The sequence below is a fragment of the Eleutherodactylus coqui genome, chromosome 13, assembly GCF_035609145.1.
Source record: "Eleutherodactylus coqui strain aEleCoq1 chromosome 13, aEleCoq1.hap1, whole genome shotgun sequence".
NCBI lineage: Eukaryota > Metazoa > Chordata > Amphibia > Anura > Eleutherodactylidae > Eleutherodactylus > Eleutherodactylus coqui.
Genome location: NC_089849.1, coordinates 40413863 through 40479526, shown reverse-complemented (window position 1 = coordinate 40479526; position 65664 = coordinate 40413863). Strand labels below are relative to the sequence as shown.

The following is a 65664-nucleotide window of genomic DNA, read 5'->3' as shown; positions in this document are numbered from 1 at the left end:
TTATTTTTTGCTGGCTTTTGTTGTAAAGGGGTTTTCCGGTTTTGAAAAAAAAAAAAAACTAACAAATTTGTGGTGCTGGGGAAAATTTAAATATTGAAAAACGTAATACTTGCCTCTTCGCTGACCCGCTGTTCCCCCATCGCCCCTCCCGTTCTCTGGCCAGTCTCTACATACACTTACTGCAGCAGACCTGACGTCCCGTAAACAGGTCGGGACCTCTACATTAGAAGCCCACCTTATCCGTGGAAAACCCCTTAAAGTCCAATATAGGAACCTACCGGAAAATGCCAGTTACAAAAAAAAATGCCATACCCAGAACATGCTGCATTTTGGGAAAAACGCCACAGACACAAACGCTGTGTATGTGGTGCTTTTTGTATTTCACTATAGACTTCTGGCCACAGTATTTTTGGCCAACGTAAATGCACAAAAAAAGCCATTAAAAATACTTTGGCAAAACGCTGTATGAAACCAGCCTACATGTACCTCCGTTGGTCATCCGAAAGTGAAAATGTTCCAAAGAGCCGGTCAGTGGGTGGTAATCGGAGCGCGAGCTGTGACCCCCTTGCTTATACACTACTTCACCTTTTTGGGCTGCTAATAGGACACAAAGCGGTGGTCTGCAGTGCACCAGTAGTATGCACACTCCCACTACTGTGAAGCCTAGAGTGCGGTGCAGACATCTCCCAGGATGCACTGCTCTGGCCCACAATGCCTTGCTTCCTTATTGGCAAGAAAAAGGGTAAACATTTGAGCAAATTTGGTACTTTATTCTTTTCTAATGTATATTTTACTCTGAAATAATCTGAACTTATAGATACTGAAGTCTATTTTGTATGTTGTAAAATAGGACTATGATGTAAAATGGTTGAAAAATACTAAAATATAAATATATCTATATAAAGCGTGTGCTGCTCTTCTTGGACCGTTTCACCATTACCCCTGCTTGTGTAAGGCTTGACATCGTTTGCGCGTTCAAACGAGAAATCAGCAGGTCCGGAGTTCACTGGTGCAGCCTGTTTGTACAAGCGGATACATCATTGGCGCGTTCAAATGAGAAATCGTTTGCTGTAGAAGTGACTGAGAATGACGGAACAATCGGTATTTAACCCTTTTCAATCCAATTTTGGATTCAGGGTTTCTTAAAAGGCTTTCTCTTTTTGCGGTTATACAACGGTGCCATCTGCTGGCTAAAGCCAGTGTGTGCGTGCCAGAAAAGCTCCGATAGCAGAGTGGCTGGCAATAGACAGTAAGAATACCCTGTCGGACGTCTTCTGACATTGGAGCCGTACAAGCTTCAATCAGAAAAAGTAGGAAGACATCAGACAGTGGATTGGAAAGGGTTAAACCAAACGACTGATTCTTACGCCTCTATAAAATGAATGGTGAACGAAAAGTAGACTATTTATTGTTCGTCCTTGGCTGCGTTTACGCTGAACGATTATTGTTCGTTTTAGCTCGTCTCAACGACTATTTTGAACACAAATTGTTCCGTGTAAAAGAGCCTTAACTGAGACATGTACAGAAATAATGATCAGTCCTTGATAGTGGCATGTGGCAAATGTAAAGCCTAAACAAAAGAAGGTATTGACTCTCATCCCACAATAGATTGCTGTGATCTGGTGTTTATGGGTGGGTGTTGGGCTTCTGGGTAATTCGATTTAAAGGGGTATTCTGAGACATTTTAAACTTTTTTCCTGGCAAGTCATCAGTAGATGATCATTGGGGAGCTGCCGCTCGGATCCTGCTGATCAGCTGATTCCCAGTGCTGCCGTCGCTATGGTCAGCCAAGGAAGCAGAAAGTGCTGATTTTCTTTGGCCCGGGTTGGTAATGCTTTGAGCTCAATGGGAACTGCAGTGTAGTACCAACCTGGGCCACCGCAATATGGTCAGTGCTTTCTGCTTCCTCCACTGACCATAGCAACAGTGGCACTAGGAATCAGGAGATCAACAGGAGTCTGAATGATGGCTCATCAATGATTATGTATTGATGACCCGTCAGTCTCCAATAGCAAAAGTTAAAAATGTCCTGGAATACTTCTTTATGGCTTGAGCTGCACAGTAATTTTGAGCACAACATATTGCACAGCCAAAGATCACGGTCACCATTGCATGTATAGAAGTGAATGTGACTGGGCTGTGATTTTCGAGTTGCAGGGACCTAGTCTCGAGGGTCGCAAGAAAAGCGCCTGCTTTGTAGTAACTGTGGAAATTTGGGAGTTGCAATTTGCTTAAATGATATGTTATAAATGTAGTGCACCTAAATGCACCTCTAGCCTAAAGGCTCATTTACACACAGACAATTTTTCAAATGATTGAAAGATTGACAGATCTAGCCATCATTTTGCATACAACGCTAATGGACACCAATGAACATTAGCACTTTATTACTTGCATGTAAACGAGCCTCCAGGAGCTGCTTGCAGAACTCAGCAGGTGGTTTGAGCTCTGCAATTAGCTCCTTTTGTTCTCCTATAGGCTGCTAGCTGAATACAATGTAATCAGCTGCTCCTGTGTTATCTACTCTCAGGCTGAACAATGGATTTTAAGCTCACCATAAGGCCTTATTCACATGAGCGTGTATCAGCCGCCATCGTCACGGCCAGCCGATATACGCTACCATCTGATGCATTGGATTTCAATGCATCAGATGAGATGGGTGACTTTTCTTTTTTTCCTTCCCCTTGGAACTAGCTTTTTGGCCGGAATATGGCCGCTGCCTTAGACTTCTATGGGAGCCTATGACAGCTGCTGGAGAAGGGAGGTGGGAGGAAACTTAGCAGCGTGACTGCTAAACTCCCTTCCCCTTTTCTACTCCTCTTGCCGGCTGTTTGCAATGGGTGGGGGTGGGGAAAGGTTGTGGATTCTGCGTCATCGCATAGTGACGGCGTGGGGGGGGGGGGGGGAGAGAGAGAGAATCTGTACTGCGCATGTCCAACAGCGAACCATCCGCACTACAGATAAATACAGGGAAGCGTGCACGCCAGCCGGGCACAGGGTCAGACTCCACTGTGGGCTCCCGCATACGGAATCCGAACCGTTTGTGCACAGGCAGCCTTACAAACGACAGGTTTAGGGCTCCTTCACACGGGCAGGTTTTTCATTAGTGTTTTGTGTACTGAAGCCGGGAGTGGGTCCAAAATATGGAAGAAATGCAAGTCTTTCCATTATGCTTTCTCTCTGTAGGTTCCACTTCTGGTTTTGGATCACAAATACTGAAGAAACACATGCCCGTGTGAAGGAGCCATTACTTTGCCCGATCTTTCGCCCATTTCTGAAAAAGTATGGCAGAATACTAAGGATCTGTGCCCACGTGGGGTCTCCTGTGCCCCCAATATTTTCTCAGCCCACTCCCTAATCCTGACACTAGCACTGAATAAGGATTATAAATGTGTAATAGTTATTTTACGCCGTATTTGTTGTATTGATGATCGACCTCGCTGCTGTTTTTAAACTTCTTTTCTCCCCTTGCGTCTCCATGTTTGGGTGAAGATAAAAAAAACTGCCTATTTTTTTTCTTGTTGGCTGCGTGGCGTATACAGGGTTATTACAAATCATCTTCCCACTATAAAATACTCGTAACTGACGGATGCAATGCCTTCTGGGAAGCGTCCTCGCAGACCATGCACGGTGGGAGATAAGAGGGGCGTGCAAACTTTATCCTTAACACTCCCCCAGAGGGCGGAAAAAATAAATCACAAGGCATAAAGTGTGAGGAACGTGGAGGCCAAGGAAGACGCTCACTATCATCACTACCTGCACGGCTAATCCATCTATCTGGTAATGGCCGCTCACTTCCAACCTCATTGCGACAATGGGGAGGGGCTCCTCGTCCTGTTGGAAGAGGAAAGCTGGGATTTCCTGTTCGGGCTGCTGTAGCAGCCCGATCTGTAGCGTCCAGGTATGAAATCCCCCAGATTGTTTCTCTGGACACTTTCCTACAGGTTATAGCGAAAAACACATTCACCTTGGGGGGAGTCGGTCATACGCTCCACGTAGGTGAAGCACAATCAGAAGGAATAACATCACAGACATTGGCGCAGCATCTTCTACACAGCCGGCGGCGGGACGTCTAGGTCTCTGCTTGCTCTGACGGATTTCTAAGGACTTCGTGTGAAACTTGCATGGACGCGCTCCGCTGTTTCCACGCTTACTGGTGAGCATCCGGATGATATTACAAATGCAACCTTTTCCCTTAAAACTGGAGGACCACTTACGAATTGTTAAAAAATGCCGACGTACGCTAATAGACGTGGAAACAAGGCGACAAAACGCTCTTTGGTCTTTGTTGGCAGCCATTTTGTCTCATATCCCCCTAGCAGTAGAATAACAATGTCTGGGCCTTGTTTAGCAGAACGGTCCACCAGTCAGATGTCCTTGTTGTCCCTAGTAATCGATCACAGCGCAGCTTTCATCTTTCCGCTGTCGCTTCGCTGTGCGTAAACCGATCAGTTAGGCCGCCTCCACACGACCGGCTCGGTTTCTGGATGCAGGAGCCTGCAGCGGAATCCGACCCTGTGCCGACGCCACATACCCGTCATTTATCTTTCTCTGTACTGCGGATGGCCACGGCGAGCCGCCATTGGACGGGGGCAGTACAGATATATATATAAATATATATTTTTTTTTTTTACAATGTTTCTTTTTCCCACAGCATCACTAGATGATGACGCGGGTACCCATGACCTATTCGCAATGTCAATTGCGGTTGCGCCGCAGGTCGGATGGCTTCCATTGACTTCAATGGAAGCCGTTTGTCTGGACACCGCACAAAAACAGAGCATGCAGCAATTTTCCTACGGAAAATCACAGAAATCGCTATTTGTTTCTGCGCGTGTGCAGGAAGAATCGATTTGCCATAGCATGCTATGGATGGTATTTGCTGCAGAACTGCAGTGCGGATGCCGATTGTGGATTCTGCAATGCAAATTGGTTCATGTGCAGACGGCCTTACTCGTATACACCTACTGGTACAGTAAATGTGCGCAACTGAGCGATTTACGAGCGAGCTCTGTAATCGTTTGCTCATGCAAATGATAAATCCCTCCATACTAAGCCCTGTGTGCGCACAGTGTTAAGGCAGCAGAAATACAATCCTAAGCTCTTGCTCAGGACCTGAAGGTTGCGGGTTGAATCTCCACATGGTTCAAGTAGCCAGCTCAAGGTTGACCTATTCTTCTGAGGTCAGTAAAATAAGTACCCAGCTTGCTGGGAGGGGGGGGAATAAATAAATTACCTGAAAGTGCTGCAGAATAAGTTGGTGCTATACAAATAAGATTTTTTTTTTTTAGTTTAAAAGGAGCCTTATGTCAGCGTATCCTAATTGTTCCCTAATGGGCAGGATGCGAGGAAACGAGTGGCCATGCCTGGTTTTCCTAGAGATAAGCTGCTGACAGACACTTTTGGTAGTGCCTTATCTCTCTGTTAAGCTAACCACCCTGTCGGCTCCGCTGAGCGTATACGAGGTGCATTCAAGTTCTACGGTCTACTATTTTTTTTTCACGGGGATGGGAGCAGGTAGAAACATGGGACACATTTTAGTAGATACAGGCAATCATCGGGGATGAGAGAGACAGATGGCGGCGGCGTCCAGCGCACAGAATCCGCGTTCCAGTGGCTGGAAATAGAAGCGATTTCAATACTTAAAATGGCGACATTCACATTCCAAGAAAAGCGTGTGATAATCCTTTTCACTTGCCCTGAATGACGCCCTTTGACATGCAGTGAAGGTGTCATGGAAGTGAAAAAGGTGCGGCGGTTCAAAGACGGACAAATGTTATTCGAGAGCGAACCGAAGGTGCCTCGGCCACGCACCAGCCAGTGCAACAACATTGTTGCGCAAGTGATGATGGAGGACTGCTGATTGCCTACAAAGTCGGCACGTCTATAAGATCCGGGCACCCCATGCTGCGTGAAGATCTGAAGAGGCGGAAAGTGTCCATCCAGGTGGGTGCCGCCATTGTTGGCTGCATAGGTGGCACTAGATCAGACGCTTTTTGACGTGATGAATGGTGCCTTCATTCCGCAAATTGTCACAATGGATGAGACGCGGATGAAGGACGCTCTCTGTGGTCACACAGTTTTCAGTTGTGGCTCTCTTGCATCAGCAATTGTTCCAGTTGGCAAAATAGACCCCTGAAGAGGCTGTCACTGCAATCCTGACATGAACGTTATGAGAAATGTGTACGGCAAGAAGGACATTGTGTTAAGCAATGAGAACACTTTCAGCCGTCTGAGGTAAGTCGTTTTTAAGGAAAAAAAATTAGGAGACCTTACAACTTGCATGCCCCTCGTATATTTGTGGTGGGCTGCGGAGGGCGCTGGTTACTCTTCTTGTTCTTATACGGCTCGGATACAGAATTGTATTAAGACAATCTAAACGTGCCCCCAGGATGTATGAACCCGCTCTGCGTGGTATTGATCCGTCATAGATTTCCTATAATAACCTTCCCTGCTTCTCCTGTATATCTGTGATTGTGTAGACAGCATATTGGAGGAGGGGAGTCGTCCCACTGCTCCGCGGGTACATAGAGCGTTCGTAGCAATGCAGGGTGGCACATGTAAAACAAAACGTTCACTTGGTGGCACTTGCGGGCATATCTCCCAACCCTCCCCAGACCCTGTAGGCCAGTGTGCTTATAACCGCTGACTGCGGTGGTCTGTTGTATGCCCTTGGCGCTGTCCTCCCCTGTCAACGCATCGGCATAATCCCTCTGACCAGGGTGAATGTGTCCGCGTGGCACAGCAGTCCGTGTATCTCCCTGCTTTCTGCAAGTGCTGTTAGACTGCTCTCAATTGTGAAGCGGCCATATAGAGGCTAAAATCGCGACAGCGAATCTTGGCCCTCTGGTACAGTAATGTGTACTGGGGATAGGGTTGCCGGCTGGTAACCAAGTCCAATGGCCCATATTTATTTTGTATCGGCCATTATTAAGGTGAAAAATAAGTGTCAGGTGAGGGCGCCTGCGGCCGACAGCAATCCCTGCACCATCCAGTATGTCACTGGCTGTTGTAGACAGACACTATGACCCCAGACCTCTCCTCCCGGCGCCTACGTCCTGTATGCAGATGCTGGGGGGACAAGTCAGGGGTCACAGCTCTCATTACAACAGCGGTGGCCGGACGGGAGCTAAAGAGAGGGAGTGACATACTGGATGGTGCGGGGTTGCTTCCGGACACAGGTTCAGGGTGGGTAGGGTGCTTCTGAGGGCACTATTACTATTGGGGCCACATCTGGGGACACAATTACTAGTTGCAGCCACTAAAATAACAGAGGTAAAACCTTATGTCGTGACAAGCCACACCCCCTATTATCTTGCCCGGAGTTTTTTGTGATAAAGGTGACAACTCCAGTTGGGACTGAGTGCTGCCCATAAAATGCCATAGATAGAGTAATATGTCATACAAACACATGCCAGTGTGCCATGTCCCTGGGCAGGACACGGACCGGTGTCCACGCTCTGTCTGATGCGAGTGCTGCTCTCGAGTCTTCTGCATGAAGTCGCGGCTACTCTGCGATTAGCCTCACTGGAGAGTAGCGAAGACTGGGTTAGGGGGTGAGGGGTGGCACTGTGGGCATTGGACATTAATGTATGCCAGGCAGAGGGCACAGAAGCACTGTGGAAAATATGGTGCCCTGCGTGGAGTTATTCCTCCTTTTTGTTCTTTAAAAGATGCGTTTGGCGGCAGTATGATTGGCGCAGTTATGGGGCTCATGAATAAGACTGGATTCACACAAGTGTATTTGAATTGCATATTACACGCGCCACGTACGTGAATATAATACACGGTATATAGCGGCAATTCACATACATTGATTGTTGCCGTTACGCTCACTCTTGTGTCTATTCATTGCGTTAAACGCGCAAGAAAAAAAAAGAACGCATGTTAATTTTATTGCGTAATACATGTGATAGAGCCACATTGTTCTCTATGGGTGTGTACAGAACGCTGTCCATGTGTGTCTATGAGGCGTTTATACGCAACGTTGCCGAGCAACAGAACGGAAAATAAAAAAATAAAATAAACCCAAGATGCTCATGTGCGTGAGCTCCGCTGCTATACACGGCGATACGCAGGAACACACTGAAGTAAAACTGAGTTATATTCACACCGTGTGTTACCATGCGCCTGCCATAAGTAGGTGCTTATATCATGTATACCTATCCCCTATAGATATATAAGGATGAAATACAAAATCATTTTGGCATGGCTGAAAGCCACGCAGTAATTCTCGGCCACGTCACTTTGTCAGCTTCCCTCCCCCCCCTATTCTGCAGACATTGCATTTAACTAATCAAGAAATTCGATCTTGTTCACCACCAAATACATGGCCGCTCTCCACTGCTGCGACATTTGCATAATAGAATTGTATTGGTAGAAAGAGTCACGTGTTCCGCCCAGCAGAGACATCTCATTGGTTTCAGAATAAGCGGGATGTCGACGTCACTCTCTTCGGTCTCCGTGAGAAACAGGAAGCGCTTGCCGCTATTCAACAGCCAATCAACGCGTTGCTAGGCAGGATCGTCATCCAATGGGAGAGCTTGGCGCCGGATTCTGAGCGCGAGCTGCAACCAGGTGCTGCAGTTTGGCGCGCTGAGGACACTCTACAGCTGGCGGTCGGTGTGGAAGCTTCGTCCAGTTCTGTGCCGAACCTTTTCTTTTTACAGTAAGTATTTAGTAGTAAGTTCTCAGTGCAGCGACGCACTTTACAGCGTGTATTTCTTTACGGTTCATGTACGACAGCTTTAGTATGGGATACTTATATTGAGAATGTGTATGTGAGCCCCCTATTGTACCCAGTGTAGTCCTGTACAATGCCATGTGGATAGTAATGGTTTCCCATACATTGCCTATAGGATTATTTTGTGTATATACATGGGAGAGTCAATGTAAATAGTACTTAAATATGCTAAATGGACATCTTACCCCCTTATGCAGTCATCCCTTGTGATACAGCAGATCACCAAAGTCACCAAGGCAATCTCTCTTCCCCATCCCAACCAATCGCATTTAACCCTTTCCAATCCACTGTCTGACCTCTGAAGACATTATGATTTAAAGGGGTTGTCCCGCGAAAGCAAGTGGGGTTATACACTTCTGTATGGCCATATTAATGCACTTTGTAATATACATCGTGCATTAAATATGAGCCATACAGAAGTTATTCACTTACCTGCTCCGTTGCTGGCGTCCTCGTCTCCATGGAGCCGTCTAATTTCAGCGTCTAATCGCCCGATTAGACGCGCTTGCGCAGTCCGGTCTTCTCCCTTCTGAATGGGGCCGCTCGTGCCGGAGAGCTGCTCTTCGTAGCTCCGCCCCGTCACGTGTGCCGATTCCAGCCAATCAGGAGGCTGGAATCGGCAATGGAACGCACAGAGCTCACGGTGCACCATGGGAGAAGACCTGCGGTCCACCGTGGGTGAAGATCCCGGCGGCCATCTTCGCAAGGTAAGTAAGAAGTCACCGGAGCGTGGGGATTCGGGTAAGTACTATCATTTTTTTTTTTTTTAAACCCCTGCATCGGGTTTGTCTCGCGCCGAACGGGGGGGGGGGGGGGGGGGGGCTATTGAAAAAAAAAAAACCCGTTTCGGCGCGGGACAACCCCTTTAAGGCTGTACAGCTCCGATGTTGGAAGGCATCCGTGGGGGTTCTCTTACTGTATATTGCCAGCCTCTCTGCTGTTGGAGCCTATCCAAAGTGTCACCTCATGCAGTACTGGCTTTAGCCAGCAGATAGCGCCATTGTATAAAGGCAGAAAAAAAGTAAGCCCCCCCCTAGGAAAACCAGGATACAAATTGGATTGAAAAGGGTTAAAAAGAATGCCCTACGCTGTGCCCGGTGCCATCACTAGGGTAAATGTCCAATCAAACTGTTACTCATAGGTAAGCGCCGCCAGGCTGTCGGCCATCAGATCCACGAAGCTGCTGCCTCCTCCAACAGAGCCTGCGCATGTCAATCCTTCCAGTGCGCCTGCTCCGATCAGAGCGTCCGTAACGCACGTGAGCTGTGCTCTCCAGTCACATCCACCAATGTTATAGGGTCCGCCTCCTGACCGCTACCCACATGGTCTATTTGATACCGTAGCACAGCGGGCATCATAACGTATTAAGTAGGCCGGTCAGGCGGTGACTATAATATTGGTGACCGTGATCAGCGCAGGCGCACTCCGTGTCTTGACTTACGCAGTCTCTGTTGGAGGAGGCCGCAGCTTCACGGATCTGAAGGCCGACAGCCCAGCGGCGTTTACCTATAAGTAATGATTTGATTGGATGCTTTGCCCTCTGCAGTATGTAGTGAGGACGGCTTTTTTTAATTTGTAGGGATATATAAAATATTTGCATGCTATATTAACGAATCTTAGAGGCTTGCAAAAAGGTTCTGAGGAACCCAAACGTCGCCATCGTCGTACGGGTTTGGGATGAAATATGGTCATCGATGACAGGTCATCAGTGCCCCGCGATCCGGCGCCACTTTCAGTATGAGGAGTGCGGGAAGCCTATCACACTGACTGTAGTGCAGCGGCGTTAGTTGGTATTGTGGCGCAGCGCCCATTGAAGGACAAGTCGTTGATTTTTATAAATCTTGCATACCCCCTTTTAACGTACCTCCTGGTTGCGGTCGTCTTGCACCTCCTGTTGCAGACGGGGCGACCTACATAACGTGTCTGGGAGAATTGATCGTAAGGAGCAATAATTGGGCATTCTTTCAGTTGATGTGACTGTCGTACGGTTTGGTTTCTTTGCAAAATCATATGAAATCCATAACCAGCAAAAAAAAACAAGTTGTGCGCAACTTCCTGCTTTATTACATACGTTTCTAGTCCATGTTGCAGCAGATAGGGGCACCCTATGGCAGCACATGGATTATATGCAGGTTATTGTGCATAGCCAACTAAACCAGAAGCAGCGGGGTGAACCGTGTAACACAAAAGTGTGCAAGTTAAAGGCAGTACATCATCTGGCCACGCTGGGACAGTCTCTGGGCCTCTGAGCCCATAAAATAAGTCAATATCCCACCATTACCCTCTTATGTAAAAAAATATCTATATCACAAACTTGGAATTTCCCTGTTCGTAATGACTGACGCTATTTAACCCACACGTTGAACGCAATGAAAAAAAACCCCCCAAAAACCCTGAATAAAAACAAAATCAACGCAATCGGTCAATATGCATGACCAAATGGTACCATTAAAAATACAAGTCCTCCCGTAAAAAAAATAAATAAATATATATATTATGGATTTTTGAATGTGGTGATACAAAAAATACTAATTTAAATAGTGAAAAGTAGCAAACAAAAAGACTTAAATTAATTATTCAAATCAGCGAGAATAGGGCGATACCAAATCTTTTTAACAGTTAGGGTGCCTACCCACTTGTGATATTTTTTTTTTATTTTTTTTTTTTGTTGTTTCCTGCGATGTTTTGCGTTTTTTCTCAAGAGCAATTAGTATAGAATGTGTTCTTGTCCATCTGGGTTTTTTCCCCCGTTTCGTGGGTTTTTTTCACATAGGAACTGTCAGTTGCATATGTCTCCTTATTTTTCTCTTAATGCACCCATGATTGTCAATGGAGGGCTGCAAAAAACGCCGCGTTTTTCACGCGCGAAAATCGGCAACGCAAGTGGGTAGGCGCCCTTATACTGCACAGTAAACAGTGTACAAAGATGGCAAAACGTGAACTGTATAAGCTTGGTATCGCGGTACCCAGAGGATAATGCTAAACACCATAGAAATGAAATCCAACCCCCCCCCCCCCCCCCAAAGAAATAAATACATAGAAGCTTGCCCCACAACAACAAGCCCTCCTGCAGCTATATCAATGGGAATCTTAAGGGTTAACATTCGCAGTCTGGTTTTCATCTTCATACTGATAATTAAACCTGTTAACCTGCACACTGCCCTGGCTGTCTCATTCATTAAGCTATTACTGCTCCCAGTTGATGACTTAATTGGGAGCTTCCCAGAAGCTTGTTAATAAGACTGTACTCATTAGAGCATGTGGCCTCAGGACCGTACGATTGGATGCAGAGCATCGCTGTTGATGTGGGATGTGCGTTGGCAATATTTGCCTTGCCGGTGTTGAAGCACACTTTTACAGCATATGCAGAATTTTATTTTACCTACCTGTTAACATCCCCCCCCCCCCCCCCTCAATCTCATGAATTTCAGTGGATCCACCTCTGTCAATCACACTGAGTGTAATGACGATAATAGAGATGAGCGAGCGTACTCGGCCACGCCCCTTTTTCGGGGGCGCCGTGGGGGGTTGCAGGGGGGAGAGGGCCTCCCGCCGCCGCCCCCCGAATCTTTTCACCCGAGTACGGAAGTACTCGAAAATCGCGGTGCTCGATCGAGTAATTACTCGAAACGAGTATACTCGCTCATCTCTAGACGATAACCTTCTTTTTTTCAGTGATGCCGAGCACACGGTCCAAGTCCCAAAGCTCTATTCCATTCCCTAAGACAAAGGCTGCGAAGACACAAGCCAAAGCGGGACTGCCTGTTCGTTCCAGATCAGAAACTATAGCTACTGTGACGCTGTCACCTGCGTTCAAGGAGTTGCCACTCAGTCCTCGGAAAAGGCTTGGTAAGAACCTTCGATTCTGTACATAATGGAGATTGGCGATCCTCAAAACTGGGGCTCTCCAGCTGTTGTAAAATGACAGCTCCCAGCATGCCCGGGAGTCTTGGGGTAGTCTTACACGTGATGACTGTCCCAATGATTATTGCTTCTGTGCTTTTGCTCACTGGATGCAGTCGGAGCGCTTCAGATGTTGCTTGCAGCTGCCCGCCTCCATTCAGAATAAACAGGCCGTCCTTCATAGATAAATGACTTCCTGTTTACACAGGCCAACAGTCGTTTAGTTTTTAGGTGAGCTAAAAACTTGACAACTTTTCGCTCACTTGCCCTGTTGGGCCCAATAGTTACATGAGACAACAGTTGCATGGAATCGCTCTTGTCAGCAAATAATTGGGTGATGATTGTCCTGGGTATTGGTGCCCTTAGATTTGTACCAGCTGGAGATCCACAGATTGGAGACCACTGATGTAACATGTTGCCAGCATCTTATTATTTTTTTTTCTCCCCCTTTAATAGGTGATGACAATCTTTGTAACATCCCTAAGTCTCTTCAATGTTCCCCACCCAAACAAAGCTGTAATGAGAAGAGTCCCCTGAGTCCAGCCAAAGGGAGGCGCCTAATTTTTGATGAGAACCAGGCTGCTGCATCTCCATTGTCCCCCGTCAAGAAGCGAGAAGATGCCGTTGTGTTATCGCCTCAGAAAAGGGGTCAAGAAACGCCAACCAGCTCATCCCATCGAGGACCACATGAGAGAAAGTCTGTGGGTAGTCGTCTGTTTAAGCAGGAAGGTGAGAACCCTGTCATTAGTATGCAAACTAATTTAGTAGCAATTTGCTTTAATACTCCTGTAAAGCTAAATGGTTTCTTGGTGGTGCTCTAGTCGTCCCCGATGAGCTCTTTTGATTATCTGATGCTCACACAAAACTTGCCCTCTGCCTCCTCTAGTAGCCATTAGTAGACTCGCCTCTTACCTGTTCACTTGCTTTATATTTATTGTTAGTGTGATCGGACAATAATTTGCTTATACGCTATGAAGACGGCATTCCTGCAAATTAATGCTTTTTCCTCTTTACAGCAACATGTTATCAGAAGGTGAAGTGTGCCCTGAACACGGCTGTGCCTGAACATCTGCTGGCACGTGACCAGGAGACGGCGTCCATACTTTCCTTCTTAAAGAAGCATGTGTCTTCAGAGAAGCCTGGAAGCCTTTACATCTCCGGTGCTCCGGGAACTGGCAAAACCGCCTGTCTAAACAAGCTGCTGCAGGAGAACAAGGTCTGGATGAGTATCTTGTAGCAATCCTGCAGAATGTTTTAGGATTTATTAGAAGGCTTCATGATGTAGTTTATACAACAGTATTACAACCTTGGGTCTGGTTAAAAGAAAGGTATGGCTGAGGCTCTGAACAAATTAGGTTTTCACAGTCCAGCACTACCTCTGTTTGTGGCTTTTTAGCTCATATCTGAAAAACTGAATAAGGATGGAAACCAGGACAGTTGCAAAAAGGGGGGGGGGTGTTCAATCTTGCACGCCAAAACCTATGGTTTCCGTGTCTATGCAGTTTCCTGTATACAAGACAGTAAGCCATGCTGGAGATGGCGCTGGATTGGGAAAATGCAATATGAAAGCCTGAGTGGGTAATATTTGGGGATGTGTACATTTGCACTACATGTGTTTTGACTCTTATTTTTTGTGATTTTTGTATTTCAGGAGGTTCTGAAGGACTGCAAGACTGTTTATATCAACTGCATGTCCCTACGCAGCTCACAGGCTATCTTCCCTTTCATAGCAGAAGAGATCTCTGGGAATGGAAAGCCGCCTCTTCCTGGGAAAGATGTGGTCAGGCAGCTAGAAAAGTTGGTCACATCTAAAGGACCTATGATGTACGTATTCAAATCATCTCCTCTTGTTAGTTTTCCCTTCGTGGTGCATTATAGTTTCTTAGCTTTATCTTTACCAAATGTTGCTGATTCAGTTTGGGAGATTACACCTGGACCGGTTTGGTATGGGTATCTGATATCACACAATGGGTATCTGATCAATGGTTTTCTTTTGCAGTCTTCTGGTACTGGATGAGTTGGATCAGCTGGACAGTAAGGGGCACGACATCCTCTACACTGTATTTGAGTGGCCCTGGCTGACCAACTCTAGAGTTGTACTCATTGGTAAGTAGAAGTGTAAGGTTTCAGAGCTCATACTGTATACAGCTTGCAAGCCACTAACCTGCCTATTTTAAACAATTCAGTTTGATCCTTTTTATTGTCTTTTCAGGGATTGCAAACGCTCTGGACTTGACTGACCGCATACTGCCTAGACTGCAGGCACGGTCCCAGTGCAAGCCGCAATTGCTGAATTTCTCTCCTTATACAAAAGACCAGATAGTCACAATCCTACAAGACAGACTTGCACAGGTAAGAAACTTTAATCTCTTCCGGCCCTGGTTAGTAATCCTACATCATGACTCAGTAACTGCCATACAATTACGGAGCTGTGCCCACATTGTCACGGCTGACAGCTGCTGCACAAATTGTTGGGATCGACTGTGATCCTGGCTGTTCAACCCTGTAGATGCTGCGGTAAGTGCTCACTGGGGCATCTAAAGTGCTTTTTGTTCTCCCTCTCTTGTAAGCGCTGCAGAATATGTTGGCGCTATATAAAGATTATTGGGTTAACAAAGGGAAGGAACTCCCTCTGCCATGCCATCTGTGATATGATCTTGGAGGGCACTTTTTTCTTTTTTTTTTCGTTAATAAAAACTTGTAAATTGCATAATTGCTATACCGTGTAATGATCTGTACAATAAAATGTCAACATTTTGTCTTTAAGCGAGGTAAAAAAGCCAAAATGCTGCTTTTGTTCTTTCTGCCCCAATAAACAAAATAACAGTGAACATGCACGTGAAAAAAAAAAATGATCGTGTACCTTGAAACTACAGCTCGTCATGCAAAAAAACCCTGCACATGGCTTAGACAATGGAAAATTAAATTTGTGTCTTTAAATGCAGTTCTGCCCAAAAGAGATTCTTCAAAAAAAGGTTTTTATTGTGCAGAAGTGGAAAAGCCTGAGAGAAAACATATAATCTTGGTATCTGCATAGTCATACCAATCTGCATAACAAGGTTCTCACTTGTACCACATGGCGAACACTGTTATAGGGAGTTGGCTGGGACTTGACTCAGGATTGGTTATCAATAGTTGATCTGCTGATCAGCTACGTTTCAGCTTCAGTTCGTAAACACCCCCCCCCCCCCCCCCCCCCCAAAAAAAAACCCTCTCTATCTCTATCTCAGAGTACATGGAGCCCTATACATTTAATGGCCTACTCCTATCCTTGACAACTGATAAGAATGGGAGGTGCAGCAATTTCGCCCACCCTCACACACACTGTCTGTATACAGAATAGTCTCATTGGCCATTTTGGATCTGCAGTACATGGACAGTGCACAGCTGTCCATGTGTTGCAAGGTCTCTTAAAAAGTAGCATAGCACTGTAAGGGAGGACCGGGGGTTACTATGACAGGACATCCCCACAGTTTAGGGAGTACTTCAGCCCTTTTTTGGTTTATCAGTTAGACTTTGAAGGGGTTGCCAAAGTTATAGCTGATCTGTAAAACTCCTGCATGCACTAAAATAACAAATAGACATATACTCCCCTTCCTGCTCCTACCCTGTCCCCAGCCGAAGCTCAGTTTTTGTTTGCAGCCCCGTCGGGTATATGGGACTTCACAGGCCCTGCAGTCAATAATGTAGCTCTGCATTGAGTGCTGTGGTCCTTAATCGGCTGCAGCTGCCTGTGACCTCCTGTAAACGGACTGTGGGTAGTCTGTAAATGTGATGTCAGAGGGAAGACCCGAAGCAGGGAAAGATGAGTATATGGCTATTGTGCATGCAGAAGGAGTTTTACGGATCACCAGTAGCCCATTTAACTGTAAATATTGAGCACTCCTGTTCCTTGAGCATATTTCTCATTCATTCCATTCTGAAAATGATTGAATGCTCTTCCTTTTGTTATGCAGGCCTCCGGTGACCCAGTTCTGGATAATGCTGCCATTCAGTTTTGTGCCAGGAAAGTGTCTGCGGTTTCTGGAGATGCTCGAAAAGCTTTGGACATCTGCAGGTAGTTAATTACATTTTTTTTTTTTTTTTGGACACATTTAGTGGCCTTACTATGAGTACATACAAGTGAAATGTCTATTGTGCTTTTTTTGTCTCCCCATTAGTTCTGAAATGGGCTTTTCCATCTATTAAGTATGTATTTCCTTCTTGCAGACGAGCTGTAGAAATAGTGGAATCGGATGTTCGGAGCCAGACAGTCCTGAAGCCACGATCTGAATGTAAGCAGATAGTTATCTTCCCTTAATTTCTTTACGGGTGTGCTGTGTGGTCACTGGACAGGATTTGACAGCTGCTCGTATCCTGTCCAGTTCCTCCTCTTGTTCTTTTTGTAACGGTCATCTTGATGGGTGTAGCTGTAAAACTGCAGTGTAGGATAAATGGTGCTCCGGAGATATTTTATTGCTTCTTCCTATGTAGTAATAGAACTTGTACAGCTTGACAACCTCTCAACTAGATATGATTCATTGCTTCCTTTTTTGTAAGGTTGGCCTCTTTCCTTGTTTTTATAGGTGCTTCACCAACTAAAGAAGCAGTGCCTGCACCTGTGCCAAAGAAAGTCAGCCTGCCTCACATCTCACGGGTCATATCTGATGTGTATGGAGACAAAATGTCAACAGGCAGCGAGACCTTTCCTCTGCAGCAGAAACTTGTAGTGTGTTCCCTCTTGCTGCTCACACAACAGAGTAAAATCAAGGAGGTCGCTATGGGAAAGGTGAGTCTGCAACATCTTACCTTATCAATAGTGCAATCATAGCCCCGGGTCTCTTTAATTTACTGAAATTATAATAACCCTAAATTTTCCGTTTGCACTTATCCTGACTACATTATTGTCTTGTAGCTTTATGACACTTATAGCAAGGTGTGTCGAAAACAGCAGATGGGAATGGTTGGCCAGTCAGAATGCCTGTCCCTTTGCCAGCTTTTGGAGACCAGAGGGATATTGGGTCTCAAGAGAGCCAAGGAAGCCCGCCTCACAAAAGTGAGTATTTTAGATGGTAGTTCTTCCCACACTGTTTTGCAAGTTGAGAGCCTTTAGAGAGATGCTTTCAGTAGAACTGATTGACCGCTCACACAAAGGACAGGAGGGGGACCCACTGAGTTCTATAGGAGTGTTATGGGCATGGTGTGTGTGTGTTTTCATTCTGCGTTTCACATAGGTGGTGGAGCGCTGAGTGAGAAGTCCGCTGTCCACTGACAAATCGCTTGTTTGATTCTTTGAGTGACTCATGAATTTGCATGGACGGGACACACAATTTCCAGAAACAACTAATGAAAAGTAAACTCTTTGTGCAAGCTTTAAACTGGCTGCTTTAGTGACTTTTCTGAGCAGCTATCTAAATGATTGCTTAGTGTAAAGGTGGCCTTAGTGGTCGGTGTGAACGCTGCAAGATTGTGACGTTAAAAATGTTTAAGATAACCTGATTTATACGGTAGGTCAATTTCTGATAACATCCTTTTAACTCTTGTGCTTCTACTCTTCCAGGTGTCTTTGAAGATAGAGGAGCGTGACATCGAGCACGCATTCAAGGACAAGGTTTTAATTGGAAATGTCTTACACTCCGGAATTTAAACCCAGTTTTATTTTGTTTGAACGTTACTCTAATGTTTTAAGTTTTTTAAAAGTTTTCCATAACTTCATTGACCTACAGCTGAATATCTAGCTGTGTGAAACCACCATTAAAGGGGCTGTCATTACAAAAGAAAAAACTTAAGGTATGGACATTGGACAGAAGACTACCATAGTTGCCTGTCTTCAGCCGCTTGGGTCACTCCCAATCAGTTCCTTTCTGCAGCCCTGTCCACTGGAAGCCAGTGGACCACTGCAGGAGGTACTCAGTTATGTCCCATAGGGGCTGAAGACAGGCGAGTATAGTCTCATTTGTAGTTTAATCCCTTGCCCAGTCCTTAAAAAAAATAGTTATAAAGGCAACCCCTTTTAACCCTTTCCAATCCAATTTCCCTGCAACCCGCACACTCCTCCGCTCGTTCTTTATTTTGGGTCGGAAAGCGCACTGAGGATTCCTTGGAATTACTCAACAGAACCACAGAAAAAAATCTGCCTTGATGAATTTCTTAGCAATTTGTTGAAGATTAACACTTTCCAACCTGGTAAACATCCAACATTAGGATTTCCCTGCACAGCTCTGATATTGGACGAGGGCCGACTGGTTTATTGCAACGCTGTTCTATATATTGTACCATGCATATGCAGAGCAGCCTCCGACATCGACGCACTGTCCTGCATACTGTTAGAAATGCGTCGGCCCTCGTCCGAGATCAAAGCTATGCAGGAAAGTCTTAATGTTTGCCATGGGCTGACATTGGAAAGGGTTGAAGTGGTTTCCAGGTGTTAGATGTATTTTAAAAAAATTGTTATAACTCTGTTTAAAGTAGCAGTACTTGGCCATCAGTTGGTGATCCAGTGCTGCGGTCCTCGAAGTCTCTGTTGTGGAATCGCTACCACTTGATCGCTGCAGCCAATCGTAAACCGCAGTAGTCAAATGCCATTCTCCTTGGCATACTTGCTCTGATGCTGGGAGCTACTATGCCAGGAAGACTGCATATTACTGGCTGCAGCCATCAGATGGTAGCTGTTATACAAAATCTTAGAGGACCGCAGGGCTACAGCGCTGGGTCTGAGGATGGGTAAGTACCGCTACTTCCATTTTAAGAGTTGAATCTATTTTAAGAAGTTGCTAGAACACTTAGACAACTGCTTTTTAAGGGTATGTCTCCATGGAACGGGTCTGCCGTAAATGCTCTGTGTAGAATTTCCATGTGCAAAATCTGCAGCCTTTACAGTTGACAGCAAAGTAATCTGCAGACCTGCAGTAAGTGTGCTACATATTTTGCAACAACTGCACCATTTGGTGTGTGTTTTCCACTTTCCTTCTTCCTGCTGCAGATTTCCTGCAGCGGACTCGTCCAGTGTAGACCTCACCTTTAGGGGTTGTATTAGATTATGCCCTCTTGTCCATGGTATGTGCAAAGTACCACAATTCAGCCCCATTCAGGTGAATGTCATTGAGCTGTGATACAAGATGCAGACTATGGACAAGCTTGGCTGCATTTTCTGGCTTATTAATTTTAGCCTGTCTATTAAAATGTAACAAACTGTATCTAGAATTGTACATATTGTGTTAATTACAGAAATCCTGTAATGATGATTTGCTGCATCTTGTGGCAGGTATTAAGGGCTGTTATAGTATCTGAATTATGTTCTGGTTTTACAGATGCAAAGTTTGCTTTTATATTGTATTGTTTTTAAATAAAGTTGAATCTGTTTATAACTCTATTGCTGTTATAAAATGAAAACCACGTTCTATCCATACAGGCGTGTTGATTGAAAAATGCCCATTTTTGCAGTGTAGTTGTGGATGTGTCCCAATTCCCATCACTGTTAGCCTCACTAAACGGCTCTCTAAGTGCTCCTATATGCAGATTCATACGGCATAGTGTTAGAGGCGATGCTTCCAGGGAGAATAGCTCTAATACGGCATCTGAGGTGTATGGTAGAGCGGAGGAGGCGTCTATGGATGACCTGTAACACGATACAACTGAGGCTATAAAGGGCTTCTTCTGTGAAAAATATTAAGTATCGTTTATCAATACTGGCTAAAAGAAAAGCTTTGCTCATCACGACCAATCTGAGTTCAGCTTCCATTTCTGAAACTGTTGGGGTACAATGGAAGCTGTGCAGTGACTTGTTGCTATGGACAAAAATGTCATGTTTTATTTTGGACTGGGTTTATAAATGAAGACTTAAGTAAAAACCAAAAATGATGAGCATTTCTGGTTTTTACTAAAAAAAAAAAAAAAAAGCCCAAATGGTTCAGGATTTAGAGTGCTGCCTGCTGTCTCTATTGTGTCCATCTCAGTGTTACATTCACACAGGCGAGTAATATCGGACCGAGAAACCCAGCCCGATTTCGTCCTTGTCAGTGTTCGTTTTCTGCGCAGTCACTTATGTGGAATTCTGATCCTGCAAGTCTTGTTTCACGCACATTGGAGGATTGGCAAGTGTTTCCTATTGGTTTCAATGGAAAGCCTCACCTCACACGGCATGTGATTTGTTGACTGTCCCAATGAACACAGTAGGTGAAGCGTTCCAAGGAATGCAAAAAAAAAATAGAATGTGCAGCAATTTTACCTCAGCACTGCTATAAGGAAAAACATTGCTGATGTGTATGACTCCATGCAAAAGAATGAAGCCCATAGTTGCGCAAGATTAGCGCTCGTGTGAATGTAGCGTTAGAATGGCACAATCTGCTGCCTCTATTCTGTCTAACTCTGTTAATATTCCAGAACACCTCAATATTACTTCCGCCTCTGCCCCCCGGGGTATATGGAGGGATTCCTGGTGTGGTGAGCTGCTGGTTCTGAAGTTATCTTCTCTGATGTCAGAAGAGATGCTGAGCGAGTGGTGAGTGAGACGGCCGTATTGGAACGGCTCAGTATCTCTTCTGACGAGAAGATGCATCAGAAGCAGCGGACTTGCTGCACAAGGGCTTCTTGCACATACCAAGGCTAAAGGTACACAAGCATGTCTTCAATCCATGTGATGTTCAAGTCTACGACTAACTAGATTTGGCAAGCGCATGCGCCCATAATGGTCAGTGAGCCAAACCACTTATGGGGTGTTTTATATACAAGCATAAAGGCAATTCTTTGCTAATTCACTAATCATTCGGTTTAAATACCAATCATTCACTTATAGAACGAATGTGAACGACTGAATGAGACGACAATGTATCTGTATAAACGGGCTGCACGAGAGTGCTGGGACATCATTTGGTCTTTCAAACAATATTGTTTTGTGTAAACGAACCCTGACACTAGTACTGGAATATCTGCGGAGAGAGACCTTTTAAGTATAAAGACAGAAATGTATAATTATGGGCTGGACTTCATCAGAAACAGTAATTTTTAAAAAAAAATTTTGTGAGAATTCCTAAACAGCATAAAGGCCTCCTGCACACGGCCACATTATAGCTATTAATTGGCTAAAAACTACTAGCAACTGACGGGTTCAATCAATACAATGTTGGCAAGACTTCATAATCTGGCATACAGGTGGATTTTCCGTGTGGACCCTCTGCATGGAAAATTCACAGCTGCAGCAAAGTGGAGGAGATTTTTAAACTTCAACCCCCCTTTCCCCCCCCCCCCCCCCGCTACGCAAAAAAATGCACAAAACCCGCGTGGAAATTGATGTGCGGAATTTAAAGTTGTAGTACGTGTTCGTGATATTTGTAAATGCATTACTTGTTGTGAGTTGTAGCCTATATTCTATTCCAGCGATGCATTCACAGGTCCGCTATTGCTGGAAATGGTTGGTAAGCTTTTCAACGGCCATGGCCCTAGGAGCTGAGCCTCTACTGTAGGTGTCAGGTCATTTTTTTCCGCATCTGCCTACTGTATAGCATCTGGTATAAATCTATGTTCCAGAATGTAAAGCTGTTCAGAAGCTCTGTGCAAACCCTGAACAAGCAGGGAGTACTGGATGGTTTCAAGGCTGAAGCCTGCAAAATTACAATGGTCTGTCTGCTATGCATAGGGTAAAACCACAGCCATACATTAGGAAATGCACATCCAAATCCACATGAGGGCTTATCCACATGAACGCCGTTGCATGCAGTGAATAGAACCCATTGGGTTTGTTTATGTAAGCGTATTTTGCGTGTATGTAAAAATACACAGCGTGTCCTATTTTTGTGTATATTGTGTAAGAACAGCACATATTTAAACTAATTTAGTTGCCCATTGCTATCAATTGGATTATGCTTGTGTGTTTTTGTGCACGCTAAGATGCATAACATAGGCAAGAAAAAAAAAATAGTAAAACGTGCAGGTGGCAAAAACGGGATGCCCATCGCACAAATATGCTGCGTAAATGCATTCATGCCAGTTTGAAGCCGGCCTGAGGGTACTTTCACACTTATGATATAATCGCGCTGTGGAACATACTGCTTAATTTTCTGACAAATTCTGTCTCAAAAGCAACGTCAAAATCCACCACTTTCTGGCGCAGATTCGCACGTGGAGTTTGTCCTGTAAATAGCCAAGATTTGCATGCAGCATTCCACTATGAAAAATCGTGTTTCTGCATCTAGAAATGACACATCGTGACATGGAAACGTTATTTTCTACAACAGAATTCCACATGTGGATTTTGCGCATTAATGGGGCACATTCTGCATGTGGATCCGCAGCTCTTCAGGCACAATTCATGCAGTGAACGTAGTCTTGGCCTAGCTGCTGCAGAAAACCCACACCAAATACTCTGGACCTGCGCTCCTCAATGATGGGGCTGCGGCTTTCCATCCTTTTAGTTCAGTGATATGCTGCAAATCTAGAATCCATTGTGTTTTTGGAAAACGCTGTTTCTTTGCTGAAGCTTTTTGAAATGCCCTCTACATGCGGCTTTCCACAGCATTTCCACCACGTGTGAAGATGGGGTAAAACACGTAGCTTTGGTCTAAAACTGCCACATCAATCTGTAATTTCTGAGCTCTGGCCCCCCAAACCTGTAGAGCGTGTTTACACTTTGTGGATTTGTTATGGCAAACGTATGTATATTCGCACACGCCATAGCATTTTTACGCAATGAGCTAGTTTTTGTTTTTGCGCCTACAGACCAGGTTAATTTGCACGAATGGAACAAAGACCCTTCGAAATGACCAATGGGGTCTTTTTTTCCCTGCACAGGTTATGCATCTCCTTGCATATTGACATGCATTTGCGCACCCTCCATTGACTTCTATGGGATAATTGGTGTGCAAATACGCAGAAAAATAGAACATGGGTTTTTTTTGCATGACTGAAATACAGGTGCAAAATACGGGAATATGAATAAATGTATTGAAGTCAATCGCTTCTATTCCCTCCATATTGTCTAGGTAAAGCTGGCCTAAGCCCTCATGTCCACGGGCAAAAGAAGAATTAAAATCCGCAGCGGATTTTAACTTCTCCCGCGCGTGGATCCGCACCCCATAGGGATGCATTGACCACCCGCGGGTAGATAAATACCTGCGGATGGTCAATAAAAGTGATTTAAAAAAAAAAAAAGGAGCATGAAAAAATCTGGACCATGCTCCATTTTCATGCGGGTCTCCCGCGGGGACGGCTGCAGGCTTCTATGGAAGCCGTCCGGATCCGCGGGAGACCCAAAATAGGAATTTAAAAGAATTTACCCATCCGGAGCGGGCGGGGAAGGTCTTCTCTTCCTCACGGCTGGATCTTTCTTGCTTCGGCTCGGCGGATGTGCCCGGCGCGGCACGCTGGTGACGTGCCGCCGGCGTGACGAGCTTATCCGCCGGCCGAAAAAGAAGATCCGGCCGTGAGGAAGAGAAGACTTTCCCGAACTGCTCCGGATGGGTAAATTCTTTTAAATTCCTATTTTCAGTGCTCATGTCCGCGGGGCAGGAGGGACCCGCTGTGGATTCTCCATGTAGAATCCGTAGCGGGCCTGATTTTCCCCGTGGACATGAGGCCTTAGCCCGCATTCACACAAACGTATTTTCACTGCATATTACACACGCCAAATGGAGTTCATGGACTTACATTGATTTTTATTGATCCATTCACAATTCCAAATGTTCATTGCATGTAACGTGTTCAAGAAAGAAGGCAGCAGTAAAAGCAGGCTGACAAATCCAGCAAGAGAAGCCAATGTCAGCGAGTCTGAGGCCTTCATTGAGCAGGCGCATGCGACACCATCGCCATCAAGAATACAGAAAACCATTAGAGGCAGATTCAACGAGCCAAGTCCACAAACGCTACACGATGGAAAAAAAGTCCTGCACGATACGTGAACACGTACAGAGCGAGGCGTGGAGAGGGTCCTATCCCCAAATAATGTACTAGGCCATTTATGGCTTAAACATCCCAGACATGGCAGCAAACCCTGACCGACTGGTAAAGCGCCCAAAATGTGACCTTCCTGCCCCAGACTTTGAGCATGCCCTATGGTCATGCACACAAATGAGAAGCAATTCACACAATACATCCAATCTAAATGGAAGAGACATATAGGTGTAAACAGGCTCTCCCTCCTCTTCCATGCCGAACAACCTATCCCAGCCTTCGTACGCTGGCTCTTATAGATGCTCCCCGTGGTGGCCCAACTCGCATAACAACCATGGAAAAACTAGAAGTAGAAAGGCACAAGGATATTTGAGAAGGGGGGGGGGGGGGGATATCCGCAACAATAACCCTCTAGATATACAGAATGGTACCTAATGGAGGAACTGAGGGAACACTGGGCAGGTGAGCAGAGACTAAGCAAGGGATAGGGAACCCCAACCATAAGGCAAAACGGCTCCTGGTCTGTCTCTAGCAGTAGCCGTATTCACTTACCCTCTCCCCAACACTCCCTTACCCATACCCTTCCTCTATCACCAGACCCCCCAAGAGTGAGTCCAGGACAATATGATAAAGAGGACAAGATGCTACTATTCCCCCCCCCCCCCTCCAAGCCCCCCCCAAAGAATGTAGGAACGAAAAGTTGATGCCCGGAAGATACTGTAAGAATTCTTATTCTCCCCGACGGTTGTCAAAGTTAGATCTTATTTTCCATGTGACTGTGTGATCAATATGTAAATTGTCGCAGTTCGTTATTAATATGCAAATGTTCTTATATTCCATTAATTGATCGAAAGACAAATACAAAGTTTAAAAAAAAACCCGCAGCCTGTTGTATTTTACTGCCTATTTTGCACATACACCTCTTGTTCGGTATGGGATGCTATACGTCCACAATACACGCACCGCGCACAATCACTGCCATATTCAGCGATGGCTAACTCGCATGGCGGTAGAGCGCTGAGTTTTACGCATACGGCCGTTGGAATGAGCCCTCAGTGACATGCTATGGATTTTCATGGCTTGCTTTATTCATTGCAGTGCTGAGAGGCTGTAATTACATAGGGGAGCGGGCGTTGCCCTGCAATAGTGATGTGTTTTTCGAGAAATGCCTCACATTGCATCTCTGCACATTCGCAGGCGTGAAAATCACACGTTTCAGTAGGGAAAAAAAAATCGTACTCATGAAAAACTTATCTGCATGCGAGTGCAATACTTTTTTTTGTTTTTTATGCCATAGCAAATATCGGGTGATAGCGCCCCAAAAATATGACATGCTTCAATTTTTCTATCTCACAGCATTGCTAAATACACCCGTTGTAAATAATGGGTTATTGCAATGCCTCTTGCCATCGCACACAACTCGCATGTTTTCCTCACCCGTGTTAATATGGCCTGGGTGTAACCCACCGCTCAATCCATGCCAAAATACGTATTTACAGCGGACTGTTCCTGCTGTGCGCATATACCCTTACACAGCCCAGGTATATAGGGGCACCCTATAGAAACCTGCAATGGTAACTCCTTTCCAGCAGGAATACCGGCACAATGCAGAATTGTAAGAGCTGCTTCAGTGCAGTCCTCCTCCTCCCCCTAATCCGGAGCCTTGTACAAATGGCAAACACAGTATTTCTGTATTTACACCAATTGATCAATGTTGGCGGAGGAAATGGGAAACACTGAGTATCCTGAAATCTTAGCAAAGTGCAAGAGGTAATTGCAAAATGTGCGCGCTTGTAAAGCGTAAACCAGCACTTGTCAGGTTATCCTAGAGCTGCTGTAGTACTCATATGAGACCAGAGGGTGGCGATAAAGTCCTGCTTTTGAGAACTTGTGATTTAGTTCCCAGAGCATCAACATGGGGATCTCTGCTGCTAATCCATGTCCCGGGGTAAAGTCTTACTTTCCTGCTGCTTCTCATTGCCAGCCCTATGGGAATGAGCAATCCAGCTGTTGTAAGAGACAGCTCAGAATAGCAGAGTGTCAGACTGCTTGCTTAGCTGGCTCCTAACATGCCAGTGGGCGAGGGCAGGATTTCAGCAGGATATAAAATGTTAAACGTGTGTACAAGATTGGCTCCATTTGGGCAGCTTTTTCTGGAGTAACATTTTTCTTTTATCTCTTCCCAGCTTGTTGGCAGCGGCCGATGTGGGAGAAAATAAGGTAAAGAGGCGGGATGAGTTTTCATGGTTTAGTGAAACTTGATCACTGTGGATCCAAACAGTTATTCCGATTAGCTTCCATTTATTTCCTTACACGTAGGAGAGGAACTACAAGACCCAGCATTCATTTTAGCCTAAACGTGGGTGAGGATAGCTGGAGATTGCTGAGATCTCCTCCATATAGTTTGTGTTGTGGGATCTTTACAGAAGAGACACGGTATTTTCGCCCCATGTGAAGCCGCCCTTAGACTATGCCAGCACAGGTTGGGTTTGCCACGGATTTTCTGTGTGGACTGTCCGCACGCAAAATCTATAGCATCACCAGTAACGGCAAAGTGGATGAGGTTTTCAAAATCTGGTCCACATGCTGCGGAAAAAAATCCAGTGTGGAAATTGACCTGCGGTCCGGAATTTAAATCCGCAGCGTGTCAATTATAGTGGATTTGCGGCGAGGTTCTCCCCTTTCAGATGAGGGGGTGAAGTCGGCACCAAATTCTGAGAAGGATTTTGCTCTGGCGATTTGCTGCAGATGGTAGACCGTGGAGCGTCGGCAGCAATGTGAACAGAGCCATTCAGTGGTGGAGGTTGGGCCGTGGAGTTGTGGGGAGCAGTGGTCAACACAGTTGGGACATAGAAGCCTTTTGGAGAGTCCGAAGTTGTGGAGTTGCTCACTCAGCTACTTTTGGATCTCCCTCTTTATTATAGGTCAGTTTCACACCAGCGGATTATTACCTGTTCGTAATACAGATCCATAATATAGATGTGTTACAGATGAATCTGAGAACCAAGTAGGTATTGGTGCTGTAGTTGCGTAGTCTGTATGGATTCTGTGCTGTGGATCCGCTGTAGAATGTCCGCTGCATACATTCCACAGCAAATCTGCCCCGTGTGGACATAACCTTAGGCTGCTGTTACAGGTACGCTGTTAACGCTCATATAGTACCGCTAATTGTTGGGCTACATCTATGCTCTTAGGTGCAATCTGGTAATTGTTAGGTAACCCCGAATGCTAACTGTCAGACGGACTCCATGAGGGTGGCATGAGAGCCCGGCGTCCTGTGCCCACAGCCCAGCACAGTGCTAGATTGGCATTCCCCAGAGAACACAACTATTGGCAGGTCCGCCATTGGCACCATGTATTCCTCACTGATGAGAGCAGGTTCACACTGAGCACATGTAAAGATCTGGAGAGGCCGTGCTGAACATTATGCGATGTGTGATTTAGGCTTGTGTCATAGGCCGATCTGGATTCTGCATGTGGGAGCCTGCAGCAGAGCCCGGCCCGGCCGGCGACCCCGCGTACCTTTGCTTTTCTGTATTGCAGATGACCTCGGATGCTTGCCATTGGTCACACGCAGTACAGATTTTTTTATTTTTAAATAGTTTTTCCTGCGCTGTTGCTGGGTGATGACTCGGGTACCCGCGGCCTATCTGCAATGTCAATTCTGGATGCGCTATGGGTTGGACGCCTTCCATTGACTTAAAAAAAATAGAACATGCTACAATTTTTAAATCCACTCGCGGCAATCGCTTTTTTGCTCATCTGAGCGGATATGCGAATGTTTTATTCTTTCAGTGGGTGCGGAATACCGTGGATCGTCTGCACGGGTGACGATCGCAGATTCCGCAATTGAAATCCGGTCATGTGAGACCGGCCTTAAAGGGGTATTCCTAATATAGATTCCTCACTGAGTGCCCCTCTTCTTGACACTGTGGGCTCGCTGTACCCACCTGCAGTGACGTCAGACTGAATAGAGCAGTCACTGACGATGTGCTTCTCGCTCTGTTAATTTCAATGGGGCTGACAGAAATGGTTGATTACAAGTACTTGACTATCTCCGTTAGCCCCATTGAAGCTGAATGGATTGGCACACGTGACCGCCGCTCCGTTCAGTTTCCTCCTCACTGCAAGGGGTGCAGCGAGTCGGCAGCGAGGGAGTAAACGGGACACCCCTTCTCGGGATCAGCGGTGAGACCCCCACCCATCAGACTTGGATAGGTGATAAAGGTCTGTCATGGGAACCCCTTTAAGTATTCCCTTCATTCTTTTTGAGCAGTGTATTAATGTGTCACGGCACTCTTCAAGACTTCCTGACGGCCATCGAATTGAATAATTTAGCAGTCTGTCCCTCCACCCTGATTTGGCTGATAACTGGAAACAATAGATTGTATTCTGCCCCAAATGGAGATAAGGTGGACTATGGGTAAAAAGACCTTTCCATTAGGTGTCTCGACTTTACCCACTTTCACCGTCTTGTAAGTGGTTGTAGCTGAGCTGTATGATGAATCTGCTTACATCCACCGTCTTCATCATCCACATAATATTTGGAAGTGCAATCAAAAATGATCAAAAATACCCTTGAAGGGTTAAAGCTACCTGCGGCTCCTTACCCCCCCTCGCAGGACCCTCTTTCCAGACTGACTGCACTTGTTTCATAAGAGTCTGCATCTCCAACTGAAAATAGGTCACACACATAGAGAGACACACAGATACACTGATCCTCCTCCCAGGGGGTGATTTCGGGATAGAATTGCTGGTACGCTGATTGTGGGAACAAGCAGCTGCCATTAGGCTGTTAGTCGAATAGCGACATACGGTAAAATTCCTTTAATCTGGCACCTGACAGTCACGATTTCCGGATGCTTCGAAAAGCATGAAAAGTAGAGAAAAATACAATCTGACAGTACAAAAAAAATCAAGATCCAAATTCTACGGTAAAACGACAGAAAAATTAGGCATGGCTGGTGGAAGCGTTAATCACTGGCTGCTATGGTTAAAACCTGACCACGACAGGCAAAAGATCGGCCACCATGTTTAGTTTTCTAGATTTGCAGCCTGTATTGTACTCCAGAGCTGCATTCTAAATCTTCCTGGCTGCCATTGGAAATAGACTGTAAAAGCCTTTTGACAAATCCGATCCTTAAAGGGGTTGTGCCAGGATCACAAGTTAGATAGGGAATAACGTGCTGATTGGTGGGACCCTCACTACCCAAACTCCTACCGATTCTGAGAACAGGGTCCGTCTCCCTCACTGCGGAGAAGGAGAATGAATGGAGAGCTGGGTGCACAAGTGCGCTGACACTCCATTCGTTTGCAATGGGACTGTGGAGCTGGGGTATTTCCGTCAGCCCCATTGAAATGATGGAGTGCCAACTGCTCATGCTTGGCCAGTGCTACATTCCTTTTGACATCCCTGCGGGAGGAGAAGCAACCTTGCAGTGACACGGGACCCCCGTTCTCAGGATTTACAGCTGTAAGACTCCACCAATCCGCAAGTTGTCCCCTACCATGTGGATAGGGGATAACTTGTAATCTTGGTTTGACCCCTTTAAGATGGCATTCAAAGGTTAGCGGCATCTACTGAAAATTGCAATTGATGCATAAGATTTGGAGGCTCAGTTGCTGAGACAAGCATAAAATTGCCCAAAGCCAATCCTGCAGAAACCCACCAGGAATGGCTAGAGGCATTGGCACTATCGCTTCGTCAACTGGGCCACACAGCTGACACTGCTAGGACCACTCGGTGATCTTGGTGGCACCCCATCGATGTTACGAGAAGGTTCTATAAAAGCGATCAAAAAGTCATCTGTACTCCAAAATGGCACCAATAGAAACTACAGGACATCCTACAAAAAATGAGTCCTCGCACAGTAGTACAGCAAAAAAAAATATAAATTTGGTATAGTAGTAATCGTACTGATCCAGCATATTATTTTTGCTGCAGTTGAGTACACCGTAGAAAGAAGACCCCCCCCCCTTCCAAGATGGCGGAATTGAGATTTTTGTGTGTTTTTTCTGCTTCACTCCACTAAGAAGTTTTTCAGTACATTACATAGTACCATTGAAAAGTATAACTCGCCTGACAAAGAAACTAGCCCTCAGACAGCTACATCAGTGGATAAATAAGAGTTCTGATTTTTTTTTAAAGGTGGGGAGGAAAATCGAAAATGAGGGGAGAAGGGGAAGAGGCCGCGTCCTTAAGGGGTTAAAGTCGTGCGACTGAACGACGCCATGTAGAACTAGCAGGCAGTGTTCTCCATCTGGTGAGAGCAGAGCAGATGTCAGTGTGTCCAACGGCATTATAAGGGTTCTATTTTACACCAGCGCTAGCGGCCTTTGGTAACGCTGGTGATTTACCGCTACTAACCGGGCTGCACCTGCGCTTGAAACAGCGGCAAGTCGAGGTGCAGCCCAGCAATTAGCTGTATATTGTGAGCCTTGCCCATAGCTGCTAACACTGATGTAACAGCATCCTAGGGGTGCTATGGTGCTAGTGCTATAGCCTGTCGGGAGAGGAGAAATGTCTTTGCTAGTAAAACCCTTAGTAAAGGCTTTTTGGGGGGCAAAAACTATTGATGATCAATCAGGGTAGACTAGTTAATCGCTGGGGGACCAATGATCAGGATGCTCGGTGATCACTTGATCGCCGGCGTGCTGTCACTGCAACGGGGACAGAAGCGGAAATGCCGTAGCCGACCTTCTTCCTATAGAAATCAATGGGAGCTGAAGCCTCCTATTATGCTTCTGTGTCAGACCCGGTGTTGGAGACAAAAGTCCTGGAAGTGTCTTCCGCACCAATGGGAGTGAAGCCAGCTATGGCTCTTGCGCTCCTGTTCCCAATTTCAACATGTGATCACTGACTATTTACTATTGATGACCTATCGTGAGGATGGGTCATTAATAGTTTTTGCTTGGGAAAACCCCTTTAAGGCCGCCATATATTCTCACCGGTAGTAATATGGGTAAAGCTTTATGTATTTGCTGCTTAGATGAGTTACATTATGCTTCTAATTCATGGCATTTGTAGTTTTATCGCCATTCATGTTCTTCCCATACAAGGATCCTGACTGCATCCAAGTATAAATGCCCGTCGGGTGAAATTGGCCTTTAAGTCACTTCTTCTACATATTGGTGTTTTAAAGGATGATTGTGTGTATGTGATGAGTGATGCATGCATAAGCATGATGTCCTAATTGACATATGAAGAGGATATATGAATACGTCAGACTATGTGAAATATCAGTGAGGAGGGGAAGCAAGTAGAGGGCGAGCATGTTGGCGAGGGTACCAGCACCCATTCACTAGGCTATCATAACCCTGCCGGTGGCAGCCGCATACTTCTCCGTAGCCCGTTATAAACATACACATTTTCTGTGTGTGTGGCAAGTTATTCACACTCTTTCCCCCCCCAACACTTAGTCCAAAATACACATTCATGTCGACCATTCCTACAGCAGGCCGAAAATAATTCGGTTTGACAGCTGTGGAATTGCACGTGCGAAGGAGGAGGAGAAATGTTATATGTGTAGACAGGAAAGGAAGGCAGAGGAACTTTGTTGAGATGTAGAAAGAAATATGACTGAGAAGTGGCGGCCATGTTTTCTGCTCCTGGACACGTGCCCCCTAGTGGTAGCAAAGAATAGGAGTGTGCCGATACCCTATTAAACACTGGGCCTTAAAGAAAACTGCTTTGTTGGTTGCGTCTGACATCGTCAGACCCTATTGATATGGGAAATGGTAACATGAGTCCATTTTTTCATAGACTGCTAATAGGAATATGAGAGGAACGGCTTCAGAATTTAGATTTTAAAAGGAATTGGGTCTTCTCTCTTTAAAGGCCCCTTTATGCAGTCTGATGATTGGGCAAAAGCATGTTAAAGGGGTTCTGCAAAGAGCACAACTCTAGTTCGCTTCCCGTTCTAGGGCATATTAATGTCGTAGAGCAGGGTCCCTCACTTGGGACCCCCTCTGTGACCCAGAATGGAGAGCAGCTCAATGAGTGGCTCCTGTCCTGGCAGACCTTGTACCATCCTGTAATACTACATTTCCCCTGCAGTGGCCGCTGTAGGAATCTGCTTGGGTGGCCTTGGCTTTCCCTGGCAAAATCGGCTGATTGTCGGGGAGTACTGAGGGCAAAATCTAGGGTGATCAGCTGTTTCCCTGAATGTGGGTCTCGGAGCACAGGTTGTGCGTCTTGGCACAACCTCTATATTGATCATTCATGCCTATAGAGGGGATCATCTGCCATGTGTGAATGACCTAAACGAGTGCTAATTGACACGCTTTGTCGATCGGCACTCACAACGGCTCAATGGCCTTTTTGAGACTGCATTACTGATAACCTACTCTGAGGATAGGGCGTCAATAGTTGATCAGCATGGTCCACCATCTGGGATCCCTGGAGATTGAGGAGACTATGGCACTTGGGTGAGTGCCGTGGCCTCTTCTCAAACCTGCGAATTCACATTCATTGGTCACTTGGCCTGAGGGCTGCATTCAAGTGAATGAGACTGAGCTGCAGTACCAGGCACAGCCACTATACCAGGTACGGCGCTGTGCCTAATATGGACTGAAGTGTCAGCAGTATTCATCGGAGTGCCACTGTTACTTTAATCGGTAGAGATTGCGAGCGGTGGACCAACGCCGATCGACTAATGATAACCTATTTTGAGGATAGTGCAGTGCTGGAAAACCAGATCTGTGGCTACATTGTAGTCTCCAGTGAACAAAAGATGATGTTATGAGAATACTATTTCTATACAAGAGGACCATTTCCCTTTATCACCACAGGTTCCCTACTTTTAGCTTCCGCTTTTTGCGGTTCGCCTTAAAACAGAAGGAACTAGCAGCGTCACTGAAACATCCTTATTTACCAGCGCTGGATCTAATCACATGCAGCACCCATCGCCTGCCACCCACGGGTGCAAGGGAACCCCCCCCCCCTCCTCTCTATGTTGTGCAGTATCCCTACCTAGTATAGGCAGTGCGATATAGAGAGAGCATATGAGGACAGCGCGCTTCGGAGGGGCGGGCATTGTGTACTAATCTTCCCTTTCATCTTTCTATCCCCCTTTTCTTCTGTCTCCCCTGATACATCCTTCTCCCCTAAGCCTTACTCTGAAGTCTTGTTTTGCATTAATCAAATATTCCTATAAAGTCTGTAATTGTAACCCCCCCCCCCCCCCTCCATCGGCGTCACTTTCTCTCTTTATCTGATGTTATTTCTTATTTTCTGCTTCCTCGGTGCGCTCTTTGGCCCGTCTGCTCACTTTTCAGTCAGTCCCGTCAGAGTATGAATAGGAGGGTGTCAAATGCCCCATTCTGTGTTATCAGAGAGAAGGTAGAGGGCCGTGCATCTCTTAGCTGGAGCTCCGAGCTGCTTGGCACAGGGATTGGCTCCGAGATGTGCGTGGGTAGTGCAGGCGCCTGGCATTTTGTGACGTCCGTTGGCATGTTAAAAATTGACCTTTTCTCTCAATTCATCTGAAATGGCAGCGTGGTTTATACAGGAAAACGAAAATATAGGGAAGTGACATTATATAGTAAAAAAAACCACAAACTTCTTACACTACTGATGCTGCCTGGGGAGTCCGAGAGACAGACGGCGGTGGAGAGTACAATGGAGATATGTCAAGCTGGCCATATGCTTTAGATAGCTGTCGGCCAAACGCTGTTTTTGGCTGACAGCTATTCCTTCCTACTGCTATACACGAGCACCCTCGCTTGCCCGAGCGTGCATGTGTTCTCGATGGACAGGGGAGTAAGGGTGGCTTTACACTGAACAACCATCATCCAAATAATCGCTCGATCGAGCAGATGTAAGCGATGGTGGTTCGGTGTGAACACTGCCACCAACAGGATGATGAGCGATAACTCGTTCACTAGTCACTTTGTTTCATCTCACTGGTTGATTAAAGGGGTTTTCTCGGTGTAGGAACCTTAGGATAGGTCATCACCTGCCGCTTAAGATCCCTGGAGATCACCTGATCAGTGTCAGTGCAGCAGGCTGGACGTGTGTCATAGGGGACGGCAGTGTCCTAGCTGGCTTCACATTCGTTGAAATCAATAGGAACTGAAGCCGCTATTGGACTTCTGCGTCCATCCCCGGTGTCTGAGATGGAAGTGTAATAGCCCCTTCTGCTGCCATTGATTTCCATGGGAGTGAAGCCAGCAAGGGCACTGACAGCAGACCGGGTAATTAGGTGATCACCAGGGATCTCAAACGGCGGGTCCCCAACAATTAGCTATGTGATGATCCTGAGGATAGGTCATCAATCGTTTTTGCCAGTCCAACCAAAATGATCAGGTTTGGCCGACCTTCATCCGATGTGTGTGGAATATTGTCCTTCACTGTTGGTGTTACAATTGCTTCACAATGTGGGTGGACAACCTGCGGCCCACAACGCCGTTCCCCAACCAGTAGATTAAAATCTATGCTTCATGTTGGAGAGAAGAGAAGCCGCGCAGGTCGCCAAACTAGAGACTCTTTAAGTACTAATATATACTAATGTAGCCATTTCTTGGACCCCACATATATATTGTATTTCAGCTGCACTTCAGTAGCGGTGAGCGATTTCAGCGACCTCATTGGTTGTTGGGTACACACCCCCCTTTGGAGATGTGCACGAGTGCTACTTCACGAGACCCGCAGGGGTTAGGGTTTAGGGTTGGGGTTAGTTCCCGACCCTCCTACAGCCCTGCTGCTGCTGCTTATTTAACGGGCCGGCCACTCGTGCACATCTCCAAAGGGGGGGGGGGGGGTGTACCCAACAACCAATTAGGCCGCTGGAATTGCTCACTGCTACTGAAGTGCGGCTGCAATACCAAATATGCGGACCCCATTTACTGGAAAAATGGGGGTCTCCCGACCGCTCGGACATTCTAGACAGGAATAACTGAGGTGGTCGTGCATCTTCACTGTCATTTATGAGGGTCGTGAAATACTTGGTTGTTTCAGCAAGCCATATAAACTACAATAAGGCGACTTTACACAGAAAAACTTTTTGAATAATTGCTCGATAGGAGGAATGTAAGCGACGCTTGTACCGTGTAAACAAGGCCACCGACTGAGTGACAAGTGAGATTTCATTTGCAAATCACTTATCTTCAGCTCACCTAAAAATAGTCGCTGGTTGATTGATTATCATCCGGTGTAAAAACAGGTAGTTGTTGTCTTTCAGCGACTAGCCAACAACTTGGCAGGGAGGTAAGCGCTTGTTTGGCGTACACCTCCCACCACGCGCTGATTGGCTTATGCTTTTTCTTTTTTTGCCCTCCCACTTAAGGCTCATTAGTTCTAGAAAACACCAATGTGTGTTGAGTGATCCTCAACTGAACAATCGCTGGTGGTCTTCACAGATACACTTTCTGCTACGGCCCCTTACTGGTTCGGTCTTCGATGGAACAATCGGAGCTGCAGCCTCTCACATCAGCGAGCGTTCACTCAAAAATCGCAGGTATCTATGTGCGTTCAGTGGACTCAGCAGCCGATGAGCGTGTGTTGGGAAGGGGTTGATATTTTAAATATGGTCGCCAAAGAACCTCCCTTCCCCCCCAACTAGTCGGCGAACGATATTTCGGCCCGTGTAAAGGCTCGGAACAATTTGTTTAGCGACACAGAAATTGAACAATCGCTCTGAATCGTGTAAGAGCACACAGTCGTTTGTACACTTGATTGACTATTTAGTCAATAGTCCATATAAAGCCACCCATGGAGCTGTCTGCAGGCATGTTCTCCTTTCTGGAGTGCAAACAGGTGGGAGTTCTGGAAGTGCTGCCGGCACCTACTTTTACTACCGCTGGAGGTTTTATTGCTCGCCTTTGGAGTGGATCAGTCTGACAATGTGGTCCTCAGTCCAGAAAACGTTTTGTTGCACCCCTGCTTTACAATGTCTACTTTTGGAACTGCAGCGGTTAAACACCCCACCTATACACCTGATCACCCCAGCCACCTTTGTGCCCCCCTCTGTGTGCACCAGGCAGCCTCATGTTACACATTGCAGCAGGCCGCCCTGTTTGGGGGATGCGGGGAGGAGGTGGAAGGGTGTTCTACGTGAGTAGGATCTGCAGAATAAGCCAAAACAACTCCCAGAAATCAAAATAATAAAAAGGTCCCACTTTACTGCAGCTGTGAAAACAACGTTGTGCGTTAAACCCACCTCAGGGCCCACTGAGAAGGAAATGGTGAGCTTGTCACATGGTGTGCTGCACTGAAAACTGCGTATGTGTATATATCATTCTGCAACTATGTACAAGTCCTGTTAAATGCACTAATCCAAAGATACGTGGATAATGATTAGTGTATGCGTCACGTATGCACAATCCTACATGTAGATGCTGTCCTGGTCCAATTCAGCCACACGGACGGCTTGATGCCAACCAGTCACCAAAACTGTGCCACTCCTAAACAAGCACTGTGCCAGAATGGGGAATCCGCCTCATGAAAGGGGTTGTACCGGAATTACAAGTTCCCCCCTATCCATAGGATAGGGGATACACTGCTGATCGTGGGGTCTCACTGCTGATCGTGGGGGTCTCACTGCTGAGACCCCCACCGATCCTGAGAATGGGAGTCTTGTGTCCCCCTCTTCATTACTATGGGGGGATGCTTCTTCCACCCGCAGCAACGGCATAGCCAATGGCGCTCTGGTGGAGCGTGTGTGGTCGGAGCTCCAGTCATTCCAATGGGGTTGACATGAGCGTTTGCCGCTCAGCAGTTTCTGCAGTCACATTGAAAATGAATGAAGCTGTAGTGTGCTTGCTGCTCCATTCATTATCCTTATCACTGTTGGGGCTGCAGTGAGGAGGACCGGGGACATAAGGGCTCCCATTCTCAGGATCGGTAGTGAGACCCCCCACAATCAGCAAGTTACCCCATATCCTATAGCCAGGGGATAACTTGTAATTCTGGTACAACCCATGCCACTTGAATGAGGCTGTGTTACAAAGCCTGTACATTGCCTGGATAATGGCGGTAAAGCTGATGCTTCATTCTAGGCATCGGAGGGAAACGGACCGCTCAGATATTCATAGCATATCCTAATATATATATATATATATATATATATATATATATATTTTTTTTTTTTTTTTCTTTGCTGCTCCAATAGAAATTTGTTGACTTCTGATTTTGTAAATCTCCCCTGTGCTCTATTGGCATCTTTGCAAGCATTGTCTGGGCCTTTGCCCAATTTTGCGATGATCGTAACCGAGTTCACACCGGCATTCAGCTTTCCTATCCCATAATGGGAGCAGGGATACGGAATGCCCGATCCATCCTATGACAGAAGAGAACAGTGACTATAATGGGGTCCATTCGGCTTCCACGACAGCCCTCTGCATTATCCTATTCAATATGTCAGCATGCTGAGTTATTTGGTTTGGCATTTAGTGCAGAATTTACTCCGAAGCATCTGAGCCTCCAATGCAGATATAAACAGAGCCACAGTTAGGTTCTGTTCACACCTATAGGCTGCCTGCAGACGGCCGGGTGGGATCCCGCTATGAGACTTCTTGCAGCGGGACCAGCGCGGCGCTCACCTGCTCCCGCGGCTCCGGCTCTTTGACGTGCCGGCTGCCGGCCAGCCGTCACGTGCTCAGAGAGGAACTGTTGGCCGGGGAGTGACATTTCTGTGCGGGGCTCTGCGAGACCCACACAGAAATAGAGCATGCCGCAATTTGTTTTTTGCGCTGACAAAACGCGGCTGTCTGCCTAGGATTGCATTTTCTAATGCAATCCTATGGCAGCTTCCACAGGCGGAAATTCTGCGGGAAATCCCGCTGTGGAATTTCCACCCGTGTGCAGGGGGCCAAAGGATGATTCAAATGGAATGCTGCAACAGTAAAGTTGATTTCTTCATACACGGAGTGACATGCAACAGACAGAAGGACATGAAAAGATAGAGAATTCTTCAAGTTTTTATTGCACTTGACAGATGTTGATGTGGGCAACATTGGTGACACAGCAGATGACAAGTCGGTAGTCCACTTCTGTCCAGACACATCCTAGCATATCCTCTGGGATCAAATCCACTGTTACCAACATACATTGTTTTAGGCTGTCTAGTGTCACCAATGAAGCCCACATCGAACATCTGTGAGATGCAATAAAAACTGGAAGAGTCCTATTTTTTTTTCATGTCATTCTGGCTTTTCTATGTCAGTTCACATAGGAAGAAATCATATTCACTCTTGCACCTTTCTTTCTGAATCGTCCTGTAGTTCTTTACTATCAGGCTTCATCGCACGTTGATGTCTAGGAACATCCGGAAAGCTAGTGGATCCATTATAAGTCAATGGGGCTGTTGAATCTGTCAATCCTCCAGTGTGCATAAAGCCTTGCGTAGATGTAAACCAGGCTGAAACAATGACTGGTTTACCAGCTGTTATGCATGCTGCAGCGGTGTAGAAATTTACTGTACATGAGTCACTTTTTTTGTTGCGGTTTCTGCAGAAATTTTTGTAATTCTGTCAAAACCGCTGTCTTGTGCTTAGCGCTTCAGCGAAAAAGGGACAGAAATGGCATGTAAACAGTCCAGGACTGTACAGTCTCTTTTTTCTTTTTTTTTTTCTTTTAGACAGACCAGGAACATACTCAGGATAGATGAATAGTTGATCAGCTGAGGTCCGCTGATTGGAACCTTGGCGGATCAGCTGATTGGGCCCCACACTGTCATTGCCACTACACACAGGAGTCGGAGAGGAAGCTGTTCCTCTGACCCTTGTGTAGTAGCCGGCACTGGTATTTTCAGCCTTGGGTCTCAACATAAAATGGGTGCTGTGCCTGCAGTTACCAAGACGGGCCACTATACAGAGGTCGGAGCCATGACTTCCGCTCTGCCCCCTGTATATCGTGGTGCTGACAGTGGGCTCCTGAGCGGCATAGACGATGCACACAGGACTCTGAGAAGAGACAGATTTCCAGTGCCACGTGACCTTCAGAGGGCGACACCATTGGATCGTGAGAGCGGGCGATTAATAAACCAAAAATTACCCAGCTCCCTGTCACGGATTCCCCCGCCATAACTTAGTTGATGTTGCCGTGGGGATGTGACAGATTCACTTTAATGTGATATAGACGTGGTTCCATGTACCAGACATAACATAGACCAAAAAATATGATAATTTACCATTTTGTTTGCTCAAAAAAAAAAGCCAAAATGAAATCGAAATAATATTTTTACAAAGAAAGGGAAAACAAGAAGAGGCTGAATCACCTTTTTGGAAGAGAGAAGCCTTTTGTGGGAAGTAAAAAGAAGCGGGTGTTTGCACACAGGAAGCTGGCCCTTTAAAGGCGCAGCCTGCTGCTGTTAGTATAGGGAGTGAGGAATGTGTCTGTGCCGGGGCTGGGGGGGCGCTCCCCATTAATCACAGCCCTGAGGAGGGGGGAGCTGCTTATTGTCTGCTTTAAGTTAGTTTATAAAGATTTATGGGGCTTCAGCTTAGGCGGTTCTGACTGATATAAATTACTTCAGAGGTGGGGGGGGGGGGAGATAAAAGACTCCCTAAGAAGAGTCTTGGCCACTGGTGTTTTAATTAACCCCATCCTTGCTGTGCTGTGACTATAGTGCTGCTTATGTATGAGGAGATAACACATGGGGGACGAGTGAGAGATGGGGTTGTCCAATAAGGGTGCAGGAGAAGTGTCTGTCTAATGGCGCCTTCACGCTGGCGGTTTTCTCGCACGTTTATTTTTAACGCAAAAGTCAATAGGACTTTCTAATGTTGAAGTCGCATCGCACGAAAATTGCAATGCGTTTTTAGCATTGGAAAGTCCTGTTGACTTTGGTGTTAAAAAACGCAAGTGTGCGGGAGCCCTAAAGGTGCCTTCACACTGGCGTCACAATCGCGTGAGATTTGCGCAAGACACACCAATCTCACATGGATATAAAACCCATTCATTTGACTGGATGGCATCCCAATGCAGGGCCACTTCACACGGGCGTATGCGCAAAAACGCTCACGTGAGGGCGGCTTCACATATGCATATGTGCAATTGTGCGCGCCTCAGCGCATCGTATTTTAGGCACGCAAAACCACACGCAAATACGGTTTTGTGAAGCCGCCCCCAGGAAGAAGGGAGAGGTATGCATCTTGGTATCTGTGTATTAGGAGACGAGCGTGGCCTTACCCGGGACAGCTATCGTCCAAATAATCACTCGCTGAAGCGTGCAAACGGCTGCTGTTTATGCGCTCTTACGCAGAGCGATCGCTTAACAAATTTTTGGGAGCATTTACATAGGCCAAAATGTCGTTCGTCGGCCAGTTAGGGAGGGTGAGGGTCTTTGGTGAGGGGGTATCTGACATTTCTACCTCTCTCCTACACACACTCATTGGTTCCAGAGTCAACTGAACGCACATAAGTTACAAGCGAGTGGGGCGTATATTTGATGTCTCTTTATAAAGGTTGGCAGGATTAGAAATACATGGCTGCTTCCTTCCAAAAACAGCGCCATGCCTGTCTACAGGTTATGTGTGGTATTGCAGCTTAGCCCCATTCACTTTAATGGAGCTGAGCTGCTATAGTAGACACAAACAACAAAGACAGATTCTTTTAGCCAACTTTCATATGAGTGCGGCGCCGGACTACTTTTCCGTGACCCATACCGTACTTTCTGTATGACGCGCCATATCTGCCCTATCAGCAATGCTTCTAGAAAAGAAAACCTCCATAAGGGTGCGTTCACCGTTCACACGGAGTGGATATTCTGCAGCAGCAAATCTGCAGCACTTTTATTGAAAGCAACTGGATCCGCACAGTTTCCACTATGTGTGAAGAAATCTTAATACGGCATCCGGTTAAAGGAGCGGTACCACGATAGACATCATTTATCCATAGGATAGGTCATAAACATGTAATCGGGGGTGGGGGTCTCACCCCCCCCCCCCCTCTTCTCATCACTGCAGGCTCACTATCACCTCCTACAGTCACGTGGACATTAAATTGAATGGCGGCCGCATATGTACAACGTCGCTCCATTCATTTCAATGGGTCTGATGGAAATAGCCAAGCACAAGAGCTTGGCTAATCTGGCAGTCCCATTGAAAATGGAGCGACGCCGTGCAGGGTTGGGGGGGTGCCGTGAGGAGGGCATGGGACCCCCGTTCTCAGGAGCGGTGGGGGACTTGACACCGAGGCCCTCACCAATCAGGCTTTTATCACCTATCCTAGGGGTAGGTTATAACAATCTATCGTGGTACAACAGTATGTATATGGGTGACTTTTATAGCATGTACTTTATGGTTTGTGCATTAGGACGGGGCAGGTAGGAAGTTTTGCTGCTCACGCTTTTACCTGCATTTACCTCCCGAGGGCACAATGAACTCTCATGGGTTAATTATTGCCCCCTTTGTTGCTGCTGTCATACACACTGGGTTATAAACCTAATGTATGGGGTCTTGCTGTTTGCTATGGGGGTCTTGATATTTGTATATTAGAATGATGTGATGGTGTCTGCATGCAAGGACTGTATGTGTATACTGGGGGATGTGGGAAATGCTGCTTCTGGTAGCCCTGCACTGGCTGATACCAATTTAGTAGCCGTATGTTAGGAGGTAACAGAGATGGCTGTCAGGGTTTCTGCATTCTCTGAACGTAGCGGATGTGATTACTTTTTGTGATTGTGATGGGGTTAATGTCTTGCAGTTCTGTGAGGTCCTCAGGGAAGGGGGGGATAAATGGCTTTCCCAGACATATCCCCACATGTGCTCCTCCCAATAAGAAATCATCTTGAGAGCCCCAGGACCCCCACCCCTCTCGCTGGTCCTTTATCTGGTCAAGGTGAATGTTTGGAAGAGAAGATTTAGTGCGGCAGGGCCACAGGTCACACATGGGGACCCATTCATCAGGGGGCACAAAGAGGGGACTGCCAACCCCCTTGCCCAAACAAATGCATAGTGTAGTCCCTTCATGTGTGTAAAGCAACACCAATATCTTCAGATAAGGAAAATCGCTGGTGGAAAGCGGATAATCGAGACAATGCTATGAAATATATTACACGCTGCCGCCCTGGGGGATATACAGTATCTGTCTGCAGCTAGAGCTGCGGGGTGAGATTTTTAAGGGATTTTTGATTTTGTATGTGCATCAATTTGCCTATTTAGATTTGCAAAAAGTTGTTTTTCTCTATACTGGATAGTGAACAAGCCCTCTTAATTAGCAGTATATACCGATCAATGGACGGCTCTTGCTGCGCTACTTTAAGATTACCTAGAAGGGTATACAATATACATCAGGTGGCGAGATGTCGGTACTTAAGGCGTATTCTACAAAATGACGCAACGCGTTTTGACACTGGTCTAGTCTTTATTAAGTGCCTTGCAGCTCCGGTGAGTGCTGTCTCATCTTTTCGGGCCCTTTTACATGGAATGATTATCGCTGCCAGTGACTGAACGACGAACAATAATTCTTTTACTCATCTTCATCTTTCAGTTTAGACAGGCAGCATTGGCCGGTGTAAACAGGCAGTCCGTCTTTTATGAACAACTGCCTGTTTACTGTGAATGGGAAACGGGCGGCCGGAAGAGATCTCCAGCCCGCTCCACCTCCATTCACCGAGCGATTAATCCCTTCTGTTAATGTACAGGAGTGACAATCATTGGGATGAATGTCAAGCTCTTAAGTGTCTGACCATCATCCCATCTTAAAGGTTCCTTCCTTTAGACTGTATACGTGTATGGCTTCATAGTGACCACCAGGAGTCAATGAGCCATCCAACAATACTGGATTGCAGCCCAGAGTTCCTACATCTTGGTCCGAGAGACCAACAAACATGATCTGGAGTGAGAGCACATCCACTCACTATTCTTATCCTTGCTTTTGTCTTTCTGCTACTTATTGGGTTTGGCGCTCGCTACACTACGGGGTACTTTTTATATGGCACGATATTTGCCCGAGTGATTGCTCACAGGAGCAATAATGGGCAACTGTCATCCCATGTAAATGCAGGACCCGACAGGGTAAGTGAGCAAGAACAGGTCGTTCATCTATGACCAATGCTGTTCATTGGTCAATTTTATTTGGTGGTGTTCATATGGCAAAATTAAGGGCTTTGTATAAAGTGGAGGGTTATGGTGAAACTTGTCCAATGATCACTCTTAATCGATCACTTACGGCAGCTTAAGGGTGCACGAACTTTGTGCGGGGGTACTTGAAGCCATCGTGGACTTTGGCTGCCCATCAGAAATTGGAGAGACTGTTCAGCGGGTGCAGCAGTCAGTTCTGTGACGGAGCTTTTCACGTTAGACGGGCCTCCTTTGGGCTGCTTTGCTGGCACCGGGTTTCTCTTGATGAAATCTTGTGTTCGGTGCACAATATATCGCCTCCCTGCTTGACAGGAGCGAGCACAGTCTATTAATGTCGGCTTCACTTTTTTTTAAGCTCCTGCCAGCCAAGCTTTCTCGCAAGTACTCAGCCACAAACTAAGCATGAATGTTTGCAGGAAAAGTAAATGAACCCTTGGAATTCCCTGGATTTCTGCATTGCTTACTAATAAAATCTCTGATTGTTATCTAAGCCACAATTACAGACAAACACAGTCTAACTAATAACACAGAAACGGCTGTACCGTTCATGTTTTATATTCAGTGCAATGATATAAACCACAGTGCAGGGGCAAAAAGTAAGTGAACCCTTAGGTTTATTGATCTGTAATTCTATGGATCCCATTATAACCTATGGGTTTATACGCATGGATATATAGACCGTGTGAAAAAACTCCTGGTATGTTCGATTTCTGTCCGTTTTATGGACGAGAAACAGGACATGTCAGTGTGCTGTGTCCGTGTATATTGGACTGCACACGGGCTGGTTACGGCTAGTGTGCACACCGCCTTAGCAGCAATCGCCTCCACCAAACATTTCCTGTAGCTGCTATTAAGATTTACTCAATGTTGGAAGAGGAATTTTGGACCATTTCTCCCTGCAAATATGTTTCAGTTCATCAATATTTCTGGGATGCCTTGGCCATTCCAAAACACGAATCTTGTAACTGTAGATTAACTTTATCTTATGGTAGGTCTACCCCAGAGGGTCTACACCGCATCTCTACTTGCACAGTTGTAAGGCGGGTGCGTCATGGTTGTTTTAACGATTGTTTCTGGTTATTTTGTTTGTGGGCCTAAGACGCTTTTACGAAAACTGTGTAGTACTGATAGGTGATGCCCCAGTGACCACTCTGCTCTTACATGAAGTGAGGTCACTAGATGTAGGGAAGTCGCCTTTGTCTGCAGAACTGGAAGCAGAGAGTGGTGAGTCCAGAAGGACAAAACCCTGCTGACAATAGGCTTGATAGAGAGCCTGTGAGTGCTGCGCCTGCGGCTACGTCTGATGTTGGAAGGAGCAGGACTTTACACTGACGTCTGGTCATTTCGGCTGCACCGAAGAACTGGAGTCCTCAGAGCCGTCAGTCTTAAGTGGTCACCAGGGACGCACTTCTCCTTCGTTAACGAGCCACAGCTCTGCAGTAAATGGTTGGACTGCTATATAAAACGTTTGTTTTGATCATCAACTTCGCATTATGTGATCGCATCTAGCGCGCCTTATCACAACTCCACTGCATGTCCCTTAGGGCTTATTCCCATGAGCGTATATCGGACGGCGTTTTCACGGCTGGCCGATATACGCTTCCATCTAATCGTTCCCCCCCATCCCTCCTACTCACTGGCTCTCTGCCTCTCTCATCCACTCCTGCGTTTGCAATGAGAGGGGACGGGTGGAGCTAAGCTCCGCTCTGTCCTGCCCACTCCCATTGCTGGCTATGGACAGGGGGTGGGGATTAGCTCTGCCCCAATCCCACCCACTCCCATTGCAAACCGCTCAGAGGGGAGGAGAGAAGCAGAGAGTCGGTGAGTGGGAGGGACAGCGTATATCGGCCGAGCGTGAAAACCGTCCGATATACGCACGTCTAAATAAGACCTTATGGTGGAGATGCCTGGGATAGAATGTTCCCTCGACAGCATAGCAAACTGTCCCTTTGCCTGTCAGGCTTCTAACCGTCCAGCCCATGCCCTTACATGCACTGCTCTAGTGCAAGGTTTCCCAATTCTATTCCCCACTCCGCCAGCAGATCATGTTTTCAGGATTTCCCTAGTATTGCACAGAGGGCCAGAATTGGCTCCCAGCAAACCCAGGCAGATGCTGGGACCCACTAGGCTAGGAGGCCGACTGCACCTAGTGACGAGATGGGTCACGGGGTTGGGGGTTGCTGGGTCGGGCACAGCAGTTGGGGCCCCCTCTGATTTTAATTGAGAGCATGTTAAATTTTTATACCTGCCCTGTTCACCACTGACTTCGACGTTGTGCAGTCATGTGACAATCACATGAATGCTGTAGTCAATTCCCAGGGCTAACTGTTAATGAGGCCAGTGAATGTCCGCAGTGATCATGTGATTGTCACTATAAGTGGGCGAACAGAGACCTTATTTCTAATCGGGTCCAACCCCGATCGTAGCATTATTAGTGAATGGAGACAAAAGGGAGCAATATTACTGAGTGGAGGCTTATTTTCAGGGTAGGGCTTATATTTCCAGCCCCCACCAAATCACCAAAAATCCCGTCAAAAAGAGCGCTACAAAACGCTTGCGGCAATATATCTGTCGCCCGTGTGAAAGCAGCCTAAACAGCTCTTACTGTGTGGGGCCTACGGTAGGCACAAAAATGGGGGATAGCACTAATATGTGGGGTACCACAGGTTGCATTATTACTAGGGTACTGTAGGAGGGGAAAGGGTGATGAAAGAGCAAGGAGCCAAAGATGTTGTGGCTGGCAGAAGTCATCATGGCTGGCTGGGCCAGATACAGAAGAAAAGAGAAACCCACTCCAGTCAGAGAGGATGTCACCTGTGATAACCGGATATAACGGTACTGTAATCCCTTACCTGGTCTGTAGAACACCGGTGTAGAGCTGGTATCTACCATTATATGGTCACTGTATGTGCCATTGCAGACTTAGGGTGCATTCCCACGAACGTATATCGGCTCGGTTTTCACGCCGAGCCGATATACATCATCACATCTGCAGGGAGGGGGGGGGGGGGGGGGGAGGTACTCTTGTCTCAGACACTTTTGTCTCGAATGGGCAGGTACTCGCTAAGGGCAATGCTCGCTCGAGCAATTGCCCTTAGCGAGTATACTCACTCATCACTAAAACAGACCCTTATTTTCGTGTCTTTTGATGTTTGGAAAAACAAGCTGTGTGCATTACCTTCCGCTGAAATCAGAGAACTCGATGCCTTTACTGATGGAGACAAACATGTATCAGTACTACCACCTCACTCTGCAGAACTCGCTGACCCTACTCGCCCCTCCCGCCAACCACTCAACCTACCGATGCTTTTAACATTCCTCTGAGTGCACCTCAGCTGCTCTCATCCTCTCTGCGCTGGATTTGTCTTCTCAGTTCTCCTTCCCTCTGTTGTTTGTTCCCATTTTCCTCAATCACCCTGCTTCTCTAAGCCCCCCACCTACAGTTACGTCTCCCCCCATCTTTTTTCTAACTCGCCATTTCCCCCACCCCCACAATATCCACAGCGCAGGATCAGAGAGACTTATTTTCTTCCTCTTTCATTGGTCGTATGAGGGCACCGCTCAGTTAGGAGGGAGTATGGGCAAGGATGCAGCGGCGGTGGTTGCGACGAGCGCTTTCTCTACAGTACACGATGTTCTAGATGTTTAGGAGCCATGGCACAATGAGGAGGTTACAAGGTAGAAGACTCTCCACACACCTGCGCCAGTCCTGATCACTCTGCAGACAGCACCATTATTGTCTCTTCCTCCTGACCTTTTACATATGCAGCCCTAGGTACAGTCATGGCAGAGCAGCTGGAGATGTAACCCTTTTGGGTCAGTAAACTTCTCTCGTGCCCCATAACTTTTTCTTTATTGCTCCAGCTTGCATGTGACTGGTCAGTTGTTTTATAGGTGTAGCTCCTGGGATGTGATGCAAAATCTGTATCAGCCCACTTCCCTCACTGTCCAATGTCGTTTATAGTACTGCAGTCACGGGGCTATGGACCAAGGTGCCCACGAGTGACCGTAAACTTTGTACCCACTATGCCAATGTCATTGCCCCGCTCGCAGACTACTGCCATAAGTGCATTATGAAATGCCCCTCTCTGCACTGCTGGTGGCCACCATGCCATCGCATCGAGATGTTGGAGAATCTTTCTATGCCATAGTCAAGCACTTTTCACAGATATGGTCATACTTTTTGCAGTTATCTGCCCTATTGCTACTATGTATGCTCAGCTTGAAGGCAACCTGTCATCACCCTTAAGTCCTGTAAACTACATTAAGGGGCTCAAAAGTAAGGGAACAGGGTCTTTCATACTAATTGGGTGCCCCGGTCCACGCTGTGTCCTCATGAAGCTGGCACGCTCACACAGCGTGCTCTCCCATAGGCCTCCTGCACACGGACGGAAATTCCGAGGTGGTATTTCCCACAGAATTTCCGCCTGTGCCCGCTGTCATAGGATCGCATTAGAAAATGCAATCCTATGCAGACAGCCGCGATTTGACCGAGTGAAAACACGCGCAGGAAACAAATCGCGGCATGTCACTTCTGACGCGACGGCTCTGCTCTTTGCCTGCACATAGCAGAGCAGAGAAGACGCCGGGAGGAGGTGAGCTGCAGTGGTCACTGCAGGGGCACGGCTCGCATCCCACTGCGAGAATTCTTGCAGTGGGATCCGACCCGGCCGTCTGCAGGAGGCCATAGAGAGATGCAAATGGAACAATATCTCTACAGCGCCACCTATTGGAAGGCAGTATTCCTGCAAGTCAATATTCAAGGCTTCTTAAAAAGTCGGGCATTGGATCAACATTTTGAAAGTTCTTACCTGACTACATGACCCGGATCAACAACCCCGTGTTACACCTCACACTTTATTGGCTGCAGGCCATACAGTGGAATTCCCACAGTGCAAAATGGACGTCGGAATCTGTGTTGCTTGCTGATTTTTGCAGCAGATTTGTCACCAAAGTTTATCCCACTGAGCAACAGGATGGCTCAGTGGTTAGCACCTCCGCCCTGCAGTCCTGGGTTCAAATTCCAGTAAGGACAACATCTACATGGAGTTTGTAAGTTCTTGTGTTTTCCTCCAAGTATTCTGGTTTCCTCCCACACTCCAAAACATGCTAATAGGTGAATTTAAAAATTGTGACCCCCCCCCCCACGATGGGGACAGAAAATATCAAGTGATGTGCAATATGTAAATTTAAGGTGAAATTATTGTAAGGGGCGATTCTGTTATAAACGGTCAACATGCTGCATGTCTATGATTCGCTGCTCAGTCACTTCTGCAACTTATGGATGAGATTTGTTAAACTCTCATCTGCTTTGCTGTAACTCTAAGCCTGGGGTCACACAGGGCGGATTTGTTTGCTGTTGCATATCCGCACTGCGGCAAAACCGCTGCGTTTGCAGTGCAATGCAGCACAAATGTGTTTGGGCAAAAAGCTGTTCTCACAGGACGGATTTGTTTCCGCACAGCCGCAGTGCGGAAATGCAACTGCGGCGCGGTTTTTCAAGACGCAGCATGTCCATTCTTCTGTCTTTTCCGCGGCGCTTTTTTGTCCATAGACCTCTATGGACGCAGCAAAATCCGCTGCAAAAAGTAAAAAAGCGCTGCGGAAAAAACCGCTTGCGGATTTTTCCGCAAGACAAAAATAACCTTTGAAGCAGTTTTGCCGCAGAAGCAGTTCTTCTGCGGTAAAACCGCGGCAAAACTGCAGCAAATCCGCCCTGTGTGAACCCAGCCTAAATGCTGAGAATTTTCCGCATCCACCGCGTTGATGATCGACGTGGCCCAACTGTGATGCATAAAGCTCCATCATCTCTACAATTACTGAATGATTCCAGTTGTTTAGTCTTTGTCCCAACTTGCATAGCTCAGCTGATTTTGGTGGTTCGCACACTGATTGCTGCAGCAGGTGCCCTATATTGACCCTGTTTTTCTCTTTATCTAGGTTTTACCTAGTCATTATCTTCTTACAAACCCCATGCCCACTATGGAATATCTTGTCGCTATACATCTATATATAGCCTTCTGTGACTTTTCTATATGTCACTTGTTTCCAGCAGCCCCTCTCGTGATTTGGGGTTTGTACAGCAATGTGGTTGTTGCATCTCTCCTACTCCCAGGCTTTGCACTGTTTACAGCAGTGTCCTGATATTCATCCTTGCCTTATATAAGCATCAGACTCTTTATCCAGACTCGGTATGACAGGTTCACCTTCCACATGGCTGGGCTGAGCGGGGGTGTGAGAGTTGCAGGGTGGGTGTAGGTTAGCAAGAAGAAAAGGGGGGCAAGGGCAGGTGACCACAGTCTGTCGAAATTCATCACATCTTGTGAAGTCAAAGTTTAAGAAACAGCTTTGTTGATGTTCTCTAAATATAATGAAATGGAAAGTGGGCGCCGGGGTGTGCTGGCTCTGCCTTTATCTTAGTCCCGTGCACTGGATTGCTGGTTATAGACTGCAGCTGATATGGTACTAGTACAGGATTGATTGACTTGTTACATCCTTATAAATAAAGCGCTTATAATAATAGACTTGGGAGCAATGCGATTTTTGGGTTGGTGAGCTGCCATATTTCATCTGACTAGTTTATTGTATTTGGGACCCAGATATAGTATACATAGAAGTCAGTTCAGAAGTGAACATTATTTTCTGTTTAATGGTTGAAAACCACTTATTACGGATTCTTAGGGTGGTTTCACATCTGGGTTGGAGATTTCACTTTTCGGTGCCATTCGGGGAGCAGGAAATTGTAATCTCCGCAGGCGACTGGTTCCGTCTCTGGACGGAACCGAACAGTGCTGGACAGACTCCATTGACTATAATGGGGTCCGACCGCTTTTGGCCCAGCTGGCCAGCTTTTGGACGGAAGAAAAAGTGCTGCATGCAGCACTTTCTCTTCCAGTATTTTGTGCCACCTATTTGACGGAACCTCCAACTGATGTGAAACCACCCTCAAAATAACAGTTTTTCAGGAACAACAGAGATGCGTTTGTAGAGAAGCCGTTTGTAAGCAGCTCCAAAGTCTCAGGTTTGCTGAACTGGTCAGACCAACTGCCCCTAACTCTGGTTTACCTCTCCTTGTTGATGCAGGTCTTTCGTCTTTAACGGGTGTCACCGTTATATATAGGTTCAGGGTTTCCCAAAGGCTGGGTTAGGAAGAGGACCCCGCTACAAAGGGTACCCTGGAGCGTCCAGGGGAAAGTTTTATATACAGGTCATGAGGCCGTGTTGGAAACTAGCAAAATAGCAAAACAGAGCTTGAAGCTTGCTGTACCCAGTTGTCCAGAGTATGTTGGTAGGACAAGGACCAGAGGGGTTGCTAATGGAAGTCCATTCATTTGACTCGGTTGTTTGTACGGAATAGTCCTTCTCTTCCTCTCTGTGGCCAACTATCCGTAGGACCAAAAACCACAATCGACGCGCAGAATTGCTCTGGGGAGATACTCCTCCTTGTCACTTTGTCACTCCCATTCGACTTACTTCTTGCTCCTTCATGCCAAAAAACCTCAGACTCATCCGATTCCACCTCCTTGTAAGGACATAGTACTTTTATACATATTTTATAGTAACCAGTGTGGTATAAAACAATATGAACTCCTCCTCTTTACATGATCTGTAAGAGCCACTCCTGCATGGTGAACCTGGCCATCCATGCACCGCCATTCTTTGAATAGTTCCATAAGGTGCCATATTTCCACTGCAGAAACCAGATGAACTTTTTCTCAAATTCTAGTTAAAAGGAGGTTGTTTTTTTATCAGACAACCCCTTTAGGAATGATATAAATGTTTCGGCCCTTGCATAGCAAAAATAGAGCATCACGTGAAGTTATACATACAGATCGGCATGTATCATCTACACCCACTGCAAGTACTGGTGGAAATTCTGGTCCAGTGATGGAGTGTAGACACAATGGTTGCCAATCACTACCACTGGGCTATGGCTATCTCAGCATTGTTATGGCCAGCTGAGGTGTTACGGTCTTTTTAGACAATGCTGTTAGCTGGATCATGACCACTGAGTGATGCTCCATTATGTGGCCTTCAAACATGATGCTTGAGAATATATGGGGGATGAACGACCATACATAATTGCTCGTCCCCCGTACAGTTTCAGCGTTATTGGAAACATATCCCTTATTTACATGGGGACTTGTGCTGCTGACAACAATGATTTATTATTTTTTAGGCTGCACAAAAAAAAAATATCGACTAATAAATGAGCGTTTGCATGGGCTTCTAGTCGGGGAAACTAATGTTCGGGCAAGCGTTCATGCCCGATTCGGCCCATGTAAAAAGGCCTTTAGACTCTACTAAAGGTCAAGACAATGCAACAGACTATAGAGCAGCAAGCCAGAATAAAATGGCCAACAGTTCTATTGGATGTGAACTTGACGTTAGGCTGCCCATACACAAGATGGCGATCATTCAGCCAAGAGCTATCTCCTTCCCATACACATGCATGTTTTGATCAACCGAGAACAAAAAGATTGGGCATGTTGAAACCCAACTGGCTGATCCTCCTCTCCACTGACCTCTCCCATGCATGGAGAGTCTGGAGGAAGATCTGTATCTAATGTGTATGGCAACACTTAGAGGCTAAAGAAATGATTTCTTCTGTCATGATATAATCCCTTAGGGCGCTCCGCACACTGAACCATTGTCATCATAAATTCTTATTGTATGTTGATTCTTGGTAAATGTATTTCAGACTCAACCATTACAGATGAACGGAGAGCACAGAAATGAATATTATAGCTGCCAAACTATTCCAGTGAGACAGAACTTTGAAAAGTAGGTCAAATTTGGTTGTTGCTGTACATTGTTTGCATGGATTAACAACATAGACTTTGTCCCAAAAATGCCAATAGCTCTGTAAGCAAAAGAATTAGAATTAACAAACTTCTCTAAATTCTAACTTGACAATATATGCCCATTTTTGTAATTTGAGCGGAAGTAGATATAACTAATAAATGTCCCTATTTGAATCAGTCCCCTTAGGATGGGCATAGGGTTTTCTGTGAGTAGATTAAGACTAATACAAACTGTAAGAAAGGTGTCTATAAGTGGATTTAGACAGGATGAATGTCAGGCAAACGATGCTGACACTCGTCCCCACGCATACTCGCTCTCCTGCTGTTGCATGGGAGCTAGTATCGCTGTCTCGCTCACAGAGCGGCCAGCAGGCGGGCGGGGAGGCTGCAGGAGATTTCTTTCCTCACACTCGCCCGCCCCTCTCCATTTACATAACACAGCGGCTGTTCAGTACTGAACAGCCGCTATTTACACTGATTGATCAGCGTTCAGCTCATCACCCATCGTTTATGCAGCATAAACGATGGACAATGAGCTGATCGTTCAGTGTAAATAGCGGCTGTTCAGTATTGAACGGCCGCTATGGTAAGTGAATGGAGAGTGGCGGGGGAGCGTGAGGAGTGAAATCTCCTGCAGCTTCCCTGCTGTGAGCCAAGGATAATAGCTTCTGTACAGCAGCACAAGAGCTAGTGTGTGCGGGGACGAGTGTTGGGCATCGTTTGCCCGGCATTCATCTCATCTAAATGGGCCTTAAGCGATTGTCAGGATAATGACCAAAATGCTTCTAAACTACGCTGAATGGCCACTTTATTAGAGCCCCCGGCCCTTCAATGATTAATGCATCTTGTAAACAAATTATCCCCATGACCCCGGAGTGCGGCATAAAATCACGTGACAAGTTTTCCGTGGATCAGTTTCAGTGTGAATCCACTTCAGATGGGGAAATCCAGCGATCTGAGTGACTTCCAAAAAGGATTGGTCATCGGTGATAGTGTAGTCGGGGCCAGAATATCAATGCCAATCTTATGGGGTTTTCTTCTGCAGCGATTCGGTATGTATACTGAGAATGGTGAGATCAAGAAAAACATCCAGCAAAAGGGGATCCTGTGGATGTAAAGAGCTTGTTGACAGAAGGAGTCAGGAGGATGTCTGGAATCATTGTGATGAACAGGCAGTACACTGTCAAGGAAATTGCTGCTGAATACAACACTACTGCTCCAAGTAACGCGTCTGCACACACAATTCGGCGTTCCTTAACATAGATAAATGATCAATTCCAGCATTGCTAAGAGAAACTGAAAGGTGAGACTTCAGTGAACAAAAGAGCGCAAAAACTGAATGACTAAGTAGTGGAAAAACAATCTGGTGAGATGAATCCAGATATCTGTTGCCCCATGCTGATGGGATGGTCATAATTTGGCGCAAGCAGCATGAATTGATTGATCCTTTTTTCAGACAGGAGGAGGTGGAGTAATGGTGTGGAGCAAAGTTTTCTTGGCACATCCTGATACCTGTGGATGAATATTTGAAGAATAGTGTTTAGGCTACCTCCACACAACCGAGTCAGATTCCGCATGCGGGATCAAGCAGCAGAACCTGACCCTGTGCCCGCCTGGTGACCCCACGTACCTGTACGGATTCTTCTTTATTCTGAACTGCAGGTATGACTGCCGTCGCGCCGGCACATGTGCAGTACAGATTATGCTGCGCCGTCACTAGGCAATGACACGGATCCCGCTGCGTTAAACTCGATGATTGTGGAAGGGCCCCGGGCCGGACGGCTTCCATTGACAGAATCCGCCTAGAAATAGAGCATGCTGCGAATTTGTTTTTTTCTATTTTCCCCCCGCGAGCGGAAAATCGCAATTGATTCCCGCTCATGGGCAGGAAAAATTGATTTTCCATCCTATGGCAAGTTTTTGGGTCAGAATCCGGAGGCGGACACTTGTTCCGGATTCCGCAATGCAAATCCCGCCGTGTGCAGGCAGCCTTACCTAAGGACCATGGCCGACCAAGTTCACCCCTTCATGGCAGCTGCTTACCGTGTGGCAGAAGAACCCTTTTAGCAGGACAACGCACAATGCTACAAGAGTCATGGAGTAAGGAATTAGTTGCAGAAACATGAGTGAGTTTTCCTGTCTTCCTTGACCTTCACAGTCCCCAGATCTTAATCCTATGGAGCATCTTTAGGACAATGTAGAAGGGACTGTTCAGAACATGTCAGTACTTCTTTCTAATTTGCAGCAACTACAAAAAGCTTCCTGTTTGCATGGGCCAATATTCATGCGGAACAATTTCAACACCCAGTGGACTCTACAGTCGTGGCCAAAAGTTTTTGATACACACATTTTTGGTTTTCATGAAGTTTGCTGCTTCAGTTTTTATAATGGCAATTTATTGCAATTTAGCTGATCACTCTTCATAACAATCTAGAGTTAATGCAAAGTCATTCCTTGCCATGAAAATGAACTTAATCATTAAAAATCCATATCTACAAAATTTTAGTCCTGCCATAAGATTACCTGCTAACATAATTTCAGTGATGTCATTAGTTCAGGAGAACATGGCAACTGATATCACTCTGTCAGACTGGTAGCTTTAAGCGAGGACGCTTGAAATCATTGTCCTCTTCTGTTAACCATGGTTACCCCCAAGGAAACACATGCAGTTATCATGGCTTTGCATCAAAAGGGCTTTACATGCAAGCATATTTTGGATCGTCAAGAACCTCAATGAGAAAGGTCCAATTGCTGTGAAGGCGGCTTTGGGGCGCCCAACAAAGTCCAGCAAGTGCCAGGATGGTCTCCTAAAGAGGATTCGTCTACAGGATTGGTTTAACACCAGTGCAGAGCTTGCTGAGGAGTGGCAGCAGGCAGGTGACAGTGCATCTGCACACAGTGATACAAAGGCCTTTGGAAGCAGCCACATCAAGGACAGACTGACAGTCAGCAGGAAGTACAGGGATTGGACTGCAGAGGACTGGGGTGGAGTTATTTTCTCTGATGAAGCCCACTTCAGACTATTTGGGACATCTGGAAGAATGATTGTCCAGAGAAGAAAAGGTAAGTGTTACCATGAGTCCCATGGCATGCCAACAGTGAAACATCCTGAGACCATTCGTGGGAGGAGTTGCTTTTCATCCAAGGCAGCGGGTCACTCACAATTTTGCCTAAGAATATTGCCATGAATAAAGGTATCTAAAGATCCTCCAAGAACAACTTCTCCCAACGATCCGGGAGCAATTTGGTGATGAACAATGCTTTCTCCAACATAATGGAGCACCATGTACCAAGGCAAAAGTGATAACTTTGTGTCTCTGTGAACAAAACATTGAAAATTTTGGGTCCATGGCTATTGGGTCCATTGAGAATCTGTGGTCAAGCTTCAAAAAGTGGGTGGACAAACAAAAACACAGAAATTGTGATAAAACTACAAGCACTGATTAGGCAAGAATGGGTTGCCATCAATCGGGATTTGGCCCAGAAGCTGATATCCAGAGTGCCAGGGCGAATGGCAGAAGCCTTGATAAAAAAGGGTTAACAATGTAAATATTGAGTCTTTGCCTAAACTTGAGGCATCTGTTAAAAGTTTGAAAACTTATAAAAAGTTTCTAACTCTATGTTGGTATAACATGGAAGCATGTGACTGAAAACATTGAATCAGCAGACTTTGTGAAAACCAAAATGTGTCAGTTTTGAAACTTTTGACCACGACTGTACCCCATCATGAACTGCTTTGATTCTGAAGGCCAAAGGAGGTCTTTAATAAAGTAGCAGTCAGTGTAGATGGTTCCATTTCAGTTTTCCTCCAATGACTTGTGAAGGAAATGACAAGAATGGCCGCTATCATCACTTATTGAGTCCTGAAAACTGGGAAGACACGCGCTACAGTTAAAGGGGTGTTTAGCATCAGATGGCTCCCTTCATATCAAGGCTTGCACAGCGATCAGCTGACTTAGTTAAGGAAGCGATGGCCCGCCAGCTGCTGCAGGGAAAATGTAATATTACTTGAAGGTCAGTCTGCCAGAGCGGACTAATAGTGCATATGGAGAGGGGTCACATGAAACGACTCCTTTCAGAAACTGCTTTCATAGTAAGATTGCACAATCTTAACTACTATGCTGTTTGTTCGTACACCATTTTTATACGTTTTCCCCCACTTTGTTTCTTGATGTGTATATATATGTATTTTTTTTGGGGGGGGGGGGGGGGGCTGTAAGTGAATAGGAAAATATTATTTACTATCGCCACATTGGGCTAAACGATGAAGTATTTTCCCGTATGGCGCACTTTAACATACTTTTCTGCATAGAATTACTCTTTGCTACTCCTAGTATATTCTGGTGGGTTGTTGTGTGACTAGGTAACAAGGATCCTGGGGGTTTGATTCACAAGAACGTCTTGATATTTCACTTTCCGAGAGATTGGATGCTTGATTATATTTTAATGCATAATATATAGCGGTGTGTATATATGGTGTAAATGGAGAATGATGGTAAATGTATAAACATATGGGAGTCTCGCACTTACTCAGCAGAGAAAAAGCTTCAGACTGGAAGTATATGTACAGTCAAACACGTATGCGCCTTCCACCGCTCTCCCTCCCTCGCTCTCTGTCCCAGTTTAAAACACAGGAGACTGGGATAAACCATTAAGGAAATGGGTTAAACAGCCATTCCATGTGTGTGAATCCATTGCCAGGCGTGGGTGGGAAGTGTGAGGAGAGGGGGGGATCCAATAAGAACAAGACCAAGGGAGGAAGAGAGACGATTGTGGAAAGAAAAGGGGGGCAGACCAAAAAAAAAAAAGAGATGTGAGGCTTGCATGTCCAGTGCCAGATTCCCAGCTAGGAGGCAGGAAGCACATACTCAGCTGCACGGTGCTGTCACTGCGCTCACTCCTGTCGCTGCACAGTCACTGCTGCAGTCACTAATCTACTGCTACAGACAATGAGGTCACTGCTGCACCCCGACTACAACGCTATTCTCAATGCACTAAAGTTGGCCACACGTTAGGGATTTCACACTGACTTTTTCCAAACGGGTTGGTCTGTGAAGATGCTGTAAGACGACAATTTGACGATCGATCTCTGCTGCGGTCTAGTGTTGGTTATCGGTGATGGGATGCTGCTGTTTTGGCATCCATGACTTTTTAAGCTGAAACGACCAACTTTTTTTTTTTTTTTTAAATCAGTTTTTTTTATAGTGCTCATCCGTTGGATGGCATCTGTCCGTTTGTGTCACATAAAGATGTCTGTGGGTGACTGGAGTCTAAATTGACATTTTGAGGTTCCAACTTAAACGATGGCTGCATCTAGTTGGGGCAGGAGAATTGGCATATAGGGTGTTGTGTGGAAAAACCAATATACAGGGTGGCCCAAAGGTATGGGGAGACCTAAATAAATGGAAAATTGTGGTAGGGAATGCCATCCTGTATGTGGAATATTGCTAAGGAAAAGGGGGCAAATTTGAGAGGGGAGGTGTCCAACGTGGGGTCCATTTTAAAAGTTGCCATTTGGTACCAAGTTGATATTTTCAAATTGGAAGGAATGCTTGCGATATATGTATCTGATTTGATGAGGAATCCAAATCTGTGCTTAAATGTCATGTATCTTTTTAGTCCTGCCAAACGCATTAAGATTTTTTCCGTGACATTGAACACTACGACATTCTACTACAGAATATGCTCGAGGTACCCCCCCCCCCACTCCCAACCCTGTTGTTTAGAATGATCAAGGCTATCCTCTTCTCCTGTTCACAATGAACTGAGAGCAACACCTCACCAGAAATGCTTGTACAAGCAGCCAAGATCCGCTGTTGCATGTGTGCCACACTCTGGATTTTCACTGCGTAGACCCTGGATTTGACATCACTCCACAGGTAGGAGTCCAAGGGGGTGAAATCCAGCAAGTGCGCGGCTTCTCCACCGGGCCCTGATGCCCAATCCGCTTCTCCAAACACTGATTAAAAAAACCTGCGGGCATGATGTCCATAATGTGGGGGGCACCATCCTGCTGGAAGAACACTGGAGATGTGCCATCTTTGTTGCACAGGGACAGGAACACCTCGTTGCCTACCTACTGCAGATACTTGGCAGCAGTAAGGCTACCGTCGATGAAGAATGGGTCCACTATCTTTGTATCCCACACACCACCCCATAACTTTCTGTACACCAACCTTCTTGGAGGGATCGGTCCAGTGCGGGTTTGTGCCGGACAAGTAGCGAAGGTTTTGTTCACCCACCCCAGTTCAAGTAGAAGTTTGCTTCATCACTGAACAGTACCATCTCTATGAAATGTGGGTCCCGTTGCAATTGCTGTGACACCCATTCCACAAATTCAACACTGCGATTGGGATTGTTCTTATTGAAACAATGTAGCAACCTGATAATGTAGGGTGGCATTTGTACATAGCCAGTATCTGCCCGGTGGTGGTACGACTAACCCGCTCTACTGTGACTGACGCTGGGTGTTCTGATGTGGGTTCCTGCAGAAGGACGCCAGGGCAGTCGTTGTTGTTGCTTCATATGTGACAGTGTTGTTACGGACACTTTTTGATAGATCCAACACAGAACCTGCTTGGTGAAGTTTGGCAAGTGATGGTGCCATGGCGGATGGGTTCTGACCGTTGAAATCCCCTTCAAGTACTCAGGTACTGCATTGCCCAGAGATTGGCAGATCTTTGCCATCTCCTTACGTGTTAAAGGGGTTTTCCAGGCAGCCCCCGATGTCAGTGTGCAGTGGCTGGTGCTCATTGAAACCAATTCACATGGGGCATTCTATTGCGCTGATCTCTGGATCACTGGGGTTTCCACCGGTCTTAAATGTCTTTAATGGGAAAATTATTTTAGCATGCATTCACACATTGTGGAAATTCTGCTGAAAAACCACAGTGGAACAGTTTACTATCAAAGTGAATAGGAATAGAGCCTCTTTCACACGGGTGACAGTGATATCGCTGTGAGAAAAACGTGTCCATATCGCGATCTTGTAGCGCTCTTTTGCCTGGATTTTGGAGCGGAACACACTCTTAGGGCTTATTCAGACGACCGTATATCGGCCGGGTATTCACGGACGGTTGATATACGGTGTTCCTCTCTGCAGGGGGAGGAGGGTGGAAGAGCGGGGAGCAGTGCCCTGAGCTCCCGCCCCCTCTCCGCCCCTCAGCACTAGTTGCAATGGGAGGGGCAGGATGGGGGCGGAGCTAAGTCTCAGGACTCTCATTGCAAATAGTGCCGAGGGGCGGAGAGGGGGAGGGAGCTCAGAGCACTGCTCCCAGCTCTTCCAGCCTCCTCCCCCTGCAGAGAGGGACACTGTATATCGGCTGGCTGTTAATACCCGGCCGATATACGGTCGTCTGAATAAGCCCTTAAAGTGGTTCTCCAGGACTTGTACTATTGATCATGGGAATCTACCTCTAAGTGTCACTGTCAGTCAGCTAATTGCCGGGCTGCTGTCCGTATGGACAGTTCTAGAAGCAGATGGCACTGTCCATGTTGCTGTACCCCATCTGTTGGTTCAGCTTCCATTGAATTCAATAGGAGCTGTGCCTGCAATACCAAACTGGGCTGTGGCAATGCGGACAATGCTACTGTCAGCGGACCGGGCGATCAGCTGATTGGTTGTCGATTCCTGGCGGATCCCACCGATCAAGTATTGATGACCTATTCTTGGAATATTGCTGGGGGAACCTCTTTAAGTTGTGATTGACATTAGTCTATTGCATTGGTATGAAAGTCTGCACTATATGACTGTAGTGTTTAACAACAATCTGCTGAGAATTTGCCTTCTAAAGCAATGCAAATGTTAAACCGGGATGATCTTTGCAGTGATTGGAATAATTTTCCCATGGGAAGAGTTGTAGTAGAGTATGCTTCTATTTGCTCATCATAGTAGTAAGAGTTGTGGGATATCAGTAGAACGTTCCATAAATTATCACCTTTTAACGAAGGACTCAGCTTTTTTCTTACATCCTTTTAATAACGGCCTATGCTGTACTACATGGGCAAAAAAAAAGTTTAAACGCACTCCTAAAAATATATAATTTTTCACACTAGTATGCATATTATCTGTTGTATTTGCCCCTTCTAGATGTCGTGGGCTGGATTCACACAAACGTATATCGGCTCGGTTTTCACGCCGAGCCGATATACGTCGTCCTCATCTGCAGGGGGGGGGGGGGAGGATGGAAGAGCCAGGAGCAGGAACTGAGCTCCCGCCCCCTCTCTGCCTCCTCTCCGCGCCTCTGCACTATTTGCAATGGGGAGAGGCGGGACAGGGTGGGGCCAATTCTAGGAACCTAGCCCCGCCCCCGTCCCACCTCCTTTCATTGCAAATAGTGCAGAGGGGCGGAGAGGGGGCAGGAGCTCAGTTCCTGCTCCTGGCTCTTCCTTCCCCCCCCCCTCCTTCCTGTAGATGAGGACGACGTATATCGGCTTGGCGTGAAAACCGAGCCGATATACGTTCGTGTAAATCCAGCCTTAATGTGTATTTCCCGCAACAATTATTCCTATTTTATAAACAGGGTAGCAATAATTTAAATTTCATGCAGCGCCTCCACAGGGAAAGTGAAGCATAAGGGCCCATTTACACCAGCAGATGCTCACTCAAAGATCACTCAAACGACAGTTTGAGTGACAGCTTTCAGTGATCATTTTGCATAAACTATTAAGTAGCTACTTAGTAGCAATTAGGTGTGTAAATGAAGCCTTAGGTGAATGCAGTTAACAGCCCGAAGGCTCACATCCTTTGTTCTCCACGGGAAACAATGCTATCAGCGCTCCCCTGGGGAACTGCTGATATGAGTGACTGACGATTTTTAGGTTGGACTGAATTTAACGATCAGCTAGCAGTGCCCGAAAAGCGCACGATGGGCGCCATTGGACGCGCTGATGATCGCTAAAACGATCGCCGATTAGCGGGTTTGTTTTTTTTTAAGCGATCATCGGCTGGTGTAAATGGGCCTTTACACAGTTCTCATTAAAATGAACTGATTGTTTAATGCATGGACAGCAGAGTCCTCCAGAAATAGTGACACTCCTTGTTGTAGCTCTCCGCTCCAGATAGGTCCCAAATGAAAGACTCCTTTCTGTTAAAGGGATTTTTCAGGACTGAACAATCTATGGTCAACAACAGCTGATCGGCGGGAGTCTGTTGCAGGTGAAGGTATAGCGTTTCAGCATACAATGCAGTAGATGTACAGGATATATTGAAACGTACCACAAAAAGAAATGTCCAATAATATGATAACCATAATGATTTAACAAACTGACTTTAACCATTGAGCGACTAGGGCCTAACTACTGCTAGCTAAAACAAAGGAATAATAACAGTACCACCTTGTTACCAATATTAGTCGAGTGTTAGGGCCAATGCCCACGGATGGATTTCTGCTGCGTTTCCCGCAGTGGAATTCCGCAGCTATTAGGTTCTATTGAGCCCAATAGCTTTCCTGCTGCCAATGCTCACATGCGGAATTCTGCTGCGGGAAAAAAATTGTGGCATGTTCTATTTCACCGCGGATTTCTGCTGCGGGAGGTCTCTATTAATATAGTATTAATGGAGACCGCGGAAATCCGCGATCACTTGCGGTTTTAAATGCGATACTCCCACAGCGGAAATCCACGGTAGAATTCCGCGACGCTCGTGGGCATGAGCCCTAAGTGATATTGTTATTATTTCACAAAATCTCAGATTATGGAACGTATAATCTTTATTTAGATTGCGCCAACAAATTCTGCAGCGCTTACGAAATAGGGGAGAACAGATACAAAAAACAAAGATAGAAAAACTACTGTTACATGTAGTTATCAGTTGATGGAAACAATAGGGGTGAGGGTCCTGCTCCAACGAGCTTACATGTTACAGGTAATGGGGGGATACAGAAGGTAAAGGGGCTGGAGATGTGCACGGTATGGCGAGGTGGAGAGTGAGGGATGCTATACACATAGACAATGGTCAGATGTTAAGCCGTATAGTGGCTGAAGCTATAACTGCAGCTGCCGCTTGATTGCGGCTAGCAGGGATTGCATTCAGTAGGACGGCGAGCATGTTATCAGGCAAAGTACAGTGGGGTTTGTTTAGGGAATGCGGTATGCCTCCCTGGAGAGGTGTTGTTACCATGCAGGGCGGTGGCCACCCCGGCGTCGGCTCCGGCGTCCTGGAGCCTGGACGTAGGGGCTCTCCCGGCGACGTGGAATGGCTGGTGTGCGGCGGCGTGGGCGTGTCCGCCCATAGGGCGCCGCCCACACTCCTCCACCTTTCTTGTGCAGTAGTGGGGGAGCTGGCTCCTCCCACTCTCCGCCCCGGGGCGGAGTCTTTCGTTTATAAGGCAGGCAGTGACCTGAGCTCACTGCCAGTTATTGGTTCTGCTTGCATCTAGTCAGCCTGTCTCAGCCAGTGCCAGTGCCAGTGCCAGTGCCAGTGCCAGTTGCTAGTTGCTAGTTGCTAGTCAGTCTCCTTCTAGTTTGCCTGTCAGCTTCCATCTCCAGCCTTGCTTTGCTTTGTAAGTTCTGTTGGTCATTTCCATCTGCCTCTCTGTTGGCACTCTGTCCCCCCATCAGTTAGTTTCTCTTGTCAGTCTCCAGGTCCCTAGCCAGCGCAGGGACCGCTGTCCAGTTGTCCGCCTGGGGTTAGCCAGGGCCGAGGCAAGTAGGCAGGGACAGTGGGGTGCGGGAAGTTCAGGGCACCCCACCTGGCGCTCGGGGGGTCAGAGTGCCGTAACAGGTGTGTTTTTAGAGCACGCCTGAAGTTTTGTGTGCCAGGGATAGTTTTGGGTAGCGCGTTCCAGAGGACTAGTGCTGCTCTGGAGAAATCTTGGAGCAGGATTGAGAGGTTCGAATTAAAGGGGCACTTAATCTGATTTTGTTAGTGGAGCAGAGGGCGTGGGCTGGGTGGTGGATTGTATTTCACTGAAAAGGAGCCAAAAATGTAATATCTGATAAAGTGCAGAGCAGGCACAATGGCCGTAGGGTAGGCACAATGGCCGTGGACCCTAGCAATATGCAGCAAGCCCGACTATAAACCAGATGAGCTAAACTGTCCGCTGCAGATTTATATACAGTCACCCACTCAACCCAGCCCAGATTGGGGAGGAGCGACTGCAGACAACCTAATCTGCAATGTGAACGATACCATAGAAGCCAGCCAATGGATGGGTGCGTCCCACAATACAGGATTACAACTCACATTGACATAGCAGTGGGTTGCCCTGTATCTCAACAGTGGGCCACACTGGCTGACATCTTGGGCTCCCCCAGAAGTCTATAGCAAACTGCATAAAGGAAATATTGATACACACTAATAAAATGCGGGTGCTTCCAGTTAACGCTATCCATAAACCGAGAGTCGATTACCAGAAACTTGACCATTGTTCAATGTCCTTAGTATGAGCTCTATCTCCTATAGCAAGCCTGCTGATGAACTGTCCTTTACCCTTTCCTTGGAGTGCACACCTAGTGTTTTTACTGAGGCCGGCCTCACTTACAAGTTGTTGATAACTAACTCTCCACTCCTCTCATTCCTTTTGTGCAGTCCCAGTCTGGTCTCCTAGTCCTTTCAGATAACTCAATTTGGCTTCAGTGTCCTCTCTGCCAGCAGCCTCTTGTCTTCCTGTCTGGTGTCTCCTCTTTCCTCGGTCTATCAGCCTGCAGCTCCTCATTCTTTTGCAGTCCCTATGCTCCTGTTATGCAGCAAAAAATCATCCTTTAAATATCAGATGTGAAGAATAGAAAAAACCCTGGAAGATCGCGCTACTTTATATAACTATAATATACAAGGACTTACTTGGAGAAGGGAAGTCCCCATACATAGGGGAACTTTCCTTAGTGGTCCACCAATAGAATAGTGTTCATTCACTCAGGAAGGTGTTCGATAAAGCAGTCGGTCCACGGCCAATATGCAGACTCTAGATGATAAATTTAATATCACATTGTGACAGGACAAAAAAACAACAAATAGACAAGTTGCGATGCGTTTCAGGGCAAACAAACATAACCCCTTTTCTCAAGTTTTTTTTATATCTGGGCCTCGTCCAATCAGCAAGTGTCCGTTGAGCATGCTCAGTTATTCCACACCACAATTTGGCTCAAATTTTAGCGCACACGGTGATTTTGGTGCAATTTTAGTACAGCTGCACAATCCATCTCTCTAGCAACTTAATTGTTTAGGGTGAGCACCTTATAGGTCCACCATCTGCGACGCACCCTCCCCACCCCCTACACACACACACTGATCAACTGTTTACCGGGTCTCTGTGTCAGTGCATGGTAACAGAAGCAGTCAGCTCTGTGCACACTGGTGTGGCCGAAAATGGTACTGCAGACAAAGTATTCAAGAGAATAGGAACTGACTGATTCTGACTCCGTAGGGGTCTCGGACAGCAGACCCCACTAATCGATTGTCTAGTCTCAGAAAATCCCTTTAACTCAAAATGCTCTCAAACAAAATAGCTTAAAAAATTACTCGTCACAGATCGAATAGCCCAAATCATGTGCGAAAAAAGCTGCTGAAATATAAAAGTTCTAGGAAGTTTTTGAAAGGGTTGTCCAGGGATAAAATAACATGGCTGCTTTCTTTCAAACACAGCGCTATCCTTGTCCATGGGTTGTATCTGGTATTGCAGCTCTGCTCCCGTTCACTTCGATGGAGCTTAGCTGTAGCTCAAGTGAACGGTAGCTGAGTTGCAATACCAGACATAACCCATGGACAAGGATGGCGCTGTGTTTGGAAGAAAGCAGCCATGTTTTTTCAACCCTGGACAACCCCTTTAAGGGCCTATGTCTTCTGTCTGTGTACCACCCATATTTTTTTCCTGACTGAATACAGACAGTCAACGGACCATTAAAGTAAATAGGTGTTTTTATTTTTCCGTTTTTTGCTCCATGGGAACATAAACGCACCGACCGCAGATGCTGCATGCGTGTGCATCAGGAAACAGTGGGGAAAAAAGTTAATTGGCCCATATTGCGTGTTTTTTAAACTTGATTTTTTGCAAAATTGATAGCTCACAGACAAAAATAAGCGCTACAAAACTGCATACAACACACATCCACATGCAGTGACACGGACCTATGCCACTGCGTGTGCGTGTTGCATGCATTATTGTTTGTTTTTACATGGCCTGAAACTGCACACGCCCGTGTAAATGAGCCCTAAATGTGACAGCAGGAGAGCGAAAGGTCTGGTTGCTAAGTCAATACTGTGACGCCAATAGACTCACCTGAGGCTTTTGGCGTCCTATGGTTTCCTAGACAACCGGACCGCTCGCTCTCCGAGACTATTTCACAAGTCTATGCGTTACATAGTTCATGGTCCTGTCTCTTCTTTTAACC

At 46.3% G+C, this 65664-nt stretch overlaps 2 protein-coding genes across 5 annotated transcripts in view; both read left to right on the top strand.

Annotated features, from left to right (window-relative positions):
* The window catches only part of WIPF2 (WAS/WASL interacting protein family member 2), a 21945-nt gene extending 21041 nt beyond the window's left edge, over positions 1 to 904 (top strand). For all 4 annotated transcript variants that reach the window (XM_066587168.1, XM_066587169.1, XM_066587171.1 and 1 more), the window contains one exon: positions 1 to 904. This exon is cut by the window's left edge and continues 2461 nt beyond it. The gene's annotated coding sequence lies outside the window, so the exon portion shown is untranslated.
* A 7643-nt stretch (positions 905 to 8547) lies between these two features.
* CDC6 (cell division cycle 6) lies at positions 8548 to 19934 on the top strand. The gene is made up of 12 exons (XM_066587172.1): positions 8548 to 8668; positions 12419 to 12592; positions 13103 to 13375; positions 13663 to 13862; positions 14298 to 14470; positions 14646 to 14752; positions 14859 to 14998; positions 16603 to 16703; positions 16856 to 16920; positions 17212 to 17414; positions 17541 to 17681; positions 18186 to 19934. Coding segments are annotated over exons 1-12 (1665 nt in total). The 5' UTR covers positions 8548 to 8667; the 3' UTR covers positions 18273 to 19934.
* Positions 19935 to 65664: the final 45730 nt, after the last annotated feature.

Bases quoted from the DNA above. Each gene is read 5' to 3' on its own strand.
- CDC6 (XM_066587172.1), top strand. The intron at 14,753-14,858 runs GTAAGTAGAAGT...TTGTCTTTTCAG, and splicing joins CTCTAGAGTTGTACTCATTG to GGATTGCAAACGCTCTGGAC. The intron at 17,415-17,540 runs GTGAGTCTGCAA...ATTGTCTTGTAG, and splicing joins AGGAGGTCGCTATGGGAAAG to CTTTATGACACTTATAGCAA.